Below are 67298 nucleotides of genomic sequence, written 5' to 3' on the forward strand. Positions count from 1 at the left end.
ATGTAAGCAATTGTTGAAGATTATGAAAATATAAATAAGAGAATAATAATTTCCTAGGAAATGCATTCTAAGCTTAATTAAATAAATGAAAGCAGTAGTATACCCTGTTCAAAAGTTATAAATCGATTTAGAGAAAAAAAATCCGGGTTACAAACTAAAACCGAGGGAAACACATCAACTGTAAGAGGAAAATAACAAAACAACACTGAAGTGCAACAAAAAAGCTAAACAACAGTGCAACACACACATGACCAAGCTATAAGATAACAACTGTCATTTCCCTTACTTGGTACAGGACATTTAAAGAAAAAATTGTAGGTTGAACCTGGTTTTGAGGCTAGCCAAACCTCGCTCTTTTACGGCAATGTTAAATATACCACTATAATGGCAATATTTCATGACAGGAATAAAGTACAAAGAGATGCACGAACTTTCAGGACAGATATATATACAAATAAACAATACAGTAGTACATTTCGACATGATAACCAAAGAATAAAAACGACCACTAAAAACACTAGGACAGCACACATATACAGCACAACAGAACCACGTACTGTCCGTCACACGACTGTATCAACGCTACAGAAGGGATGTCACAGGTAATTTTTTTTTAAAATGGATATAATTCAAGATTAGGTTTGTAATTATGTTCTTTTATGAATTGTGTTAGTAATTAGATAAGGAATTGTATTATCTAGCTAGTGAAGCCTGAAAAAAAAACAAGACCAATAGAACAGCCTGACAAAAACGAACCAAATTGATGACTGCAAAGCTTCGAATACAATAGCTTAAGTTTAACAATTGCTGACAAAACCGACGATAAAGGATTTCTAGGTTTCTAGATAATGCATTCATGGTTAGATTTAGTTAAAAACCATACACAATATAACACAGATAAGAAAACGAAAAAAAAATGTCAGACTGAAAAAGCTAATGCATAACCATTACTAAATCCAAATTAATTACTATTGTAGGCAATCGTTGTTTCAAAACAAAAAAGATATGTATGTAATATTGATTATTTCATGTTTAAAGGATTTGAATATAACACCAATATTGTTTTCTGAAAAATATTAAATGATATGTATTGCGAAATAAAATGTTGTCTGTATTTTTCATTACTCGGATTAAATTACATAAAAAATACAGTAAAAGTAATTGGATTTTTTTATCCCCGAAACTTCATTACCGCATGTCTATAAATGCATGTTTAAAACCGACTATTAACTTTTGTCTGGAGCATGCCATTTATATTAGGTAAAATATTACTCCCAGAGATCAAATAACCTTCACTAATGAGTAATTGGAACGGCTATATAGAGAAAACATGTCTTTATACGAATATAATTAGTTCAAAATAAAAATGTTCAGCCAAAAAAAATTTCTATTAACCTAAACTAATGAACTTGCAGGAAAGTATTATTCATTTTGATTTTGATATATTGGTCAAATTAGAAATTCAAAATGACAGAAAGACAATCAAATGTATATTTGATTTCCAATATTAAAGTGTTTATATTACGTTTCTTACGTTAATTTAAATAATTTTTGAAAACAAAACGTTGCTTTAACATTTCCTCGTATGTAGTATCAAACTCGTACGACTTAATAGCGTGAACAGAAAAGTGAGAGAAAAAAAATATAACATTCCAAAAATTTATTAATATTTCTGTCCAAAATCTGGAACGTGACAGATGACGTTACATTTATTTGTCAGTGTTTTAGGTGGTTATTTGTTATCATGTTTCGCGAATTGGAGTTTGACAAAATATATCTTAACGTGCTTGCTACATTTTTCACTTTTGCTAGACTACAGTTGAGCAACATATTGACACAATATCTGGAAATGTATTGTGTATGAAGACCGTAACTCTGCTGGCATCCAGATGTATTAAGTCGTTTGTGTGGATTGGGTGCTGCCACGGTGACGTGTCATTTATTCGTGGGATTTTGTTTACAAAACAAAACATGTCTACTTTCATTTCAAAATATAAGTGTGCACAAAACAATAATTCCTTAAAAAACTGTTCTTAGTCTTTTGATCTTTTGACCTAGGAGATTGGCTATTACTTTGATATCTTCTGATTTTCTTTGAATCTAAATGTTTTATTATAAATTTGATTTTAATAAAACTAATGTGTCAACTACAGCAGGCAAAATTAATGTAAGTGGACTTTTTATATTTTTTACATTTTGACTTTTGGTTGGTCCTTCGACTAAATTTGAAGGTTATGTGGTAAAAATTATTAACCTCAAAAGTATAGTCACTCGATCACGACTTAACTTGTTTTGAAATTCTTGTTGTCATAAAAAAAAAGTTATTAAAAAACCACTATGGCAGGACCATGTGTTGCTTTCTTTCTTTTCAACTAACACCACTTAAAAAAATTAAGGCACAATAGTTACAACTGTTCTTTTCTTTGTCATGAACACATAACGAACGAAACACAAAATAGGCCAACTTTACATGTGATCAATATCTATAACTTTTATTACAAATTATTCATCTGGGTACCTATAAATAAAAGCAGAAAATGTGAAATTTACAATGTCCTTATCTATACTTTTTGCTCGCCATCAACTGCAAGACAGACGAATGTTGGTCAGGAATAATTACTACACATTAAGTAAATTAAGATATACACTTCAGGGAGTTAGTCTGACATTGTATACATCTATTTTTGAAGATAATTATTAAATGATAGCTTTCAATAATTTAAACATGTTGCTTTTGGGACAGAATGTTACCTTAATCTAAGTGAATGCACGATAAATACAAAACATCAAATGCACAAGCAGTTTGGATGAAAACATTTTGATATTTTATCAATAGTTATATTCTATTCTATAACAAAGAAGATGTGGTATGATTGCCATTGGGACAACTCTCCACAAGAGACCAATTGACACAGAATTTAACAACTATAGGTCACCGTACGGCCTTCAACAATTCGCAAAGCCCATATCGCATAGTCAGATATAAAAGGCCCCGAAATGTGAAACAATTCAAGCAAGAAAACTAACGGCCTTATTTTATGAATAAAAAATTAATGAAAAACAAATATATACGTCATCAACAAACGACAACCATATTGTTTAAATACTACACCTCTATGTTAGAGAAACAACACACTGTTGTTAACATAGTACACAATCTACAGTTTTTACTTTTCCCGACTCTAAATGTTTTATTTACCTGCTGTAGTGATTGCAAAATTTACCCACTGCCTCTTGTGTCATATTCATAAAATACACATGTAGTGATGACTGTTTGTCTTTTGATCGTTTTGATTTTTTCCCATTACATTGTCAGTCCGTTTTTTACCTATGAGTTTCACTATCCCACATTATCAGCAGCACCAACATACATGGTATATATCTCCCAGTTGATACGATATTCCCGTGCTTGCATTTCCTATCATGATTGTCTTGATAGAGGGTTGCTGCTCACAAGGAAGCTATTAAACCAAGAGTTCCAAATGGTGAAGTTGAAATCATCCCTTCGTAAATTTTACGGACGCCATCACGAGTTGGTTGACCGTTATGGAATAACCGTTTCACAAATTATATCGGATATGTTCCTTACATCGTAACTACAATCCCCTTCCCTTTCATGAATGTGACCTACCGAATTAGAACATTTACCGGATTTGTTATCACATAAGAAACACGACGGGTGCCACATGTGGAGCAGGATCTGCTTACCCTTCCGGAGCACCTGAGATAACCCCTAGTTTTTTGGTGGGGTTCGTGTTGTTTATTCTTTAGTTTTCTATGTTGTGTCGTGTGTGCTGTTGTTTGTTTGTCTTTTTCATTTTTAGCCATGGCGTTGTCAGTTTGTTTTAGATTTATGAGTTTGACTGTCCCTTTGGTATCTTTCGTCCCTCTTTGGTATCGTTTCGCTTTTTCCTGACCGTGCGAGAGTTGTATCGCCAGTTAATGTCGTTAAATCTCCCACCATCAGCATCAATCCATTCAGATTCCATTGTTTAATGTCACACATTCTACGCTTTGAATAATCTTTTATGTTCTTGTGAAAAAAAATCTAAATCTATAGCGAAACTCATAAATCAGTTTATAGTGCCATTAGTTTGTATCTAATCGTAACTATATGGTTGATATGTTAATTTTTTCTAGAAGATGGATTAGCAAAGAATTTATCGAATTCTTAAAATAAGTTTGCTAATACTATAACTATAAGGTCAGCAAAATAACCTTATGTCACGAATCTGAGTCGTAAAAGAAATTTTAAATATATTATTGAAGCTCTCTATAAAACGAAAACACTCTGGAATTTCAATTTCAATGTTTTATATTCTGTCAATTGAATATATATTATTTTTAATGGGTACCAGTTATACTGGTTGAACATCGTAGGAAGGTCTGCGTAAAAGGAGCACAAGCTACGCGATATTAAAAACAATCATAGAATATGATTTCGTTTGACTGAATCATTTAGAAAAGTGAAATAATAAAATAATTATTCGTTTTTAACAGCCAACTTTGTTTTATTTTGACAAAATAAGCAAAGATATATGGCTGGTGAATTATTCATTTGTACGTGAATAATTCGACCCCATTAAATCCAAATGTATGTGACCTTCACTTTAATCTATTAGGTAGAGCTTTGCATACTTTGTTTTCAACCATTAAAAGGAAAATAATGTCAACATTGAAAGTGATCCTGAAACAAAAGTGAACTATTTCGTTGACTTATTCAATCCACAAAAAAATCTTTCTCATACATGTTGAAATGTAAGTTGACTTATTTTCTTATCCTATAACTACCATAACTACATGACAATACCTGGATATTGGTATTTAGTCAAATATTAATCCGAATTTGTGATGATTTTAAAACTTTCAACAATGATTTAATGTAAACACAGTCGAAATTATTAGGCATTTAATAAATAGATGGTTGGGTAAGTTGTTACGAGCATACGAGGTCATAATGCGTCTTATACTGTTAGAAGTTTATAATGTTTAACAACCATATTGTATCAAGGTGTCAGTCATTAAATATGAGCTATCCAAATCAAGTTCTTTGTGCATTTTTCCGAGTAGGTTTAAAAAAAATTCAAACAAATATATTTCACTGTATTATCATCATAACCAACAGCTGTAAATCTATAGGATAGTGACTTCTTAATGTGATGAGATAAATAACTATAGAATCACGGAATCTTCTTCCAAGTGATCATGGAATTGTTCTCTTTGAAAGCCGTTTTTTGGAAGTAATTAAACAAACTACTTTTAATATGAGGTACACTATACAGGTGAATAACACATGATTCATTCTGCTGTCAAGAATACAATGTTTTTAATTTTTGTTCTTACCATCATATTATCTCCAACAGCATTGTTCCTGCTAGTTGTAAAATCATGTGTAGCTTTAATATGGTGTATACAATTATGTTCGAACTCAATGAAGCAGACATGCTGTCTTGATTTATCTGCATTATTCTACCCCTAAAGACAAATACATTAAAGAAGTGTAACACCCCCTAAAAAACACACATACACACAAACACAAACACAGAACACCATAGCCATCACTTTATTTAAGAAACTTAAAACGTATGCCAATTGCTTCAGTGAAAAATTTTAATTGGAACTTACATGACACATTTTTAACTTTGTTTTTAAATGACTATTGATGAAGACCACATTACAATATCTCTCCATAATGATAGAATGTTGGGGAAAATTAACCAGAGTTATCTCGCATTAATCACAGAGAGGGTTAGCAAACCACTTTTTATTATAGCTTAATTAACGTTAAAACAATTTTCCACTAAATATAAATGTTACTTTATTCAAATATAAGGACTTTGTAAGCTAAATCTACTAATCTCATTAGATATTATGACTTTTTTACAATAGATAAACGTGCTTCTATAACATGAAATGCTTTGCTAACTGTTTATTTCAGATTTATTGTAATATGAATATACGTTTTAGTATGTTGTAAATCAAGTATGAGAATTTGTGAACATAAATTTTTATGACAGCTAGTACCCATTTTAGGAATCTAATACAAAATTTTATGGTTTGTTTAAGGTTAACGTAACGTCGGGATATTTGGCGGTTTTCTCTCGAAAGGTATGTGTTTTATTTTGGTGTGTGTAATGTTGGTGCTTCGTCCAATCGATGTGTTATATTTTGGAACACTAGTACTGAGCGAGCTCATTCATATTTGTCTTTATTTACATGTTTATTGACAAAATATCAATGATGTACATTAAGAATATCTTTATTCGAACACAAATCCATTTACTTTTATTTGGTTCGATAAGTAGAGAAAGTTCAGACATTTTAAGTATGTTGCTGACAAAGTCTGTAATAATATTGTTTATCTATCCAAAAACCAGTTCATCGATTTTTTCGAGAAAGAACTTAAAATCAAAAGTTAAATCTTGTAATCTCATTATATACGCCTACATGTATAGCCTAGGCTGACATTTCAGTACATCAAAAATCTGTTCTTTCCTCCATAAATTGTTAGATTTATTATAGAACATGATATATAGTTCTTTCTTCAATCTATAGCTTCTTATATTTCGTCACATTACTTAAGATTCCTTTTAAAGAACCTAAACATTGCGATGTTCTAGATATGTCAAGCTATACTTATTTCCAGAAAATTAAAAGACAATGTGGGGTATATGTCAAAAAGCGATCTTAACAATAATTTCCTTTAACTTTTTTTGAAAACTCGGCTGATTTGAACTGGACATAATTTTTGTTTTAGATGGCAGATTTTGCTTTGATGGCAGGTTTATTTTGTTTCTGTGTTTAATCTAAATAGTCAGGTTTTATCGCTTACAAGTTTTATGCGTGGGCTTATGATTTTATGTGTGTGTAGGACGGAGATATATCTGAAAATTTAGAGTAGGGAGACCATGTTTTGTCAAAGAAATGTTTGTAATTTTAACTGTAAATTATATTTATTAGGGGGTGTACGTGAGCCCTTGTCTTAATGTAAGCCTGTAATTTTATGTGGTTTTCTATTTATTTCATGACCCTGTATGTCCAACAATAAATACTTGGGTATGTTTATATAAAATATTTTGCTGCTTGAAGACGAATTCAAATATACCCTTATCAGACTTAAGCTGGTATCCTCTTTCAACAAGCTCATACCACCCATAAATTAAAGAAAAATGAAAGAGACATGGAAATGTTATTGTTGGAATACTATATAAATAAATTCCAATCCCAGATTAATTAGGTCTATGAAATGATAATAACTTGTGAATACTGTATATAGTTAGTTCTTTTTTGCAAACAAGTGATGTATTACTTGCTCTTTTGGCTAATGATTAATGCCAAAATAAAGCTATCATCTCTGTATTACCTCTATATAATCTCGTATTAGCTTTGTTGCAGTCATAAATCAACTTTATTATAACTTATATATATACAAGTTGACTTTAAAATCGTGTATTATCTTATGGGCTATATAAGCTCAGTTATAAAAGAGAAAATTGAATGTAAGCTTTTAAAACAATAGAATAAAACGTCAATTTAAAGATCATTTGCAAGACAAAATAGTAACTAGCGTCGGAAGATATTTTTTTGGCGAATTGACATTATCAACCTGATAATCTCTGATACCGCTATGCAAATATACTTGAACATTTAATTTACTTGACTTTCAAGCTTGTAATATTTTCCTCTGACATTTAAATGTTAATTCCGGCTTAACCTTTTATTTCATTATCCGCCTCAAATGGGATTAGTATCGGAAGAATTGCATGTTGAAGATGGTTTTATTTGTGTCAGTATCTTATTTCTTCGAGGATTATAATACATTTTTTGATCCCTTACCTAGAGATGGATAACGCATGCATTGTGCGTGTTCGGTTATTAAAGGGAAAAGAATGTCAATATTACAATTAAAACAGAGGTAAATTATTTGATTGACTGATTCGATCCATAAAAAAACATTCTTATACAGGTAAAAACGATAAATAACACACGTGTTTAATCTTTATGGAATTAAATAGGCCTAGAAAAATCCAATTGCACGAGTTCTGTGACTTTCTATTTATATCTATATTTGTTTTTATCTCTATATTTGACCTTCAGAGGTCTTTGGAAGTCAACTCGACAGTTAATAAGATGGTGTCAAGATTAAGATACACATGAAAAGAAACTACATATAATAGAGAAATTGTTTATTCAATTAGACTTTTTTTATAATTTGGATAAATGTTTTACATTGTTTATTTAAATCAAATATGAAATTTTGAGTCAAATCCGAGAAAATGAATTTGACAGCAAGTGCCCCTTTAAAGGTATGTTGATCTTGTTTCAGCAAAAGTCAGGTTGAGTTTAATGAAATGATTGCGAATTTATTCTAACTTGAGACGAAGTAGCTATGAATGCTTGTAGTTGTAGAATTTATCATAGAAAGCAAAGGGGCTTTGAATTAGTAGTGTTATTCCTTAAGTTTCAAAGTCAATAGACCATGACTAAGATTACAGGGCCAAATAATCTCCATTGAAATGCGATATGCCAATGCTTATACAGCTGAATACAAAATTTGAACACAAACGTTAACTTGTTAGTTCTACAAAAGCTTGAAAATCAATAACCATGACAGAAAGGACAGATCCACATTATCTCGTGACCAGTGACGGATACAGCAATTTTAAAAGAGGGCCACCAGGATAAAAGGGGGGTTCTAACCATATGTCCTTACTCAAATCGCCATTGATCATCCAAAAAAGGGAGTTTCAAACCCCCAAGAAACCGCCTGGGTCCGCCACTGGTAACAATGTTTGTACAACTGCATACCAATCATCATTTATGTTTCACTAGTGATTTTTCTTAAACTAACCTCATCACAAATTGTAACATAAAAACCATTCAAAAGTTTTAGAGTCAATATACCATGACCGATGGCTATGGACATCTAGTCTACATGAACTTGAGATGTGCTAATGTTTATACAACTGCATACCAAATACCATTGATTTATTTTTGATATGAGCGTCACTGATGAGTCTTATGTAGACGAAACGCGCGTCTGGCGTACTAAATTATAATCCTGGTACCTTTGATAACTATTATAACAAAATCAGCAAATTGATGATGCCGCTGCCAGAAATTGCATTTCTATTGCAAGCTGTTACTCTGTCAATGAGAGATAAAAGAAAGGACAATAACTAAACGTTTTAGTTTTAGAAATAATGAAAGCGTAAAAAAGAGGCTACTAGTAACCTGAAATGCTCACCTGGTTAAAACATCCCATATATACATGAAGACATTCATTTTTGGCTTTTTTAAATATTCAGCTTTCACGTCAGTCAAGTGAAACAAATGCATTTTGAAGTCTTTATGGTTTAAGTTTGGTTTGGATTGGTTCCAAAATTTTAAGATTTAAGAATATTTGCCAAAAATTAATCTGTTAAAATAGCTGCAATTTCTTCAATAATGGTATTTACTGTTTTGGTCATGGACTTACGAGTAACAATCGATTTTGCCTTGATAAGTTTTGCTGATAAATAACAAATTTTGTATGTCATTTAAAGTTATCTAAAGAGAAGTACGCCAAAATTACCCACAAGCATATTGTTTTGTGCATGAATCAGGCCATCAGTTAGTATTCTTATTTGTTTGCAATTGTCATTTCAGGGCTTTTTTTTATTGCTTGTTATGATGTAATGATTTTACACATTGTTGAAGACTGTAATATAAGGTGACCATTAGTTGGTAGCTTCTCAATGCTCTTCAACTTCGTACTTGTTTGGCTTCATAACTGTTTTGATCTAAGCGTTACTGATGAGTCTTATGTAGACGAAACGCGCGTCTGGCGTATTAAATTATAATCCTGGTACCTTTGATCACTATTTATACCGCTGGGTCGATGCCCTCTTGGTGGACGTTTCTTCCCCGGAGGGTATTACTAGCCCAGTAGTCAGCACTTCGGTGTTGACATGAATAGCAATTATATGGAAATTTTTATAAATTTCTTGTTGAATAAACTTTGAATGTTTGGAAAAACTAAGGATGTTCTTATTCCATGAATAGATTACCTTAGCCGTATTTGGCACAACTTTTTTGAATTTCGGGTCCTAAATGCTCTTCAACTTTGTACTTGTTTGGTTTCATAACTATTTTGATCTGAGCGTCACTGATGAAGACAAAACGTGCGTCTGGTGTATTAAATTATAATCCTGGTACCTTTGATAACTATTTACACCACTGGGTCAATGCCACTGCCGGTGGACGTTTACGTCCCGAGGGTATCACCAGCCCAGTAGTCTGCACTTTGGTGTTGACATGAATATCAATTATATGGTCATTTGGTCTCTAGCGGAGAGCTGTCTCATTGGCAATAGTACAACATGTTCTTATTTTAACAAAAAGTTATATAATTTGCTCTCTCCAAATATGTTCAGGCCTGAGGAGTGAAAACCTTCATCTTTTGGCCTTCATAAAACTATCTAATATAATACATTATCATTTATTCTTTACTCTAGCTCATCATGTCTATACATCAAGTATATAATAAATTCATACAACAACAAAAAATCTGAATATTATATATTAACTATATAAATAACTGTATGATTAAAGAAATGTTACATGTATCTATGATTTCCCAACATTGACTTAGATTACCCTAGCTAGAAGTTCATCACATAGTTGTTTAATATCCTAAAGAGCGCAAAACTGTTTGAAAATCATCATTAATCATGTTTGATAATACTGTTCTACTCAGTATAAATTCATATTGTAAATCCATCTGTCATTCTAGTACTTAAAATTGTTTAAAAAGCTTGAAAAGTACTCAAAACAGAACATTAACAATCTGATCTCTCGAAGCTTGACCTCTATCAAAATGAATTAAATCTAAAAATATTTAGAATCAAATAATTTCTTGATCATATTCCCAAGGGTGTACACTACGCAACAACGTTTTGTTTTGTAGATCATGTCCTAGACGATTCCAAACCAATGACATTTTCAGCAAAGGCTAATAAATATTTTACCGACAGCCAATTACAATGAAGTTGTTCTTGTACACATTGTGTTGTCTGTTTCATTTTATAAATACATAAATATCATTATTCATTTTTAAGCATACAATGTAGATAAGATATTTACAAATTCATGAAATATCAAATCTTTTGTATCTAGCCATTAAGAATCAAAAGCTATCATGGTTATACACAAAATAACTTGGAATGTTTCAAACATAATATTATCTCATTCTTTTAATGATCAAAGTCTATTATGTTTATATAAAAAAAAACATCTGTTTATCATAATTTTGGATTTCCCTAATCTCTACTTTTTACATACAACAAAAGCACTAATCATACATACATACAAGTTCAATTTATATTTTTACATGAATCAACACATTGATTTTGACAGTACGAAAAAAATTTCAAGAAACCATCTCGATGAAGAACAATGATAAATGCTCTGTATATTTGATAAAGGAGTAGGTCCGGTAAGAATAAATTTTGGCCTCAAATTTCAAGTTCATCTGACGAATGAATTTGACCTCTTTTTAAACACTTAAGTGTCTATTTCATTTGAATCAATTAGTTTATGTGAAAGATTTTAATTGATTTAGTCATTGAAAACGATCCGATTCAAGCACAAATATGAAAAATCTACCAAATATGTCGAAAAATGTCACTTTTTAGATAGTTTTTGTCAAAAATGAAAGTGGCCGCATCCGTGTTCATCCAAAATCTTTATATATGTTATGTATTATCATAAAATACAACTTACATTTCAATATTAAGGATGAACACGAATGCGGCCACTTTCGTTTTACACGAAAACCGTCTAAAATTTAGCTAAAATGATAGAATTGTGAAGATTCCAGTAATTTAGCGTGACTTAATGGTGCTAGTACTCAATATATGTGCATTGTATTGCCAAAAACAACCAATATTTATGTAGCAGAAGCATTCTACTGTCCAATATATATCTAAAAGTTTACATTTTAACACTTTTGTAAAACTGCTATATTTTGGGGCCAAAAAGGGGTCTTACCGGACCTACTCCTTTGTCATTTTGAAGTACTTCTGATAGCTCGAACTTTGCATCCAATTGTCTAAATATAGAAGATATATATGTACAGTTAAAACGGGGGACTTCTTAAGGTGCAATGTTTTAGAGAACTGAAAAATAAAATATCTTTTAATTATGATTCATAAATCATGTATATCTTTATAAAGATTTATGACAACATCTTAAAATTCTAAAAAAAAAGTCATGAAATAATTTACAAAATGTGATTTTTTAACAATTACATGCTGTAATTAACAATGATTAATTTTGACATTGTAATTTCAAATATCAAATGTCCCACATCACTTTATACATCAAATATTTTTATTGGATCCTTTCATAAACTAGTGTCTTGGGTGACTATTTTAAAGATTCATGTAACTGCTGATCAGGATTCATATGTTTAATTTATTATATTACTAGATCTGGCATTCATTCTTTGTTGAAAACAGGAAAAGAAAAAGAAGAGGACGTATATTCCAGCAGCTATAAAACAGTTGAGCCCAGCTTGTTCATATTTCTCGTGGAGGTATGATTGTGTATGATTATTATCTTCCCACTCTTTTTCTGTCATTGGAATGTCTTCAAACAATGCAGGACTGTGTATTCTGAAGAACACACCTAACAAAGCCTGAAAGTATAAATAACACAATAAATGATAATTCAATACAATGAAAGGGAGATAATTATGGAAACCTCTCAATGAGACAGCGACCCAAAAGTGTGTTGATCAAAATATTCATCTAAAGGTAAAAGTTAATATACAGCAACTTCAAAAATTGGAAAGTGTACAATATCTAAACAAGTAGTGAATGTACCGACAAAATCAGTCAAACTTCTATTTTTTAAAGTTTTGATCAACACCAGTCCTGTCACATGACTCCTCAACAGACTCAATCAAATCATTGTCATAATGTTAAGATTGCATTTTGCATTGAAAGTGGGAAAATAAAGTTAAACATTGCAGTGTAAAAGCAACATGACCAATAGAAGGCAAATAAAATCATATACAAAGGGAGATAACTTCAATTTCATTATCTCACTAAACCATGTTAACAGTTTAATGGCTTATTTTAGAACAAAGTTTTCAATAATATATATAACCGTCGTCTGTTTATCAATTTTAGTAAAAATATTGTACCATATTTATTTCATTTGCATGATTTGGAAACACAATTCAGTGGCGGATCCAGCCATTTTAAAAAGGGGGGGTTCCCAACCCAGAGTAAAGAGGGGGTTCCAACTATATGCTCCTATTCAAATGCATTGATCGGCCAAAAAAAAGGGGGGTTCCAACCGCCGGAACCCCCCCCCCTGGATCCGCCACTGACAATTTGAACCGCCAATTTTCTTAATCATGTTAATATGAAATGATGAAATTTTGCCAGAATTATTCATTATATCAGGAACCCTGGTAAAGTCACTACAGCAAATCATTCATCATGGTCCTTGTTAGAGTGCCATCTAATTAATAAAGTCATAATCAGATTTTTCAATTGTGATGTGCCAAAATGTATAAATTACTACAATACTTAGAGAAACAGAAACTCTATCATGTCTAACCACAGTAGGCAGATTCGGATTTTGTAAAGACTTACATACATGTGAAACTCAGGATCCCGAAGGGAGTACAATAATCCCATTTTCTACGATGTTTAGAACTGTCTTTGATGACATTAAACATGTTAAAAAAAGAGTGTAGCAAACATATCCTGTATAATACAGACAATATGTACCAGATTATGAAATTGCAATAGATTTTAACTTGGATGGCAGCTAATTAACAAGTGATAATAGTTTGATTAAACAATAAACAGGTAATATGTATCAATAATTTGATCTGTCTTCTGTTTATGGCACTTGTCAGGGATGATTAAAAGTAAATTCATAGTTGTAGTTTATAGTGCGTTTGCCCTGTGACTACTATTTAAGTATTCTCAGATTTGGCGATATTCAATACATGTATTCTCTAGATCATATCAGAAGTCATAACAACATGGAAATATTTCCAGGTCTTGATTTTGGACAACGGTTGTTTTATTTCGTTGGACACTTAACCTTGTGGATAAAGTCATCCACGAAAGCCACAAAAATTTGTTCCACACGAATAAAAATACTTTCACAGTAATACATTTTTTATTAACCATGATAAATCAATGAGACGAAGCTTTTAAGTGATAAACTTAGCTGTAATAACAAGGCTTAGTTATTAAAAGAATGTAACTTATTATATGAGACACTTGCAATTGGGAATTACTGGAAAGCTTGGGCAGAACCTCATTACATGCTCTGGTCATTATTTCTTAAAATAAAATACATTGGTAAGTATGATCTATGTCTAAGGAAATGCCTTAAATTTAGAGTGATATAGACATGCATTGATAGAGAAGCTGTGACAACACCCTTCAGTTATTACAGACATATTTTACTATCATACATGATGGTGGGGCATAAAAAATAGTTGTTTGGTTAATGAAATGGACATGTCCACTGACAGTTGAGGTAGGGGGTTTGTGGTCTAGTGGTTAAGACCAATGGCTACAGTGCTGAAGGTACTGGATTCTATTCTGACTTGATGTGCTAGAAATTTCAGTGCATCACAATGGTGATTTTACCCTCCCACACACTTCTCTAGTAACCAGACGAGAGTTTAAACTAGACTAGGCATTTTAATTTGGGGCCTTGGTTGGTCAAGTATGTCCCCTTCTTTGACCTGGAGATCAATTTTCTGATATCTTTCAGGTTTGTCCAGACCTGCCAACTTTTGAAAATGACCATGGGGGATTCAGGGCGCGACCAAATTTTAAGGGTTACAATTTTTTCAGCATTTCTTTGTAAACTATTTTTTAGAAGTTAGAATTGGTCCGACCATAGATTTTCCGGTCCCTTCAGGTCTTTTCATTTCTCCCTTAAGCTTCAGGTCCAACTTTTGACATCAAAAATTTGTTTTTATTTTAAAAAGTTTAAATTTAAAACATTGTTAAATGAAATATGGATATTTGCAATTAGTAAAATTCCAACTTGAAGAAATTCCATCCAATAAAAAAAAAGTTATTGCAATTTGAATACTTTTAGTAGTATATTTTCAGGTCTTTTCAGGTCCACTTTCAGGTCTTTAGTGTAACCCCATCATTGATTCAGATCAGTAAGACTGGTTTCCAGAATAGTATACCTTTTATCTGTTAAAAAGTACCTGACAATGAACCAGTTATAAATTATCGATTGCAAGTTAACATGTTGAAGAAAAAGGTTTTGCATTTGAATAAACATGATAAACAGAATACAGAAACATGTCAAATTAATATTTGTTTTCTTGTTTTTTGTTTATAATAAATTACTTTGTTCATCAAAGTTGGATTAAATTTATTTTCTGCAGAATAATTGTACTTGTTCCGACGGACAAGCTTGATACAGCTTTTAAATTTTAAATGGATTTCAGAATAAACGCTGCTTTCTTATGAGTTAATCACAGTTTTCGTCTTTCAGTTAATTACGATTGTGTCATGAAACTACGGTTAACGTTGCAAATTTGTGATTGTATGATGATGAAATGCCGACTGACCGATTCTGTTTACAAATTATGATTAATTTAAAAGATTTTTATGACCAATCAGATAAGAGGATTACTTGAAACAAACAAATAATGACACCTGTTGTGATTGGTGATAAGTGTGGGGTCATAAATATGTCGCCAGGTAAAATTATAGATTTATGGAAATTGATCAGAAAAACTTCAAAATCATTAACTAATATTATTTTTTAGGTAAATTTGGTGAAAATCAAGTTTATGGCTTGTTTTACGATCCCGATATCGGGATTCAGGTTAAGGCATGAAAATTGGGACGATACCGCCAAAATCAGGAAAGTTGGCAGGTCTGTTTGTCTGTTTCCATCGAGTGGCCCTATGGTTCTCTCCAAGTACTTTGACTTCCTCCACATAATACCAGGCTTCCTGGTGTCCTTGCCCTCCGTTTGTGTTGGGTGGGGATGGATTGTCCTTATAAAAAATTGTTATTATACGATAGTGACACATCTAAATTAATCCCTATAGGGAGTGTACATGGATTCCATTGTACCCTCCCAGCTTTCGAGGGGTTCTTTGAGGAATTTACCAGTTCATACATACATAAGCATGATAAGGAAGATATCATGATATTATTATATTATATGGCAGTCTGTCGTCTGAATCTGAGTAAGTACGCTGCAGGGCTAGTTGCATAGGCACTTGTTTCTATCCATGGAAGGACCCACTATCAACGTAAATATACGTTGATATTGGGTCTTCCAATGGATAGAAACAAGTGCCTGTAAGTTTATGGTTTCAATGCCAACGGGATGCACGCACGAAGATTTCAGTTTCAAACTGGTTTAGCATTTGTTTACATTAATTTTTTTTTCAATTTTGATTATCAACGACTTTACTCAAATACTAACCAACATAACAACACCCCAAATACTAAGTACTGTACAACAAATGGACAGCTTTGGTCCACAAATAGGACACGAAACCATTTTCAAGTTAGTTTGTCGATTATCATATGATTTGATAGGCGTGGTGATCCACATGCAAATTAATATATTTTTATTTCTATTTCACCGGGAAAAATATTTTATATATCAAATGAACGACTATGAAATCAAGGATGAACAAACAATTGAAAATTCAATATTTGAAGCAACGATTTTGATGAAATCTAATTATTTTTCTTCCAAAATTTTGGATCATAATACTACTCGAACGAAATGACGGATGTGGTTATGTCTCCATTACGGAACGGATCTTTTAACATGTTTAACCAGTTTATAAGTCCTTATAACAAGAAGTGGCTATTTAATTTTGCCGGCTCCTGCAAAATATTCTCTTATAGGTGCTTTTCTATCGGCTGTGAGAAAATAGCGATTTGTACAGAGACATGGCAGGGCCGTAACTACCTTGAGGCAAATGAGGCAAATGCCTCATGCTAGAAATTAAAAAAAAAAAAAATTAAACAAAAGATTGTTTTAAAATCAAATTGTTTTCACGGAAAGTGTCTAACAAGAAGCAAGTTCTCTTCGCTCTCTGGTGTCGCCCCTGCATGTTTTCCGTGATCCATGTTTCTTTTTTACTTTGAGTTTTCATAGTTGACAGTCTATTGTTTGAACTTCTGTGTCCCGAGTTTGTCTTTTGCTCATTTATTGTCCTACTTTATCACAATAGTCTGAGTGTTGATTTTCATTTGTAAGCGTGCGGTTTTGCAATGTTGCATGCCCACCGATGTCCAGATATTGTGCGAGAAAATGTTTTAAGAATATACAAGACACAGAAAAAAATTGTCGTTTCTGCATGGAGAATTGAATTTGATATCAAAGAATTCACAACTGGTTTCTTTTCGTTGATAAAACTAGATAGCTGACATGGTTTAAATTAAAGTTAGGTCACCAATTTTCCAGTATCAAATTATTTGAAAAAAAAAACAGTAATGTATTGCCATATGACCATTTCCACTGATGGGTTAAACTTGCATTAAGTAATGTTCAGACCCTTTTACAGAAAACAAAGGAATATGGAGTAAATGTACACGAAACCTAATCGCACACAAAGTCAATGCATAAAAAAATACTAATGATCAATCAATTGGTCAAAGTTGCTGGAGGGTCTTCAAAAAATAAAAGAATCATTAATACCGTAAAACAGGGTCAAGATGGTCCCGAGTGTCGACTTAAGCAGTACTAGTATTTAAAGCATAATACTGCACTGTCACTATATTTCAATCTAGTCATAAAAATATCACCAAAGTCTAAGCACAATACAAGACTAAATCAGACAATCAGACAGAGAGATCCGGAATTAATGATTTTGAGAATTACGAATTTTGCTTTGTCCTATATATCGGTCTTTTAATGTTGTCCATAAAATCTTAAAGTCTTAAATTACAATGAATCTATGTTTTTGCTTTCAGACCAATATATTGTTGAAAAAAAGCTAAAAAATTAATTGCGTTTCAATGTCAGAAAGAGTGCGGGAAACGCTCAGAATGCACGATTTTGCGTTATTTTTCTCAGAGCTTCTGGGGGCCTTGAGCCCTCGCCAAATTTTTTTTGCCTCGCTCCGCTTGGAAAACACTGTGCTCTTCTCTGATCCAATATGTTATTTTGACTATAAGTATGCTGATCTGAAGGTAATTATCAAAACAAATGAAAAATAAACTTCAAGTGGCACAAACTGAGACTGTGAGATTTTTTCTGAAGCTACATTCCTGAAACGGAGTGTAACATATATATACATTGAATTTGAGAAATAGTTCTTTTTTTAATATCAGGAATAGAGTCAAACAACTAAGTCTCAATCATGTTTTCTATATTTAAAGCAATATATGCACAAATTATTTGCATATAGTTATTACTTATTTTGTTAGAAATAAAACATTCAATACAAGATCTAGTATATGATAGTAAAAACTTTCATATACTAGGAAATAAAGGGTGTGAATCCACCACCGCCTTATTTGGTGTAAAGAAAGACTGGAATTCGCTACCAGAAACGAATTACAATTGCTCTGAATAAATATAATTTCAGTGAAGTACAAGTCAGCGAAAAAAAATTTGATGGACAAATTTAAAGCCATCTTTAACAGTGATTTTGTTTTATCAATTATGCTGAGGCTTTAATTTTTGTTTGTATTTCTACGTGTCAATCTTTGGTGTTAACTCAAAGTCTCGTCATAAAAAGGCCCCGCTGGAAATAAGGTATCTTCTTTTTTGTATTCATAGAAACTTTCCGAATTTTGTACATTCTCTTTCACGTCGACTGATTTTATTTTAGACGTCTCGATAGATTTTTCATATGTTGCACATCGTTGAGCTGTCATTTGTCAACATGGTAGACCGATTGGGTGGGTTGCTACTTAGAAATATTGCTCACTGTTATTCAGAAGTCCGGAAGAATAATAAATTGATTGTTAGGAAGCAGTTTTACAAAGTTTTTGAATTCGCGATGATGAATTATATCGATTATCGTAAAATTAGCATTCAAACAATGATTTTTATATATAGAACAGTTAAGAGTTTAGTTTCACTTTATCATGTTTATAAATAAGATAAGAATACCGATCCGAGACCTAGACTATGAATACTGCATCATTTTCAAGTGATCTCCCCAGAATTATTATTTTTCTAATATGTTTTTTATGTATATAACATACTGTGTACATAAAATACTTAATGGTATTACAGCAAGTACATTTTAAAATAAACAATAAATAGATAAAATCTAGACGACAGGGAAGGAGTGTTTTAAAACAATTCTAGGAAGTACATGTATTAATTTCAGTTTCTGTATAGTAAACTTCCCATTAATTACTATAACAATATGACACATACATGTACATTGTACATTCATGACACATCAAAGTGTTCGTTTTGTTCAGAAACTGGAATTTAAAACAATATGCAATGTTAAAGTGGAGCATTCATGCACTGAAAACTTTTGAATCAAGTAGGATTTTCATTTATTAAAGCAACTTAAATATTTTTTATTTATCAATTCAACTGTTTTTCCAATTTTTCTAAAGTACATGTATGGTGTTTAAATTTTGATATTGTATCATGTTTGTAATGATTGTCATGTTTGGCTTGGTAACAATCCAACATTAGGATTTTACACCAATAAAATGATTTGATTTGTATGGTGGTGTTTAATATTTTTTCTTGCTGACAATACCAAACAATTGTTTTGTTCTAAAACATTATAATAAATAAATAAATAAATAATTATTTTATTATAGTGTCACATATTGATTGACAATTATTACAAATCACAGTATTCAATAAAACAATCAATACCCAGTCATAAATTTGACTTATGAGACACTTAACACATGTTATATACAAATTAATATAGTTTCACGGTAAAATTCATAAAATTATCATAAAAAAAGATAAAACATATTTATGCATTTAAAAGCATATATACTTGTCTGAGTAAAAAAATAAAAATCTAAAAAGAATGCTGTTTAAAAAGTATGGAAATACTTAACGTGCTTAAAGTAAAAAAGAATAAAAAATATATTTTAAGTTTTGAAATAATTTTATCTAAAAATTAACAATTTGCATATCTACATGTAATTATATTATCATAAATTAATCGCAGTGACTTTAAAATCATAAAATAGACTTTTACAACTAGTATGTTATTAGTAATAATTAAGAAAATAATTTTCGTCTCATAAAACTCTTGTGTAAACATTTGCTTAAACATTTTTTAATATCAGCAGCAGTCCTTTTGCGCCAATTACTGTTTTTCAGGGGTATCATTTGCGCCAAATTTTATTTTCAAAATGTATCAATTGCGCCAATATTCGGAACTCATTTGCATCAATTTACCTGTACATATATCTATCATAAATATTAATGATAACTATATATGTATTCTTATTTTTGCCCCAAAAGGTATCACATGTTAGGAGATATTTCACCATAAAGACGAGTTTCTGAAGAGAATTAAATGACTTAAGCAGCATTAGACAGTCAATGTACAGAGAGAGAATAAAACTTATTGTTTTGCTTAACACAGATATGCCAATATAGAAAATAGAAGTTTTTGCTCTTTATGTTTTAGCCACAAATGTTGATGACACAGAGCTTTGTTCCCACCATGCGTATGGGCTTTATTATTATTATGAACTATTATTAACTATTTTATGGATTTCATCCTTCAATGTTTGTGTTTTTGGACAATAAAAAGAAGTTAAAAGCTACTACATACATTAAATTGGGAAGTACCCATGCAGCAGCAGTAATAAAAACATATGTTTCAGAAAAGGAAACATGTGCCGTGTTACACTGCCGGTTCCAAGCTTAAGTCCGAATAAAGGAGTAAGGAAGTAATTTTCTTTTAACTGGCGCAATCGTATGTTTTATTTTTGGCGCAAATGAAACCATCTAATTTTAAAACATGTGGGGCAAACGTAGCATTTGAGAAAAAAAGTTGTGGCGCAAAAGGAAGCATTTTTGGCGCAAACGGATCTCTCCCTGAATATCACATTTCATTATTTCAACAAGTTTGACATCATCATTTAACATTGAGAAATTGTCAATATATTTTGAACATTCGACCAACAGTTCAAACCTAATGTCTTCATATAAGGAACATTTTAAAAGAAAATGTTTTTCAGATTCAACACTATTTAAGCATGTTAAGGAACAAAATTTACAAAGTCTATTTTCTAGTGCTGTAGGCGGCCTGGTGTACCTGCCAGTCTCGATGGCTAACGGTGTCGGCGCGGAACAAGGCTAGAGTACGTCTGTACGAGCGTGGTATAATTTGGAGAACGTATGTCTCGGCAAAATTGTTAGTTTTGAATAACCTGTACATTCGAAGTTTGTTGCCATTTTGATGTCTACGATCATTGAAAAGTTCACTTTGCCATTCGGTATTATCTAAAACCTTTATTTTGTCGGTCACAAACTTCATAACTGTTTTCGTAGATAATGATAGATCGTTTACGGTGTTTCAAATGTTTAATAACTTGGTAAATTTATCCACATTGCGGCACCAACCGTTGCGTCTTCCTGAGGCCCACTTCCATATTTTGAACACATTCCTATTTTCGTCTGTTCTTATTATTTTACACAAAAGTCTGATCCATGATATACGCTGCTTATTTCAACATGAAATCCACCCCATGTCGCCTATACATGTAAGTCTGCCAGGTTTCATGTACCTTATATTTATTAATCTTTCTCACTCAATTAATGTTTTAAGATTTAAAAATATAATGCAGGTGCTGTTCATGGCATTAAAATTCCTGAAATTTTAAGAAAAAAGGTTGTTTTAAATTAATGATCAGGGTTAGGATTGTCATTTTTGTGAAAATTTGTAAATTACTATACACTACGTACATGTAAGTATTTCGTTAAAAATTAACAAATTTTGCAAAAAGATGTTTCTGCTGTTTCGCCCTAAATGTAGAAAGAAAAGGCCCTAATTATATATAATGTCATTATGTACACTGTAAGACAAAATTGAAAAATATGAAAGTCAAAACTGATATCTGACAAAGTAGTTTGTATTGAACATCTGAATGATGGAATTTGTCAGATTTAAAACACTTTTTGATTTTCTGAATGAACATGCCAAAAAGTAGCCTAATTATCATATAATATTCTCCATAATGACACCACAGGAACATGAATTGCTTTGTACAAATGTATGTGAATCACACTAAAAAATGAAAGCATGGAGGGTCCATGCTGACATGTTAGTGTAAACTTTTCTAGTTTTTACTTTAATGTGTACTTTTAATTTGAGATTTTACAAAAAAAAAAATGTATATAAAATATTAGAGACATAGATCACCTTTGATATACATGTACATGTATAAACATCTGATCAGAAAATGTATTATATTATGTGCAATGCAAAGCTTTCAAACGAGGAAACACATTTAGCCCTTGTTTATTTGTACATCACAACACCTTGCGCATGTAGCGTGTATGATACTTTTTTTACATTCAATACTTGTATAACTAATACAATGTAAAAACGAGAAATATTACTTTTTAAATTGTTACCGGTACACATGGTACATGTACATACACATTAAATTGATAAGATCTGTATCATGTGTAGTTTTTATTTGCTGAATGCATATATGCATTTGTAGCACTTCTTAATCATGTTGTCATTTAATTTTCTTTTTCTTACATCTGATGTGATCAGGCTAGGGAAACACTTAAGCTACATGTACATTTTGTACTTAAGTAGTTTTTTAAATTTTTATATACATTTACTTGAAGATGTGAATAGGATGCTTTATATTTCCTTGTTTAAGTACATACAGTACAAATGTAGTAAATGTGTAAGATTTTAATTTTGTTTACATGGTTTAAGGTTTGAATAACCAATTATTTTGCCTGACTAATGAATGTCAGTTAAAAATGTCATTTTTCACCACCCTTGAAAATTTCTCAAGATCTAGGAAGTCAAACATGCTTCAAACCTTTTTTTTTAATTTGCTAGTTTTTGTCGAGCCTGCAACTTTTGTTGCAGAAAGCTCGACATAGGGATAGTGATCCGGCGGCGGCGGCGGCTACGGCGGTGTTAGCTAACTTCTTAAAAGCTTTATATTTTAGAAGGTGGAAGACCTGGATGCTTCATACTTTGTATATAGATGCCTCATGTTATGAAGTTTCCGTCAGTCACATGTCCAATGTCCTTGACCTCATTTTCATGGTTCAGTGACCACTTGAAAAAAAAGTTGAGATTTTTTGTAATGTTGAATTCTCTCTTATTATAAGTAATAGGATAACTATATTTGATATGTGCGTACCTTGCAAGGTCCTCATGTCTGTCAGACAGTTTTCACTTGACCTCGACCTCATTTCATGGATCAGTGAACAAGGTTAAGTTTTGGTGGTCAAGTCCGTATCTCAGATACTATAAGCAATAGGGCTTGTATATTCGGTGTATGGAAGGACTGTAAGGTGTACATGTCCAACTGGCAGGTGTCATCTGACCTTGACCTCATTTTCATGGTTCAGTGGTTATAGTTAAATTTTTGTGTTTTGGTCTGTTTTTTTCATACTATATGCAATAGGTCTACTGTATTTGTTGTATGGAATGATTGTAAGGTGTACATGTCTAGCGGGCAGATGTCATGTGACCTTGACCTCATTTTCATGGTTCAGTGGTTATAGTTAAATTTTTGTGTTTTGGTCTGTTTTTTTCATACTATATGCAATAGGTCTACTATATTTGTTGTATGGAATGATTGTAAGGTGTACATGTCTAGCGGGCAGATGTCATGTGACCTTGACCTCATTTTCATGGTTCAGTGGTCAAAGTTAAGTTTTTGAGTTTTGGTCTATTTATCTAATACTATATGCCATAGGTCAACTATATTTGGTGTATGGAAATATTTTATGATCTTTATGTCAGTAGGGCAGGTTTCTTTTGACCATGACCTCATTTTCACGGTTCATTGCACAGTGTTAATTTTTTGTGTTTTGGTCAATTTTTCTTTAACTATAAGTAATAGGTCAACTATACATGTTGTATAGAAGCATTGTTAGCTGTACATGTCTGCCTGGCATGGTTCATCTGACCTTGACCTCATTTTCATGGTTCATTGGTCTTTGTTTAGTTATTTTGGTTAATGTTAAGTTAATGAGACAGTTGTAATAAAGCTTTATACTTAGGACTATCAACATAATATCAATGATTAATATAGAAGGCGAGACATTTCAGCGTGTGCACTCTTGTCTTACAATAAGTCCAACCTTTCATCTCAAAAAATAACCTACAATGACCTATTTCTTAAAATAGTAAGATTAGATTTGAAAATTGCATTTAAATTGAGTTTATTTACATGTAGATATGTTATGCCTTTATTTTATGGTACACATGTTTTGGGGGAACATATTCAAAATCACTGAAAATAACACTTTATAATTTTGTTTTTTCAAAGCACTTTTTGGGGATTACAGACACTGCTTCACCAGAAACACTTTATCTAAACATTTGGAAACCACTGATGAAAAAATACATTTATGACATTGCCACATCAGGTGCTATATATACAGTCAGAGCTCAGACATAAACAGGTCTATTTCTGTTTTTGACTTAAAGAAGTCAATTCATGTATTTAACATAAAAATGTGTTTTCAATTTTAGACTTATCCAAGTCAGAAAATGACAGACTTGTTTAGGTCTATTTATGTTGATGAAAAACTTAATTTTACTTGGTGGCCAAAGTACACCACCTATGACAGCAAAAACCTGTCTGAGAATTCACAAGGACTTGACCTATCTATATTTAATTATCTAATTGAACATCCTTACTAAACACAGATGTTTTACCTCATTAAGTGTGGTTCCAGGTGGTTGCACTGTAAGGTAAATTAACATTATCTCCGATTTTTTAGGCTCTCATTCATATTTTTTTTTAGAAGACAAAGCATTGTCTTTCAATGTTGTCATTATTTGATTTAGATGCATGACCTTTTTATAAATATGCGTGGGTCTTGAAGTTAACAAATTTTGATAACTTATCGTCTTGTAGGAGTCGATAATTGCAACTTTTTAATTCTGGTCAATTGTTTCTTGCTTAACAATATTCAACTTATTAAAGTCGTATTTTGTCTTGCAATAAAGGGAGACAAATCCTAAAACTTACAAGTTTAGACCTCTATGAGTCAAAAGCAGATTCAGACTCATTTATGTCTGAGCTCTGACTGATATATAACCAAACATGTCAAAAGGGACATACAAATAATAGCCAAATTCATCCGAGGCCAACTTTCCCTCAGGGTTTGGGACCTTGGTTTCTAAATAATTATTGATTTATTAAAAATTTAATTAGCAAATTTAAGAAGTGTATTTTTTACACATGTATGTAAATTATGTTGGTAATAGAGCACCATCTACAGTACCAAGCTAATTATACCCTCGGGAACAAACAGTCCACCATCAGAGGTATATGTTGTATAAAACTAGTGCTATTAAAAATAAGACTGTACAAGTCTCCTTCAACATGTAGTATTAATTGCAGCTGTTGAGCATGATTTGAAGAATATGTAGTTGATAAAACTGATCTGACATTCTGAAATTAGAAAAAAAATTATATATATGTATAATAAGTATATGTTCTGTTTGAATGTTTTTCAGTGAACAGTGAGGCAAATTGCAGAAGGATAGCCTTTATAGAACAATGCTTTGGGGCTTCAGGTCAGGTATGTCATACAAACAGTCATGCTATATATAAATATCTATACAAAATTTTAACTACTGTAGATTTATCCTGCTCATTATTATTCTTTGGGTATTAATTGGATGGATTTCAAAGTAAAAGGTAAACCACTTTAAATTTTTGAAGAAATATAAATTTTCTATGAATTGTTTCATGTACATTTAGACTTATACCATGTATACGAAACCATGAAATCAAATAACCACAAAAACACAATATTCCTTCAACATGTATGTGCAATCCAGAAAATTAAATTAATCCACAGTAGTACAAACATTAAAACAACTATTTCTGTCAACAAAATAGGTATAGGAAGATGTGGTATGAGTGCCAATGAGAAAACTCTCCATCCAAATAACAATAAATGAATAGGCTTGTAAAAGATTACAAAATTGTGTTTTTGTTGTGTTAAAATCAAAGTCAAACTTTCCTGATTTGCTGCATTCAGTGCATACATACACATAGTTTTACTTAAATCATCTTTTTTGGTGCTGTTCAAAATAAGAATTACAATAGTGTATAGTTAAAATCATGATCATTAGTTATTTTGAGCACATTTACCTCAATCTTTTGTTGTTTTTAGCCCCTAGCATTGCCAGGAAGAGCATTGGTAGGAGAGGGTGTGTTGACAAAGATGTGTAGAAAGAAACCAAAACCTAGACAATTCTTCTTATTCAATGATGTTTTAGTTTATGGTTCCATTATAATTAGTAAGAAAAAAGTAAGTAGGTCTGGTTTAGAATTTGTAGTTATTTTTTCACATTTTTAATCACAGTAAGAACATTATATAACATACATGACAATAAATCAGAATTGGAAATGACAGAAAAGAAAACAGGCAAAAAGAAGATGAAAAATACAAAAAAAAACAAACAAAGGGTTATACATAGAGTTACTTAACACTCAAGATTAAAATGAATGAATAAGAAATTTAAGATTTGGATGGCTTATTTTTTTATTTTTTTTTTAGTGCATTCCATTAATTTACATTTTTTTGGGGGGGGTTACAATTGTTCTCAGTCATGTTATAGCTTGTAATGTAGAAGTTCACAAATCATTTGATACATAAACTTGCCCCAAAAATAAAATTACAACTAAATAGATATACTCTGTCTCTTGTGAACATTTTGTCTAATCATTGCAATTGATTACAAGCAATTTGAATTTTTGCACCAATAAACAGAATGATATTGACTTAAATTGTTTTCGATATTTTATTTTCAGTATAACAGACAACATTTGATATCACTAGAAGATGTTAAATTAGAAAATGTTGATGATGAAATGTGTAAGTTTAATACATTGAATTATATCCAACTGCTCGGGAGGGACAGCAAGTATACTTGGTTTTGTCTTTCTGTCTGTATGTCCCATAAAAGTGTTTTTGCATATTTTTTATGAGAAGCTCAAATCAAAGCTTCCTGTAATTTTGTATCAAGATTCATGTGAACACAGTATGCCGTATGATGCATTTTCTGATTCATTGCTCATCAAATTCCTTTTAACTGAAAAACTCAGACATGTATGAAATCATCTTCAAATTCCATGGCTTAAGTTACACCCTCTATTTATCCACTCCACTCTAGGTAGATTTAAACAGAAATTGTTAATAAAGCACTGTAACATGTAATTTTTCAAGTCTCATCCAATGTTCAGAAAATTTCCATTCTTGTTTCAGTAGATGAGTCTATTTGCCAAATTTGAGGGGTATATTTTAAATAAAATATAGAACTAGGTTCACAACAAATAATTATAAAATCAAGTTATTATCTTTTCTGATTCTGTTAATGTACCTGTAAATTTGCCTAAATTCCCATTTATGTTATTGTTTAGTATGTTATTGAGCACCTTACAAAGTTTTGATTTTATTTAGTGGTAAAATTGTTAAACTTTTCTTCAAGGTAGGTCATACACAACTTCAGGAACAGGTATTTGTTATTTGGTGTGTTCATTGTATAGTGTGCTGTTACCAGTCTTTTGTTAATTGTGTGTATGTAGTGTAGTTACTTTTAATTTCAAAAGGACTGTTCAATTAAAAAATACTCAATATTAAATTTACAATTCTGTATTTAGCACTGGTTGTGTTAACCTTTAACTGTAAAATTAATATAAGACTTTAATCAATTGAAGTAAATTGTAAATATATTCTTTTTTATTAAAGAAAAAAAAGTTTTATGTAAAAAACATTCTTATTATTATAATAAATACAGATAAAAGCAAGGTAAATGTACTTCTGAAAGTAAACAGATACAAATGTTCATTCCTAGTTGAGTGACATTGAATGCTGACAAGTTTTTTTACTATCTGCATACATGTATGTCATTAAATCAAATTTATAAGTTTCTCTTTTTCCTGAATCACATTTACATGTAAATAGCTAAAGCCAGATTTCCATGTGTATTTTCTGTTATGTGTCACTTTAAGGACATGTTTTTTTTCAATTTTGAAATTTGACTTCATACAAGAAGTTTATTTAATTTCTCTTTTGCAGATATTGGTCTTTTGTATGAACTCTTTATAATTACTGTTTTCATAACAGTTGATGTGATTGTATAAAATAAATGATTTCCTTTCCATTAAATGAAGGATTGTTTATGGTTCGAGGTAGTTAACAAATGCATCCCAAATGATGTTTCATTGTCTTTATTGGGTTTTCTATAAATTTGTATGCATTTTACATTTCAAAGGATATTATTAATATTTTAAAATATGTTTGCTTATTGACAATTAGTTAACTTCTGTGCTAATAGTTTTTCTGATATTATTTTATACTTTAGAAGAAGGAATATAAAAGCAGCTCTTGAAATATTAGAAATGCGTCTCATTAACCTTTGACCTTAACTTGATTTTACAGAAATTAGGCAGTATGCTTTTTTGACAATCAAGTAAAATTGATAGTACAGATAAAATGTTTTCCAAATTGTAAATTTGGTGTAGTAGTATGTTATATGGGTGCATTCAAATTATCTAATGCCCCTTGACTGTCCAGACCAAAAATAATTAGATTGAACAAGCCTAACACTTGATATCTTAAAAATAGCATGCATATTGAATTTATTATCTTTTTACTTTGTACGTTATTGTCAAAAAATGCAGTCAAATTGTTGAAAATTTGGACAAAAGGAATATGAGCAAGAACAATAATGAATACAAATATCACTAAACTGTTATTTATGGGAAGTAATTATAAGACAATGTACATGTGTACCACACTGTTTGATATTTATTTAATGACTATTTCATCAACCATTATTGGAAGAACATATCATCGCTGGGCTTCTAAAATGTCGTATATGACTTTTTTGTCTAAAAATACTTTTTGACACCAATGGTCTGGGCGGGATGAAATCTTTGGTATTACAAAATAGCATACAGTTAGACCAATCAAAATGTGTGAAATAAGACATATTACAAAATTGCCAATGTCAGTTGTTTGTAAAGTTTGCTTCCAAAATGTTGTATGAAAACTTGAAAATCGTTGTAGAATGGCTTAGGGAAAAAAATAATTGTACATTTCTTTATTTCTGTGAAAAAAATTTAAGTTCTTGTATAATCCAGAAATGTGAAAGTTTTTATTTCACTGCTATTTACAAATATGTTCAATTTCACATACAACATTTTGGAAGCATGCATTTTAGCAAAATTTTCAAAGCCTGTTTGTGAGATATTTTTTTCTTGAAAAATTTGTAATTTACAACATTTTAGAAGCCCAGCGAGGATATATGAAACTAAAATGAAATTCATGAAATATGCTTGCTGTTTCAAAATTGTTATAGTTTTCTGTTCATCAACACTTTTGTAGTTCTGTGACACATTCATTTCCATCCTTTTCAAATAATCATGGTTACTCTGGTGTGGTTTTCTAGGAATATTATTACTTTAATTCTCACTCTGTACTATATTCAAAATTCTGTCACAAATACTAAAATAAGAAGTAGTAACAAGAAATAGATGTAACACTGAGCACTCACAATTTCAACCTACATGAAAGTCAATATAGGTGCTTTTTATATTAATCATGTAGTAATTTCCATACCATTATTTTGAATCAATTAAATATATAACTTCATGTTATGTAGCTAGACAACATACATGTATTGAAGACATAGAGATACTGAAAATTTAATTTATAAATTATCAATGAGTCTGAAAATTATAAAGATTTTTCTGTCCTTAATCCTTAATGTAATAAATATTGGTATAAACATAATGTTTCAATTGTGATTCAAGGCTTTTTAAAGTAACTTTTGAAACAATCTCTTGTTTTACAAGTAACATTTTCAAGGAATTAAAGACTTCACTCCATGACCAAAAAAACAATGAATTACTTTCCAAAAAAAAAAGAAGTAAAATGATACTGTTAATATTAATATTTTTGAATACAAAACAATTGATTTCCATTATTTCAAAATACTATGAAGTCAAAAATTAGTTGAATTGTTTATTTATGCTTCAAAAAGTCAGTGTGAATGAATATTGCAATTTTAAAAACTTGTAAAACTCTTTTAAAAATATTTTGTTATTTGTACAGAAGTTATATTAGTCGAAATTTGCATTGTTGTCTAGATCTCTTGTTGAAGAACCACAATTATGAAGTTCAATAAATGAAGATTTCATTTTAAATGGATTTTTTTATATTATCTAATTACATATTTAAGCTTTGAAATAAGGAGATAGTTTCTCTTTTCGTCATACCACTGGACTTCAAGCAAGAATCAATCAATCAATCATGTTCCTCATTGAATCATAATTGTGTTTCCATTATATTTCCAGCATTAAGGAATGGCTGGAAGATTATCAGTCCCAGTAAATCCTTTGTGGTATATGCAGCTACAGCAACAGAAAAGTCTCAGTGGATGTCACATATAAGAAAATGTGTTAATGACTTGTTACTTAAACGTGAGTTTGTTATGGAATAAGGTGTACCCTTAATGTATGCAGCAACACTTTAAGAGCAACATGACAAAAAGGGGAACATTTAATATTCACTGTACATGTTTTAGCTCTGACAGGAATTGAAAACAAAAATTCAAGAAAACATTTAGTTTATTGAATTTGATAATTAGTTCCAGTATTAAAACATGCTTTAAATTCGTTAATTTGACAAATCATTTTTTAGAAATTCACTTTTAGAAATTTGCAAAAAATGTACACAATTTACAATGTACAGTGAAAGACATTTCTGGGTAAAGCAGAAAATATACCAAAAAAATATTTAGATATGTCTTTTTAAAAGACATGGGGTGTAGTCATTGAACCAGGCCTTAAAAAAATGATTTTATATGCAATTTTTATTAAAGTTTGTGAATTAAACTATATATTTAAAGAACTGTTGTATCCTCTTGATACATACTGTATATATACCTCTTTTTGCAGTGAATTATCGAGGTAGTTTTATTTTCATGAAAATAAATTAATGTGAATGCAAATACAGCTTATGTGCATGTAAACAACTCCTTAATAACATCAACCAGATCTATACCTATATATATTTATACCTGACTTACTTTCAAATCATTAATTTCGAACTTTTAAAACAACTCTAGTCAATCTAATTATCAGTACTTAACACAAGTTAAAGATAAATGGTCAAAGATAGCAACTTATGATCCAAGTTGTTTAAACACTATATAGCTATGACTCTTAAATTCAGAATATATGCAAACTAAAGTATGTACTAATATTTTTCTAATAATTACATTGATCCCTGAAGGCTATATGCAAATACTATTTCCATATTTCCATAGTTCATAGAAAACACTGTTATTTATATGTCGATATAGTTTTAAAATACACAAGAACTAATTAATTATACCAATTTGGATAAAAAGGGTACAAATACAGTAATATCCTGTATTATCGCTATATTACAAAAGTTTCCTTTGATCTTGCTGACTGATAATTTCCTTTCTCAGCTGAGTCGAGTTATATGAAAAATTAAAACTAGAAATTAAGGGGGCATGTGGCATTGACATGAAATTGACAATGTTGTCATAGGTAAAATAGCAATAAATAGAAAAACTGGATTGCTATTTTCACTTTCGTTGTACTGGCTCAAGCAGGGGTCTCATTGGGGGGTTCTGATCCCGGATCCCACTATGTACTATGTACGTAAGCAATTCTCATTTTTTGGTAGTTTCCCGTGTCCTGCTAGACTTCATTTCCCGTTTTCACGGCACAATAATTTGACTTTCACGTGTCACGCTTAAAAAAAATCGGCAATCCCGCGTCACCCTTAGACCCCAATGAGACCTTCTCAAGCCAGAAGATCAATCTCTTTGAGATGATCAAAGATAATCTTTTAGTAATATCCACTATAGTGTTGGAAGTATCTAATTTTTAAGTATTTGTGATTGGGTTTTTTTCTTACAGAAGAGTTTCAGGATACATTTGTAACGTGGTGATAGATAAATTTTGTAAAATCCTTATATGTATTGTACAATAATGTTAATGTTTATTTTTTTTTTTCCAATAAAGGGGGAATAACCCAGAACTCAGAAAATGATTCACCAGTGTGGGTACCAGATTCCGATGCTTCTACTTGTATGCACTGCAAGAAATCACAGTTTTCATTGATTAATAGAAAGGTTGGCTATATATCTATAAATACTAAGACTAGAAATAAGGGTTTCCTTATAACAAGTAACTAGTCAAATATTGTCAAATTAAGACTGTGAATGAAAAATTTCTTTTCTTTTTCGTCTGGTTTACAATGAAAGAAATGACAAATGGTTTTGAAGCTTGTGTTAATCAGCTGTAGTTAGGGTGAGTGAATTTTTCACTATGAAACATGAAAAAAGAGTTACTTACTATAGACATCATCATTTACAGTTTTAAAGTCATAAGAAACCTCAAATTAAAAAAAATAATGCATATGTTTTTTTATAACTCAATGGATAGTTTTCATTATAAAACTTATGTACATATACTTTTTTCTGAAGAAAATTCTTGAATTTATTCATATTTAGAAGAAGTTTACTTTATTTCCATTGCTTCCTTCCAGGAAGCAATTCCCTCGACATATTTTCCGTATGCAAAGTGACCTCAGTGTGACCCATCTTGTAAAAATCCAGTGATCGCAATACACATGGATGTCCTTAAAATAAACTATTATCTGAATTTACATGTTAAACATGGGCTCAATTTCCATGCTTTTTTGTTGATGTTTTGCCGATTGTTGACAAACAGGTGACAATCGTTAAACTTTAAAAGCTTTAAAACACGAACTTTAATTACCTGCCATATTTTCACAACACTGACCGATGGAAAAAAAAATTGACGATTATACGAAATTTACACGAAAAAAATGATAAATTCGTGCACAGAAGACTAAGTTAATGATGCTTGTATGCATTGGTTCAAGAATTGGAAGAACATTATTTTTCACCGGTCACTCGTTTCTTATGACTTTAAATCAATTAAATACTTTCTTGTCAACTGTAATGTGGTGAAGAAAATAAAATAAAAGTTAAACAATTGTTTATTTTACAGCATCACTGTAGGAAGTGTGGCATGGTTGTATGTAATGCCTGCTCCAATCAAAAATGGTTGCTTCCCCAGCAGTCATCACATCCCCTGAGAGTATGCCTTACTTGTTATATGCAGCTTACAAAATCTAAAAATATGACAGGTATGTACTTACCAAGATATGCTACACAATTTTATGACAGCTTAGATAAATGCTTTTTATAACTTCATTGCAAGGATCTAAAAACTGTTGATAATTCATGTTTTGTTCAATAAAGACAAACAAATGTTTGTCTGAATTAATAACAAATAATTATAATCGGCCATGTATAATCCATATTGGTACGTAGTAAACTTGTCATTTCTATTAGATAGAGGATTTTTCCTCTCTTGTAACACTATACATATGTATATGGTATGAGATTTTAGAATAATTGAATTCCTGGTGTAAGTCTTAACTGTAGTTATAGGAATATATAATGACATAAATTACTGTGTATTCATTTATTTCAGTGCATGTTTACCAATTTTCATGAATTGAGGAAGAATTGTACTTTGTGAATTCTTGATTTCATTGTTTTGCTAAAATCTGAAAACAACCCTATAGAAATTTTGTACATGGTTGGAGAATTAAAATTTGTGGTTCACCTAAACCTCGGAAATTTATCAAATTTTGTATTCCGCAATAATAATGTATCCAAATTAGTATATACTTCTTTAATATTTTTAACAGGAGTGACCCCTACTCCTGTACATGATGATACATCAGGAGAAGATACATCAGATGAGGAGGATGACGATAGAACAGATGGAGCAACAGGGGAAGCACAAGATGATGTAAGTGTATAAACAGTCTTAATCACATATTCTGAAGCTGTTTTATTAATGTTGACATTTAAATTTGACAATTTCTTATGCATAACTTGTTTACAAGGTTTTACTTTCATGTTCTTCTTGTTTTGTATCTGATTTTCCTTCAAGGATGTACTCAGGTGAAATTAAAAAACAAGAATTTAAAATTAATAATTCAAGTCAGAAGAGTAGATTAAAATAAGCTATTGAAAGCATTGATAGGTTATGGAGCTCCTTTTGGAGATATCTGATTTTCTTAAAAAAAAAAGTGTGGAAAAGGTTGACTCAGACTTAAATATTGGTATTATTTTGATCTCAAATGGAAAGAAAAGAAATCTAGAACATGCTTCAATTTTTAAAAAAAATGAGCTATTGAAGTCTTTCATGGAAAGAAAAATCAGTGTTATGGGGCAAAATATTTTTCCCAGTATGGTGGTGAAAAAAACCCAATCAGTTTGAATATTTGACAAAAATTTGTGATCCTCACCGTAGTAAGTCCTTAACACTAATTTTATGTGAAGGAAATGTTTTTTGCGGCAAATGCCATTTTAACTTGCTGGTCCAATAAGCGTAAACAATTTATGTATGTAGAACATAGTAAAATATAATAAAACAGGATAACCAGTAAACAGTCAACTCAAATAACAGCAACAATTGGTATGTTCTAAAATATCAATGATGTTATTGTTAAAGAAATATGTTTAACTGGAGTTATCTTCCTTTATACATAATTGCAGTTGAAAAAACTACAATTATAAATCCAATTTAAATGCTGACTAAATTGCTTTGTTTAATTGAAAAAATAAAAGAAAATGCAGTCTTCACACTTCAGAACTCAGAAACATTTTGATTTTCAATAGACAATGTGTTCCTCTTTATCTTTTCAGACGTTTACAGCATACGATGTGATAAACTGAATTAAATCATCTAAATGAGACTAGACCACCGGAAAACACAGATAAAATAGTCAGGAATTATTTTTTATATGAATTACAGTCTTATAAATCTGTGTGAGACATGTGGATTCATTTTTTATTGCTCTATAGAATTGATTTAAAGTGCTAACAAAACTCAAATGCAATGCCTGAACAGTAAAACCATAAGATGGCCATAACCTGAACAGAGTATGAAGTGAATTGACATGTTTTGTATTTGATTACTAAGAGATTTTTATAAACAAATTCATTTGCTTGAGAAAAAATATACCTGTGAATTAAAAAAGTTTGCAATGTTTTTACTATTGTAAAAATTGCAATGTTATAGGTTTTGCAAAAAAAAAAAAATTTGCATTTAAGATTTTGACAGCATTATTCGATACAGTATTTCCTATATTGCAATAATTGATATCACATGTTCATTGTTCAAAAATAGCAATTGATGAATGCATGCAAACATTTTGAATTTGTAGAACCTGAAATTTTATTTTTTTTCCATTTTGAATTCAGATTGATTAGAGTTGTCGAGTACTTTTATCTTGTTAAAGTGTTATTGTGAAAAATCATAATTTACTAATGATAGGTTAATTTTGTATTTTCTAGAATGTTTAGACATCTTCTTTTAATGCAATCGATTAGAATTCTACTCTTTTGTATAAATTGCTTCTTTTACTGCAGTGCAGTAAAAATTTATAAATTTGCTTGGAAAAAACATATTTTTAGTAGATTTTTCATGTTATCAGATTTTTAGACGAATTGTTATTGTTGAAGTTCTCTCAACTTTATTGGGACAGGTAATAGCCAGTCTGTTGAGTTCTACAGACTTAGTTTCAAATAATTTTAGAAATCATATTTGCACGTGAACACTTAAAATTTTATATAAAATTACAATTTAGGTACATACAGTACACAAAAAGAGTGAAAATAATAGTTTAAAAATTGTATACTTTAGAAGTGTGTATATATGTCATAAGCATCAAAACAGGCTTGATCATTACACTGAGAATTATCTGCTTAAAAAATTATCTTCACATATGATTAATCCCTATCATAACCTTAAGCCTTAAAATAAAGCCAGATAATTTTTTGAAAATAGTAAATAATTGTATGAACAGTTATTCTATTTAGATAATGAACCATTAAAATCTTTTGGATGAGTGATCATAATCTGCAAAATTAGGCTAGATAATTTCTTCAAACAAATAAATAAATGTATTAATAATTGTCCTATCCAGCATGGATAATTAACCCCTTTTATTATAACAAGCTAAGTCTCACATCAAGCTTGTTAATTATTTTTAAAGTGTATGGAAAAAACATGGGAATAGCTTTTTTCAATTTTAACTCGTTATGTGTATTAAAAACCATCTATTTCTACTTTAATCATGTTAGAAAATTCTCCTCAAATAATGCTATTGACTGAGAGATGGAAATGTCATCTAATGATGTATGTGGTGTATGGTAATAGGTTAAATTACAAATAAACATGATAGCCTACCAGTTTTCATGTATTCAAAATATAAGGAAAATAAAAGAAAGTGTTTTTGTTATATCTAGACAATAATATTGCATATAGTGAGATTGGATTCCAGTGTTTTTAATTTCTGTTTCTATTATTAGCTTAACTGTTTTATTTGTTCATCAGTATACAGAACTAATTGAAAATTGTTGACTATAACATGTGTCATATATGAGATAAAACTATTTGGAGAACCAATGAAGATGTTCACTTATATACTAGTAGATTTAATAATAGGGAATACAATAAGGAATTTTGAAGACATTGGTTAAGGGTATATATAAGCAATTACATGAACTAAGACTCATCGTTAGTAGTGATATACTTTTTGTTTATGTCTTTATTTAAATTTTGATTTAATCTGTATGTTGTTACATTATATTAATATATAATATTTCCCAACTCAATGAAATACATCGGCCTCCTTGAGAATATCACATGTAAGCAAACCAGGGTATAGTAGAAAGATAAATTGTGTATAAACATTTTTAAAGTCACCATTGCTTTAAGGTTAATATGTCTGGTTTATTTGTTGGTATTTGATAGTATGAATTAATATAAGAAGCCATTATGCAAAACATGTTTTTAAACACTACAGAAAAAAAATAATTGTAATACATATTTGGTTTCTATTTTCTGTAATTGCTGGTGGGCTTCATATGACATGTTTTTTAAGGGTGGAGGGGGTATTACAATATCTTCTTATAATCATCGTATTCCACCATTGAACATTGGTATATCAGTCACATTTATTCTTACTATGAAATATTCCGTTATTATTTTATGTCTGGTTCAGCAGTCCAGTGTTAAGACAATTTTACATTTTAATTTACATCATGTGAACATACATTTCAAAAAGACCCTCATACACAAAATGACAAGAGATAATTTTGTAAATGTAAATGTGCATACATGTAGAACAGTAAAAATTGAAACAGTACCTATTCCACATAAAACATGTAAATGTTATGAAGTGGATAGGAGGAGACAATGGTCTCTTTGATAAGTTATAATTGTCCAAAAAATAAATGATTTTTGAAGGATTATTTATAGGAATTTATGTTTTTTTTATGTAATACTCATTTGTCCTTTCAATCTTGCAAAAAATAGAAATTTGTATAAAATATTTGCTTGTTTTTGCTTTAAATTTTTGTTAGTTTTTGCTTAAATTCATTATAAAATACAAATCATATTCTGCTAAAGATTGCTTTTTGTCACAATAAATAATTAATATAGACTAAACCTTCATTTACTAGAAATTCATATCATGAACCAGTTTCTCACCCAAGATTAAGTAAATAGATCTCTTTGCTTCAATACATGAACAAAATGATGAATATGATATTTAAAAAAATAAAGATTTTTATTTTAATTTAATGAATAAAAAGAGATATGTGATCAAATATTAAACTGCATCAAAGGAAAACATCACCAAATGTCTTTCACAGAGAACAAGCAGAAGAATACATACTACAGATCTATGTTAAATGAATTGTTACACTATTTATTCAGTAAATTAACATGTAAAGAACTGTGGATTCATAATTAAATGTGTGCATTATTAAATTAGTCTAAATCTTAGACAAATAGCAATAATTTAAAATGTTCATAATAATTTTCATTTTAAAATAATATTGTTATCCTTGGGCTGAAAAAAATGATGTATAGGCCAATTTAAAAGTGTTATATTTTTGGCTGAAAAAAATCGTGTGATAAAATCAAAATTAGTTATCACATAATGCATTTTAGCCAAATGACCATTTCATACTACTAGAAGCTGTATTAATTTTTTCGATGGTCATAGGAATACATTTTACATTCAAAAAAGGCAGTGCATTAAATTTTGAATCTTCAGTCCTTATCTTTGCAGGGCATTTTATCTTGAGGGTTGTTTATACAAAAAAGTTTTATAAGTATAAATGATATTTGCAGAAATTCTAACAAAAACTTACTAATTATTAAATGCATCAGAACCAGAGTTAACATAGTTCTGATAATTACAAAGGTATAGAGAGTAACATTCCTTTCTTATAGTGATATAGAAGAAACTATTTTTACAATTTGTTATTTCAGAATCTAAAAGGTTAAAGTTATTTCTATTTTTGGTATATCAAAATAAAAATGAAATTATACTTTCATTAAAAAAAAATTGACAAATTGAGTATAAAATACAATGCACAAAGAGAAAGTTTTAGTAATAGATAATGCTTTTAATGGTTTAGATTCTGAAGCATCAAATTTAGTATTCATTCCTGTTATTTGTCCGTCATGTTTGTAATATAGGGTTCAGAAGTAATTTATGAAAGTCATTGTTATATACTTTGTACATACTATAGCATAATGTATTTTGTTCATTTCCTTTTGTCATTTTAAATCATGCGGTTAGACAGGGCTGATAGGTAACAAAGATAACCATGTAAAACCTAGGAACTATATCTTCCGAGAAGGTTATTTATTTCAGTAAATATAAAAGCTATATTTTGTTTGTCTGAAAATTATAATGTGTCTAGCTTATTATCTATCCTCTTGTTATATTGTAATGCAGTTACCCCATAGTATGTTCAAAAAGTTTTCAAAATGAACTAGTTTGTCCACTTCAGTAGGGATACATCTTTGAATAAACTTGTCTGTCTGTCTACTTTTTTCCAAATTTTTATTTTATTTCATAGTCATATTTTTATAGTGCTTTCTTGCATCCAAAGTGATACTTTACACATTATTTTTGTTGGTAAATTCTGTACTAAGTTTGCAGTCAAGGGATAGAACAAGAATTTTTGATAAAGTTTAAATTTCCGATTCCCGAGTAAATTGATTTATATTTGTAAGGCTTTGGTAGTTTAGTCATGTCTGAAATTTGATTTTACTGAGATAAATTTTGTAAAATGTAACAAAAAAATATTGATGAATTTAAAATATATAGAAGTTTAGTTTTCATTTCTTTAGAATATACGAAAAGTGCATATATTGCATAATAAACATAAACATGATCTTTATACCTGCAAAATTGATGCATATGATATGATCACCAAGCCTTTTTCTAGTATTCAAAGAAAAGTTTATGAGATATTTTCTCTGCAGGAATTCAGATAACAACCAATGGGCTTTGCTCAGTGTTGAAGGCCATCAGGATGACATATAGTTGTTAATTTCTGTGCCATTTGGTTTCTTGTGGAAAGTTGTCATACTACATCTTCCTTTTTTATAATCGAATGAGAATTAAATGAAGAGATTTATTTATGTAGATTTGTTTTCTCTGACTGGGTTAGAGGTAATAGTAGACAGGTTGTTATGTTGGCTGACTGTGCTCATGTTACTTTACTATTTTTATACCAAGACCAATTATATTTTGTTAATAATCATTTTAAACATAATAAAATATGCACAATAAACGTAATTTCTCATATTAAAACTGTTATTTGATTTGTCAACATTTTTGTATGCATAATGTATGTATGAAAAGATTTGTGGACAGAAATACGAAAGTTCATAGTGCTACTGAAATATTCAATAACTACAAGTTTGATCACTCACTGCATTGCCTAGTATCACAATTGAAACTTGTTTATTGCCACTTTATTCTCCTTTCTCATAGTCCAAGTTTTCTGTATACATGTTAAAATTCCATCCTTTCACTCGTTATTCCCAATAAAGCTTTAGGTACAAACAGTTACTGGGAGTAGTTTTAGATCGGGAAGTTTATTAACTGATTTTACTGGTTATTTAAGGAATAACAGTACTGTAGTTGAAGAGTTGCCACCGTCAATTGTAGATTTGACGGTCGAAAATGCAGTTTTACTGGCGACGCATAGCGGAGACAGTAAAACGGAGATTTGCAACCATCAAATCAAAATTGCCGTTGGCAACTCTTAACTACAGTACTGTTATTGTGATTCTAATGCATTTCAAAATGAAATAATACGATAAAACTTTGAAAAATGTCTAAATTTAACAAATAAAAAAAAATCCGCGAAACTTCATGAATGAATTTGGCGCAAAGACGTCATGGGTAAACGTGACGTCATACAAATGAAAACTTACAAACTGGAGGTTATTACGTTACATGTACGCTTCAAATTCGGATAAAATAACATTAAAACGGCAAATTTCGAGGTAGGTATTGTTTTATTTTCGATTATATAGTAGTAATCGAACATTTGTTGATTCAATTATTTCAAAATTTCAAAATGGTTGTCCCTCCTTAGTTACGCCTGGTCAACTGTGGATTTGACGGCAACTTTTAGCCAATGAAAAAAATTGTTACATACAAATTGAATTAGAATCCTGTTTTGTGCTGTTATACCAGTGTCAGACGTTGTGGAAAGTTAAACGCTCACAATATGTTTAACATCAACACATTCCGTGTGTGTATGTTCAAATTCAGGAGCATGAAGTTCCGAAGTTGTTGTTCTGCCATCTTGGCTTCTCGCTAATTGTTTTATTGTTTTTAGCATTCACCAGGCCGTTGATTTTCTATTTTCAATTGTTTCACATTTTGTCACGATTGGGACTTTTAATACTTATACTTTCCCAATCGCTGAGTACTTTATATTGACCAATAATTGTTAACAAGTATATTTTAACCTAATCTCCCTATTTACTGTAAACCAACTAATTTTCGCGAGTAGAAACATAACACGAATATAAATCGTTGCATATATGTACATGTAGCACTTAGATCTTTCCTTATCAAATTACATCAAACAAATTTGAAAATTACGAAATTAAATAGCCGCGAAAAAAACAATGAAGATTATACTTCGTATGTGTCGAGAAAAAAATATAATTCATTAAGTCGTTGAAAGAAGTATAGTTTTGCCTTTGCAATATAAGCTAGAATTTCTGCAACATAACTGAACGAGACTTATTGTCGGATTGGTGTTCGCACGATCAACATTACGGATGCCACATGTAGAGCTGGTATTATTCACAGTTTCATAGGGTTCCGTGTTATTCAATTTTTCGTGCGCTGTTCCGAAGGAACTGTGATGTTTTGCCATCACTTAGCGTCCGTAGTCGTCTATCTGAAGTAAACTATTTTAAACATCTCCTTCTCTGACACTACTGAACCAATTCCTACCAAACTTTAGCTGAATTATCCTTAGTGTATCTAGAATAAAGTTTGTGTTTTATTTTCTGTTTCGTCTTAAAACATGGCCGCCATGGCCAAAATAGAAAAAAAGGCGTAAAATGCAGTTTTTCGGATTATATATCAAACACTAAATCATTTATAGTAAATCTGATATGAAGTAAAATTGATTATTAGGTCAAGTTCTATCGGCCATGAAATTTTCAGATGAATATAATAACCCTTTGTTGGGTTGCTGCCACTAAATTTATAATTTTAAGGAAATTATGAAGTTTTTAGTTATTATCTTGAATATTATTAAAGATAAAGATAAACTGTAAATAGCAAAAATGTTCAGCAGAGTAAGATTACGAAAAAAATTTATATGACCAAAATAGACAATCGACCCCTTAAGGAGTTACTGCCCTTTAAAGGCAACTTTTCTGAGTTTGTTCATCTAGTTTGCTTGCTTTAAAACTTATGAGTCAATTTCAGCAAAACTTAGGCTGAATGAGTTTCAGAATATCTAGTATAAATTTGTATTTTATTTCCTTGCACGTCAAGAAACAGCCACTATGTCTAAAATGGAAAATCGGGGTAAAATGCATATTTTTCGCTTTTGGAGAAAATATGAAAGATACGAAGAACATTTAAATGGAATTTTTAAGACACTCATTAATATATATTGAAAAGCAAAATTATCATCGTAGAAGATTTTAAGCAAAACATAAGAGGTGAGCGATTCAGGCTCTTGAGAGCCTCTTGTTATTTTTCTATGTAATGCTTTTGTGGATTTGTTTGACTTTTTGACGTTTTTCAATTATTGCCTCGGTGATGTCAGTTTTTATTCGACTTTCATAAGTTCAATATTCGCTAGTAATATTTTGCCTCTTTCAAAAATCAAAAATCATTAGATGTTAATTATAAATGACATGATCAACACCACGTACGACTCCTTTAGTGATGAATTAACAAGTGGTGACCTATTCAAACGTACACGATTTCATCACTGGGTTAAGTCTTGGGTTTTATATTGCTCAATTTTTGGTTTTCTCTGCAGTGTTTTGTTTTAGTTTTGTCTGTTCATTGCATTTAGGTTTTTTTTCATTATGCTGCCTTTTTTGTATTTAAAAAGATTTTAACAGGAGAGAAAGCTATCAGAAGGATTAACATCGGATGTTGTTTCATGATCCAAATGTTGAAGGACAGTTAGGCAAATTTAAAATTGCAGAATGAAACATCTAACTATAAACATCAATATCTGAAGATCTTACTTAGTACAATATACGATAAAAGAGATAACAGATTTATATCCACTTCAAAACGAAAACCTTACAAATTTTATAGGGGTAACCAAAGAAAGATGATAATTACCCCAAATTTAAACCTGCAACTGGTCCATTGCAGCCAGATCTTTCCACTCTTACATCAACTTTTGGAACCAACAAAAATACCAATGCGTAAAGTAACCAAGGGTGTAACTATTTAACAGTAAATAACGACAACAGTAGTATACCGCTGTTCGATAGTCATAAATCAATTTAGAGAAAAAAATCCGGGTTACAAACTAGAATCGAGGCAAACACATCAATTATATGAGGAAAACAACAACACAACAGAAACACAAATTAAGGTGCAACAAATAAAAAAAAACGACAATGAAACACACAGAACCGAACTATAAGATAACAACTTCCATTTTCCTGACTAAATGTCTTGGTACAGAACATTTTAAGAAAAATAGTGGGTTGAACCTGGTTTTGTGTCTAGCCAAACCTTGCGCTTTTATAGCAATGTTAAATATAATACTAAAATGACAACATTACATTAAATGTCAAAACCATCATATCATTTTCGACATTGATCTGTATTTTTTGGTCCATGAAATTGTATTGATGTTTCCAATTATTTAAGCAAGATATGCTTACCCTTCCGGACCACTGTTTATCTAGTTATATGCGTTAATAATTGTGTAGTTTGTAACAAAACTGTGGCCAAATACTGCCAAAACTGTGTTTCTGATATATGCGCATCAATAATAACCGTAAATACAATTACTAGTACATAATTAAGTCAAATGTTATTGTACTTGTTTAAAATCTCTTAAAGCTATCTAATATTTTCCAATAAAAATGTAATGCTGTACATCAACAGTTTGCGTGGTTAAAAGATAATTTGGATATATTCCAATGACCATTAGGCACGTGAAATAACAAAATTTCGTATATGATTACTGCATGTTGGACGATTGAATTGTAATGCAGATATATAAGTTGTTGATTTGCTCAATTATCAATAAAAGTAGATGCTGAATACCAATGGGACCACAAGACAATAACATAAAAAGTACGTCAAAGAAAGATTATGGTCTTACTGTCACAATATTCACAATTAAGATTTAATCTTTATAAAAAAATAAACGCCAATTGAGAACGACCTGGGAAAAAACCCTTTTCCTATCTACTTCCCAAAACATCGCAGGAGATGAGCATTACATTCTAATTAATATTCTTGAATCAAACAAACCTTTAAAATTAAAGGTAAAGAAGACCTCAGGTAACACATTAATTTTAATACAAGAAAAATATTATGTATATGACTTCATTTATTCTTTGATCTTATTAAACATCTAAATTGTCTAAGTGATCTGACAATTTAGTCGTTAATGTCGAACATTTTGCCCATATATATATATATGCATTGATAAGAACACATAGTATAAAGTAGGTCTACGTATGTCTGCCCTATCATCAAACATAGTTTAATATGTACATACAATCAAGCGCCTAGAGATGATAGCTTATCAATTTATAAAAGATTAATATGCGGATGGTTTTTCACAAACAAAAACAGCACATAAAGAAGGTGATACGTAAAGTAAAACAAAATATGTATTCATCAGGGATTACTGCTACCATCAATATCGGTTAAAAGAGTTTCAAATAACATTTTCATTTTGTTTCCCTCGGTTCAAACATCTTGACTAATGCATCTCTCACACTATTTATGTTGTCCTCTAAATAAGATAAGTCAGATAAATCACACAGAGTATTTGTACTGACTGCCATATGAGTGACATTTGGTCTTGAACTTTGATTACAATATTTTAATACTTCTTTTGTGCAAGCATATTTTTTTCTATATCTTCCATTTGTTACGATTTTCCAGAGCATCACATATTGATGACTTAAAGCAAGTTAAAATAATCATATAAAATCCTGTTGCCCTATATACTATACTATGAATATTTTGACTTAAACATAAAAGGAACATATAAGGTATTTATTATTTTTGTTTTATTCAATAATTTAAAAAAAAACCAATAGTTTAAACTGTTATCTCTGTGTTTAATATATTTTCTGTGACTTCTTGATTATCTTCAGACAATGCTGATTTGCTCAGTTCATAAGTAACAACAACACAAAGAGCGTGCGAAAATAAATTGGTTATTGACCTACATCTGTCTCTACAAAATAAAATGTATCCTTATTTAGGTATGAATATTAAACAATTATCTAGAGAAAAACAACTTGAATTGAATACACCGTATATGAAAACGACTGCAAATAAACAACTTCACAATTTCGCCTGCTTGAGAATTGTGATTTGATTTTCGGCGTTCGATTTCTTCGGGGTCTAGGTTCTTATTTTGCTTTTAACTTTTTTATTTAAGCGTCACTGACGAGTCTTTTGTAGACCAAACGTCTGGCTTACCCAATTTTAATTCTAGTATCAACGATAAGTTTATTTCATATATTATAATAACAAAGACGGATGTTTCCTCACAGAAATATTTAATAAAGTCACATTGTTTATGTGACAGTCCTAAGTCAGGAGCCTGTGATACAGTGGATGTCGTTAGTCAATGTTTGGCATAATTAATAACTGATAATGGTTTTAGAATAATGTGACCGTTTGTTTCACTTTTGAATTGTTTCTCATTGTCAATCATGCTGCATATCCTTGTGTATTTTACAAGTATGTTACTTACAATATCCAATCAAATGCATATAATAAGGAAGCAGCTTCTGGTGGTATATCTAATGCTGTTAGAATGATGATTATATTGACTAGACTGGCACCAGTTACAGGTGGGTTAGCTAATGCTGATATCGTTGATAAAATACTACAAAATTAAGATATCGAACATAAACAAAAAATGCATTTAATCAAATTTAAAAAAAAAAATGATTTAAAAATGATTACAATCCAATGCTGATTTTAGACAATAAAGTAACCAGATATATTTTATTCATTCTAAAACATTTGAACATCTGTAAATTAAATGTTATCATAGCCTTTTATAATATGTGTAAAGGTTCCGGAAGTGTAGAGCACAAATAAATGTAATGCAAAATTCAGTTGATCACCGATACCTATTACAATATGATGACGTTTTCACTAATAGACATTTGCGGAAACTATGTCTAAACCTAGGATAACACTCAGACTTGCAATTACAGTTGACGAAAAACAAGGGGTCCGTTCAAAATATAAATTTTTTTTTTAATTCTCGATGGAGTGCTCAACCCCTGCTCAATAGCATGAACTTGAAATTGAATGAAATTGACGCTAGTGATAGTAAAATATTATCATTTAGCGCCTGTAGTAACATAAAAGGCATTTCAACCATCTACAAAGATTTTAGGATAACTTATTACAACAAGGGCTCGTACAAACAGTAACATGTTAAGACGAATATATATCTGATTTATATTTTCATTGCATTGAGAGATATTCATTGTTTTATCTTTTTCTATTGATCTCGTTAGGCCGTCATAAAACAATGTATAGCAACAGAACTAATTGACATGCGTCAAACTGACAAGTTGTTATAGAAAAGTAAAATGGTCAGTTAGGGGACTGAGGAGAAATAAATCTAGACAAAATCAAACACAAATGATATTAAAAATAAAAACTACAAAAACACCACTAGTCTGAAAAGCATTTCAAACTGTTACTAAGTTTATTTCAAACTGATCTGAGCTGTCTTTAAATTGGCATTAGTTGTCTTAGTCCGATTTGCCCAAGATTAAAATGCTACATGCAAATGTAATTGTAATACTAATCGTAGGTGTATGACAGTTTCCGCAAGGGTCTTATAGTCCTCAGATAGACCTAAATACAAATCAATCTATCAATTTATGATTTTTTGCAAATGGTGGTAATTAACCTTTCTTGAAAGTGAAAAAGACATTTTAAAAAAAAGAATATAATTGGGCGTTTACCTTTATCTGTGTGTTCATGCGGAGCAATTTTATTATACAACTACTTACCATACTAGAACAAGTCTTGTAAATGTTAGTTCCATTCCAACCAGTTGAACAACAAACAAACATGATATGCTGATATAAAGACATGTGCCACTCCTACCTATAGAGGCCGACAATGGCACGACAAACCTTGTAACTCTTTTGTCTAGTTTATTAATCACTTCCAAGCTGTGCAATGTTTCTGGCATAGCAATGGCTCTGAAACAAAAACGAAGCTTCATCTTTTCTTATCTAGTTTACTGTGTTGACTGGTAGTGCAATATGATATACTATTCATCTTCATTAAAAATATATTACTGTTAATTGATTGGGTTTTGTTTTACATTTTCAAGTTTGTCCCTCCCATTCAGAACACAAACTATTGAAACCAGGAAAACTTGAACAGCCATTAAAAAGGAATAAAACTGAGAGATGCTGACATTTTGGCTTGAAACAGTACAAAATCCTAAGCCACTTTTCATTTATTCCTATCTCTTAAATCAAATCCATCGTTTCCAATTAGTCCTAATGTTACTGTTCATTAATATATCCCATACATCTGTATGTACAGTCTTCTTTTTCGTGAATTCCAGATGAACAGCCTATGCTAGCAAATATCTTCCGAAACTTGGCAAAATACCAATTGCTTTCATTGGTTAAAAAAACCCACAAAAAAACACGTTTATTCTGCGGGAATGATTGATTGATGCGTACAGTGTGTGTGTTGTTGTGTTGGTGCTTGTCACTTTCGCTTTCAGACTCAAATCTGAATAGCAGACTGATGTGAAAAATGCGTTAGTCTTCATTGCCAGTTATAGCCTCTCAGGCAGTAAGACCAATGTGGCCAGATATGAAATCCTTCTCGAGGTGGCGGGCGTAAAATGGGTATCATACGATCCCAGGCAGAACCACAATTTCTCGGAAGAGACCAAGCCCCTAGATGCACGACATGCAGTCACACCCTGGTGTCTCCAAACCTAGCCCCCAGCTATAGTATAAATAGCTGCACTGCTTTGTGGATGACCTAGAAAAAGTCTAAGGCTATCGAAGTAAATCCAGACCAAAAAATCCGGGTTAATGGAGCTCGTTGGCTCAGTAACACCAATCGTCTAAGAGAAGGAACATACTGACAGAAAAAAAAACTGACCCTTCACGTAAGAGGTTGAGCGTAGGGGTAACAACCCTCACTTGTGAAAAACGTTATGTTACAGAAACAGTAACGAAAACTTTAACTCGTTACTGCCCTACACGCCAATGGCGTACAAGGGCAGTAAGTAAGTAATAGTAAGTAAAAGCTGTTAATGCTAGGTGTAGGAACTAAACAAAATGGTTAGACAAGCTTTAAGCGTAATAAGCGAATATCCTGAATTTTTGTAAAAATTACGTGGACAAACGTGTAACGTTTAAGAGTACTACATGTGCAAGGCTTTCCTTATCCAAGGAATAGATTACCTTAGTCGTATTTGGAACATTTTTGGGGAATTTTGGGTCCTCAATGCTCTTCAATTTTGTACTTGTTTAGCTTTATAACTATTGTGATCTGAGCGTCACTGGTGAGTCTAATGAAGAAGAAACGCGCGTCTGGAGTATTAAATTATAATCCTGGTACCTTTGATAACTATTTACAACGTTATAGTTATCTATAAATCATTGAAATTTCAATTATTAACAAAAGCAGATGTCGGTTATCTATAGGACCGCACAACAATGTCACAAATACCTCCAAAAATATTAAGCGTCTAATTTCAAAATATTTACTCTTTATATACTAATGGCCAATTGAGTTCGAGTTCGATAAAATGAGGACCCGTGACCAAAGCAGATGACCAGTACATTCAAATTATTAATAAACTTTTTATCTGATAACAATTCATCATTATTTAATATCAAGGTTACTTCAGATAACACCGTTATTTTCTTATTTACTAACGGATTTTGCTTTTTTTTCCCTTTTAGGTACAATTCAAAATATTTATATTCATTTATATTTATCAACTCATACAAATTGGCTAGATAATCCGAATATCTAAATTATGTTGGTATTTATGTCTAATTTATACTCCTATACATGCAATGATGGCAATATATATTCATAGTTATAAGGTGTATATGTAGGTATTTCGTTCATCAAACGATTGTTTTATTCACACATTAAAATAGTGCCTAGAGAAATATTATTTTTTTTATTTTTGAAGAAAAACATATGCAGATGGTTGATTACAGCACATAAAGAAACTGATAAATTAAATGATTGAAAAAAAAATAAGTTTTTTTTTTATAATGTAACACTATTTGTATCTACGTGTAAACAGGTAAAGTAAAAGTAAACAATAATGAGAAAATATGTTTCCAATTTGTAATCTTATCAGGCTTTATGATGAAAAAAGTTTCAAATAACATTTTCTTTTACAAGTGAGAGGTTTAGATAGCTATAAAACAAAGTGACAGGTTTAGCCAGCTTTAAAACCAGGTTAAATCCATCATTTTCTACATAGAAAATATGACGATTTTAGTCTATTCGTTAGATGTGTTTGAGCTTTTGATTTTGCCATTGGACTTTTCATTTTGAATTTCCTCGGAGTTCATTCAGTATTTTTGTTATTTTGCTTTTTTCTAAATTCAGCAGTACATACTTACGTGCTACTTGTTGCAAAAGTTATTAAGACTGGTTCAACCAGTGTGAAGAGAAAATGGAATGGATTGGTTCTGTATATGATAAAATAAACCACTGGGACAACTGCTAACGACCATAAGGCAAATCCAAGCAAGGCTGTAGCTATAAACATGCCAAGGTGCCTGAACTCATCACTTGTATCGGCCGAGCTAGCTATTGTCCTTGCAAGAAGACTAGCTACTCCAACAGGTGTAAACCTTCATAAAAAAATTAACATGTTTAATAACTAATAAATTTATTATATTTGTCACCTTCTACATTCATAATTGCACATAGTGTCAACACTAAATTGAGCATTATTAAGCAATCAGTTATTCTCTTTACATGAGCTGTTGTTAGAACGCTACTAAGCACATAAAACGTCATATGCTGGTCGTTTTGAAAGTGTTTTTTTTCCTTTCTTTGACTTTGCATTGTTTTTTTACGATATTCTGTTTTAACATAATTGTTTCTATATATTTAATCTGCAAATAAAATTTAAAAAACAATCATCTAAAATATATATGATTTATATATATAAGTTCGTTTCCTTCCTGTTTGTTATAGTTGCTAATGTAAATATGATGATCAGTCTATTTTGTAATCGACTTTTAATCTTAGTATACCAATTGATTACGATCTTACTTTACAAACGCCAGAAATAAACACACGAAATGCGTTTTAGTAATTATTTGAAAATGTGAATGCCAAATAATTCCTCGATATAAATATTCATGGATATTTTTTTCCTGTATGGCGTTGACATAAATAATCTCAAATCATTAATTTCTATTTGAAAAAAATTCATATATAATACCAAATAAGCCATCGCAACATCTGTAGAATGACATAGGTAGCTGATGTAAAGAAGTTGTAGAAGGCTTTCCCGTGTTCCTTTGTTGCACTGGTTGCCATTCCAAATATACTGCTTGCTATTATCAATCCTATATCCATATCGTAAGACATAATATCAGTTTCAACGGATAACAGTAATTGAATGGGTTTGTTCCTTTACAATTTTTAAGAAATCATATATTTGTGGAAAAAAAAAAAAAAAAAAGAAGTAACCGTTGCTTTGAGCCTTTGTAATTTTAACAAACATCCTTTATGCGATGTTGATGTAGAACATTTGCTAGTGGTACTTTTTTGTCATTGTCATTATCCTTGTGCCTTGTAATTTTTCGTTACTCGGATTTGGTTGTTGACTATACAAGAAAAACGAGACCGACAACCATAGCCAAATATTAAACAAGGTAACAGTTTTTATACCGATATGTATATATATACATATATAAAAAAATGTAGAAGATGTGGTATGATTGCATATGCGACATCTCTCCACAAATGACTAAATGATACAGGATTTTTTTTAGCTTTATGTCACGGTATGGCGGTGTGTCTGCCAACCCCGTTTCGATCAGTCTTCTTTTATTCCTTAAAGGATTTTGTTTTTTTTTTCCCACTTTTTGTTTTTAAGTTTTTGCAAATGATTGGTTCAATTTTTTTATTTGAAGTATTCATATTAGGGTTTTTTTCCTTTCGTAGATGAAGTTTTGTACTCTTATTTCACGGCTTTAACGGTGTAGTTATACTTGAATGGTATTTAGCTTTTGATAAATGATCGACACTGACAAAGGTTATTTGTTGTGCTGATATATATTCATGTTTCAAATACTACAATATATTATGAATAATTTCATTTCATTATGTAAGTGTTTAATTCTTAAACTTGCATAATATTTTCCTGTTTGCATAACACATTTCTTTCTGAAATAGATGAATACTTTAACATTTGGAAACAGTCTGTGTGAATTATTTCATTTTAGAAATATTCAATTATTTGTCGATAGAGCTTCGATTTAAAAAAACAAACTTAAAAGATTAAAATCTAAAATCTTCTATCCATACTGACCAATTATATTTGTACCATTTGCAGAGCCAAGTATTTTTTCTTTTTCTTTAATTATTGTTATAAAGCTTGACTCATTCTTGACTAGACTAAGATTTCTTTCAGCAATCCTGTATTTTGTGTGTGCCTTCAAAAAGCAAGACAAGAAAAAGTTAGGGCAGAGGGTACACAAGGCTTTATTTTCATTTTTATAGATTTTTTTTACCAATTTTGAAAAGTTTGTTATGTCTAAAGGTACGATACGACACTGCACAACCTGAAAATGCTTTCTTAATGATAGGAAGCATAATAACTGGACCGTGTGATTGTTTGATTGTTTTGTTGGGATGGGTCGTGTTGTGTTGTGTTTTGTGATCCGTTTCGTCTTCTTTCGTTTCGTTTCTTCATTTGAACGTATTGTGGTGTGTTTGTTTATTTCATCATTGGCTAGAGGTATAGGGAGGGTTAAGATCTTACAAAACATATCCAACCACTCTGCATTTTTTCGCCTGTCCCATGGCATAACCCTCTGGCCTTTATTAGTCTTGTATGGTTTTTTTTTTGGTAATTTATTTTAGTTCTTTTTTATGTTTGGAAGTTAAACGTGACGTTAATTTTCGATTAACTAGTTACATCATAACTGTATAGGTGCCATCTGAAGCAAGCTTCCAGCTGCGGGATATTATCGATGTGTTGAAGACCTATCGGTGATTTTGAACCTTTTTCTGCTCTTTGGTCGGATTTTGGTTTTTTTGACACATTCACCGTTTCCAGTCTCAATTCTCAATCCTATTGTCGACAAGTTTATTTTCTATTACGATAAGAATCGGCATTCATTGTACATTTCGAAATAAATACGTTAAAAAAGCTTTTTTTGCAATGTTAATTTCAGGACAAATCATCGGCTGTGCTCCATTTGATAAAAGTGTTCCTCTATATTATTCAGTTTCGTTTAAACAGTGTTTATTGTTTAAGATCGATCATAACCTCACAAGCTACATGCAGAACTTTTTGAGTGTTCTGTTTATGGTTTTTGACTGTTATGCTTTAAAACATTTTATAGTTTTGATATTCGATATTATTCTCGAAAATTTGTATCATACATAGTTTATTTCCCATTTCAACCATCAGATGATTATACTACCATGTAATACAAATAAGCAAAACTTGCCACAAAGGGACTTGGCAGTGACTTTGTTTAAAATATAGTTAGTTAGCTGGTTACGTATATCTAGAAGTTGTTTAGTGTTCTAACTGCATATACTAAAAGGTATGTATTATGAAAATATTATAACAAACAATATACCTGAAAAAAATTCTCACCTGTTCAAATGTCGATACAATAAGATTGTCAGGAAACACATTTCTGTAGAAAGAAAAACAATATCATATATATGAAATTAAAGAATAAATTAAATAAAAAATCGCGGGAAAATGCATTTGGATCACATATTGACCATCTTGAACTAAGTAAGTATACCTTAAAAGATCGGCAAATATATCCTGTGTTTCTGTACTTTGATCGTGAACAGTTGCAAATTCCTTTGATATATGGACACTTTTTCCTACAACACATGATCAAATTTAATCATTTAAGTCTTATACAAATATCAATATGTATATGTTATACTACTGAGATGTGGTATGGTTGTCAATAAGACAACTCTCCACCAAATGACTCATTTGGTGGAGAGTTGTCTTATTGACAACCATACCACATTGACGAAGGATGTTAACAACTATAGGTTTCCGTATGGCCTTTAACAAGGCGCAAACACATACCTCATAACATTTTGTAACAGACCATATACATGTAATGAAAAATGTAAAACAGTTTGAATGAGCAAAATAACGACTTGATCTATGAACAAAACAAGAAATGAAAAACAAATATGATATACAGTGTCCTTCTATGTTGTGATATTACACTATTGTGTCAGGTAAAGTTGAAACGTTTAAACCCGATGAGTTTGTTTGCACTTGTTCTAAGTCCGAAATCTGATGTTTAACAGTGGTTGTCGTTTCTTTATGTTTTACATAAGTGTTTCTCGTTTCTCATTTTTTATATAGATTAGACAGTTGGGTTTCCCGTTTGAATGGTTTTACACTAGTCATTTTTTGGGCCCTTTATAGCTTGCTGTTCGGTGTGATCCAAGGCTCCGTGTTTAAGACCGTCCTTAGATCCAAAATGGTTTACTTTTACTTGGATGGAGAATTCTCTCACTGGTACTCATAATACATCTTCTTTATCAAAGTGAGAGGGTTAGTGCTATAAAACCAGGTTTAATCCACCATTTTCTACATTTGAAAATGCCTGTACCAAGTCAGGAATATGACAGTTCTTGTCCATTCGTTTTTTATGCGTTTTGTTATTTGATTTTGCCATGTGATTATGGACTTTCAGAATTGATTTTCCTCTAAGTTCAGTATTTTTGTGATTTTACCTTTTACATTTATTAACGGCAACGACTGAATGACAGGCGGCTAATTTTGGACAGGTACGTACAGAATTGTTGCGAATTTAAACATACATTTTGGTACCAAACCCTCCCCCATAACTTTGGAAAATAAATCATTACGTTAAACATGTTAAATTTCTTTATCATTATTGACTGACTTAATTAAATTTGCACGTAAACCATTCTTCACAATCGAGAAACCAAAATGACAAGCAAATGCAAAATGTAAACGAGGGGGGAATTAAGGTATATCAAACATATAATTGTTGTACCTCAAACCGATGACCTATAGTTGTTAATGTCTGTGTCATTTTGGTCTCTTGTGGACAGTTGTCTCATTGGCAATCATATCACATCTTTTTTTATAGTACCTTTCATTAATATTCAACAGTTTTGCAAATATGATCGAACTTATTACACCACTTTAGTCCCTTTCAAAATATCCTTTTTTTATTTACTAATGTTCATAGATGATCGCATTTGTAATAATTAATCAAACCATAGATAACAGATTTCTTCTGTTTGTCAAATTAAGAATTGCACATAATTTGCTGATGAAAAGACAATGAAAAAACGCATTATTTAAATATTCTATTTTCTTTACTTATATGCATAGTTTACCTGGTTCTATTATTACACAAAGGATGCAACCTAAAACACTTGGCAGAAAATTACACACCATTGTAAAAATCAAACAGACCGCGCTTATTTTACCATTGGCTTTCAAGTCGAGGGATGCTGTTGCTAGAAATATAAAAAAAAACACAAAGAAAGTTGTTATAGTTCATAGTACAAAGATGCCCCACTCGCACTATCATTTCATATGTTCAGTAAAATCTGAAATCAGAAAGATCATATCATAGGGAACATGTGTAGTAAGTTTCAGGTTGTTTGGACTTCAACTTCATCAAAAACTACCTTGACCAAAAACTTTAACCTGATTTGGGACAGACGCACAGACGAACGAACGGACGCACAGACCAGAAATATAATGCCCCTATACTATCGTAGGTGGGGGATAACAATCTTAGGCAGGCTATGAAAATGCATAATAACTGTACTGCGTCAACACCCAAATTAAGTGTATTACATTACAGGTGCATAACATCAAGATCTACTTTGAGTGTAATTCTGTTAATAGAACTGTCCTTTATAATATAGTGTTGCCTTCAGTTATAAATATATTGTCAAGTAAATAAAAGAAAATCTTAGTCTCAAGGATAATCGAATCCCATCAAATACATCAGTTAAAATTTCATATGCCCTAAGAATATAATACCACACCGAGTCGTTTAAAAATACATTGAACGTACTGTGAAAATGTAGCGACTCACAATGAAATACGTTTGTTCAAATAAGAAAGATATTCGATTTACTGGTCGATATTTATCAATTTTCTTCATATCCCAGATGAAAAAAACCAGTTTTCTAGCTTACTCAAGATTTAGTTACATGTTTCTGGTTTACTGAGTGTTTTGTTTAAACAGGTTTCTGGTGTACTCAGTGTTTGGTTTAGACAGGTTTCTGGTGTACTCAGAGTTAAACGCAGGATCTGGTTTAGACATTTATATGGTGTACTCAGGGTTAGGTCAAGAATGGTGTTTAATATTGTAAGGGTTTTGTTTATGCAGGTCTCTTGTGTATTCATGGCTTGGTTAAGACAGGTTTCTGATTTACCCACGGTTCAGTTTTGACAGATTTATGATTTACTCATGGTTGGGTTTCGACAGGATTTTGGTGTACTCAGGATCTGGTTTAGACAGGTTCTTGTGTATTTAATGTTTCGCTTATACAGTTTTCTGGTGTACTTATGGCTTGGTTTAAATTTTAGGTGTGTACTGATTAAGTTTTAACATGGTTTTCTTGTTTATTCACGGTTTGGTTTATAAAGATTTCTGATTTCCTCGGTGTTTGATTTAAAGAGATTTCTGATTTTGTCGGGTTTTGATTTAAACAGATTTCTGATTTTGTCGGGTTTTGATTTAGACAGATTTCTGATTTTGTCGGGTTTTGATTTAGACAGATTTCTGATTTTGTCGGGTTTTGATTTAGACAGATTTCTGATTTTGTCGGGTTTTGATTTAGACAGATTTCTGATTTTGTCGGGTTTTGATTCAGACAGATTTCTGATTTTGTCGGGTTTTGATTTAGACAGATTTCTGATTTTGTCGGGTTTTGATTCAGACAGATTTCTGATTTTGTCGGGTTTTGATTTAGACAGATTTCTGATTTCCTCGGGTTTTGATTTAGACAGATTTCTGATTTTGTCGGGTTTTGATTTAGACAGATTTCTGATTTTGTCGGGTTTTGATTTAAACAGATTTCTGATTTTGTCGGGTTTTGATTTAGACAGATTTCTGATTTTGTCGGGTTTTGATTCAGACAGATTTCTGATTTTGTCGGGTTTTGATTTAGACAGATTTCTGATTTTGTCGGGTTTTGATTTAGACAGATTTCTGATTTCCTCGGTGTTTAATTTAGACAGATTTCTGATTTCCTCGGTGTTTAATTTAGACAGATTTCTGATTTTGTCGGGTTTTGATTTAGACAGATTTCTGATTTTGTCGGGTTTTGATTTAGACAGATTTCTGATTTTGTCGGGCTTTGATTTAGACTGATTTCTGATTTCCTCGGTGGTTGATTTAGACAGATTTTTAACTTATTCGTAGTTCGGCTTAGGCCGGTTTCGAGTTCATTTATGGTTAAGTAAAGATAGGGGTCTGATTTACTTATGGTTATTTTACGATAGTCAGGTTTTTAGTTTACTTAGAGTTCGGGTAAAACATTTTTTAAGATTGTCCAGGTTAAGTTTATACACATTTCATTTTAGACTAAAAATTTCGAATTCAGGGCTAGCATTTGTCAAGTTTTTTCTTTATTCCGGGTTCGGTTGAAATCGGTTTACTTAGCCTTTGGTTCAAACATGTTTTAGTTTGCTTAATGCTAAATTAGGAAAGATTAAACAACTTCGTAGTTCAGAATTCTAATGGCAAATTACACATTAGGTGATACAAAGATAGTACCGTAGATGGAAATGGTAGTTCAAATAAATATTGGAATGGATGAGTTGTTCTTGGTAGTGAGACTCTTTTGTTTTCATTTTGCAAATGTAATGGACAGAGTGTCATCATAGTTTAAATATTTAAGAACTCAAATCCCAATTTTCTAAGTTATCGTTCTTTTTAAATGTGTTGTGCTTATATCTATTAGTTAGCACGTTTCGTTGTCTTCTTCTTCGATGCACGGTTTTGCTTGCCCTCTGTTAACGTTTTTTTTTTTATTTTTCAAAATCAGATTGGAACAAGAAATCATGAAAGATTACTTACCTGTAATTATTGAGGACACCATCAAAGGAACAATCATCATTTTCAGCATACGAATGTACATTTCCCCCAGTATTCCTGAATAGAATTTCATTAAATACTAAAAATTAAAATCACAAAAATACTGAACTCCGAGGAAAATTCAAAAAGGAAAGTCCCTAATTAAAATTAATAACAATACCAAATGCTGAAACACATAAAACGAATGGATAACATCGCATTGCACCCGTTTCTTATCCTCGTACAAATACAGCTGAAATTTAAAGACACTAAACAGTTATTGTCTATATATCCAAACTGTTTAAAATGTCTTTGATTGAGTTAAGCCATTTTAATTGATAATTTATAGTGTGTCTTTCTATTTTGTAATGTTACACTATTGTTTCAGATAAGGGTGAAGGTTGATACTTATTAAAACTTCTAAAGTTAACCCCCCTTCAATTGTTTGCACCTGTCCTCAGCCAGGAACCTGATGTTTAGTAAATGTCATTTATTTGTTGATGTGGTCCATAAGTGTTTCTCGTTTCTCGTTTTTAATATAGATTAGACGGTTGTTTTTCTCGTTTGAATGGTTTTACACTAGTCATTTTTGGGGCCCTTTATAGCTTGCTGTTTGGTGTGAGCCAATGCTCCGTGTTGAAGACCTTACTTTGACCTATAATGGTTTATTTTAACAAATTGTGACTTGAATGGAGAGTTGTCTCATTGGCACTCATACCACATCTTCTTATATCTACGTCTTAGGGGACGTATATTCTGATTAAGCAATACCCTCTAAGGGCGGATGCAAGATTTTTGAAAGCTGTCGTAATTCCAGAAAACAAATGAAGAATTTAATGATCAATTTGATACTAAAAAATGATACATTTTCCCATCAAAAGGTGAATTACGCCCTCTATCCCCATCCGCCTTTTGAATAGGTTATTGATATTGCAGGATAAGATGCCGACAATTAAGTTGCATGTACATGACTGTATTTTACGGAAGCGTATTAGCGCCACACATTTTTTTCTTCCTATCTTTGGGTTATAACGCAAAACTTTGCGTTATAACGCAAACCTTTGCGATAACGCAAACCTTTGCGATATAACGCAAACCTTTGCAATATAACGCAAACATTTGCGTTATAACGCAAACATCTGCGTAATAACGCAAACATTTGTTTTATCTCATTTCTTATTTAAGATCCAAAGGAAACAGTAGTTATTAATGGAGGAGGCTGTATACATTAAAATTTATCACCTTTGTAGTAGTAAAATGCTTGAATAATTAGATCATATCATTGACTAATAATGCGCAGAATAATATAAGAAGATGTGGTATGAGTGCCGATAAGAAAACTCTCCATCTAAGTCACTATTCGTAAAAGGAAACCATCATAGGCCAAAGTACGGGTCTTCAACACGGAGCATTGGCTCACATTAAACAACAAACTATAAAGGCCCCCAAAAACGATATTCATGTTACTACTAGTATATATATTACAAAGAAAATTGAGTAAATTGAGGTTATACCGAAGAAAAAAAATCAACCCTGCTAATATAGCTATAACCGAATATAAATATACTTTCAAAGTAAGACCTCGTTTGAGAACTGTGTTAAGTAGGTTAGATTCAAACAAGCTACCCTTTGGCAATAAATATATAGAAGGAAGATGTTTTCTTAATAAAATTATGTTCTTTTTATTCAAATTGCTACCCAAGCATCTTAAAAATACTTCATTATATTGAAATGAAAATTCAATGACTTTCTATAAAAGAATCTTGATCATATTCTGAGATTTAAAAATAATGTTTCCATATTAATAATTAATTTTAAAGCAGAAAGATAATTTTGTCTATTTGACTCGGAGGTTTCACAATTGTGTGACATTATTTTTGATCTTTCAATTTAAATATGACTATATACTAAACTATATCTATTTTCTTGTTAAACTATATACTTTTCTGATGCACAAATCAGTCTTATTATATATATAATTGCACTTCAAGTATTCCATTATTCCTATGTATATTTATTATAATTATTTGTCCTTGTATGTATGTTTCTTTTTTTTTTTATCTACTAGTAAATCACATTCGAAATGAATGACGGACGGACATAAATACAAAATATAATGAATTATTGAAATCAAGATATTTACGATATAACGCAAACATAGGAAGAAAAATTAAAAAAAATGTGTGGCGTTAATACGCTTCCGTAGTATTTATATAATTGTATAACCTTAACATTACGATGTGCAAACACTTTTACCAAAAATAGAAATCTTACCATTTATAAACCGTACACAAAATTTTATTTAAATATTGGAGTCATGAACAATAGAAATTTCTTCTTTCAGTACATACCGGTAATTTGATACAACACCTATGCGTTATCATGTTATCAAGCACTTGACTATCTAGTAATATTATTCTATATAACATTCATGTATACTATGGCACCCGAACACATGACGAACTCCTGTTTGTACATCTTTTTAATGAAATAATTTTCTTTTCTTTCCGGAATTAATTTTCATAGACTGAATGTGTCTTACAATTGGTATTTATTATTTAAAGCATTCATTGACAAATAATCCATACACTGTATATAAACAATTAGAAAAGACAAATATGATTTAATATTATAATGACATGTATTTACCTATCCATAGTAGAGTATCTTTTGTTAATGTCAATTTCCTTAAAGAAAATCCCACAGATAAACCAACGGCTCCACCAAGTAACGTAAGAATTACTAATAAATTAGTATTCAAACATTGCTTACAACTTTGTGCCATCTTAGACAACAGATATCAACATATTACACAATCAGCACTACACGCGGTAGCTAAAAATAAACACTAACGACGCTGTGTGTATTATCAATAAAAAAAAATGTAGGTATTGATCTGCCAAACAATAATGTAATCTAAAATTGTTTTATAAATCAATATTACATTTAGTTAAATAAATATGTCGTTTGTTATACAAGGATGCTCGTATTTCCCTCTCTTTCTATATCTTTTAAGACCTCTTTTAATGTCAAATTGATTTTAAAATTTAAATTTTTATATTCAATTATTTAGAAGCATTCAATTCATATGATTTTTTTCAGCGTTTACGTATTGTATTGTATATACATACTATTTATACAGATTTTTTGTTAAAAGAGAGACAATTCTTTATTCACTTCCTGTGTATTATGTACGTTTATAGACTTATAATGTTGCTTTTTTGTTTTTTTCTATTATGATTATGAGCATTGTTATATTTATCTTAAAGTTATTCATTTTTTCATTATAGCAAGTTATTGAAAAAAAATGTACGTTATATAAAATGTTTGCATAAAGAGACGATTGATATTTAAAAAAAACTCAAGGTTGCTCCAAAATATAGAATAATAGCATATGCTGCTTTTTATGTTATTTTTGTTTCTTATTTAAAGCCATGCATAAAAGAGCTTGTCGTACATTGTTTTACCGACTTAGTAAATATACTCAAAATTCTGCTGAAATAGAAAACACAGTACCTTTATCTTTTCTAAAACATTGACAATTTAATGATAATATACGACTTAAGTGACGATTAAAGAAATTAAATTTTTAGATCTCCACAGTTTTTTTATGGGCGGGTAAAATTGGTAGAACACACAGTTATATATAATATGGAATTTTTCATATATAAGGGAAACCTACGAATTAGGATCACACAAAAAAAAAATTATCTCGTGATAATGAGAAAACCATACGCGATACATATCTCGTAATTAATCGATAATTAGTTACGAGATAATCATTGTTTTGTCTCGTAGTTACAAGATAATCATCGCGTAATTCCGAGATAACTATCACGTGATTTCGAGATAATTATTGTTTTATCTTGAAATTACGAGATAATTATCGCGTACTTACGAGATAACTATCACGTGATTACGAGATAAGAAGTTTTTTTTATCTCGTAATTACGAGACAACTATCGCGTTATTACAAGATTATTAAAGTAAAACGTAATTACGAGATTAAAATTCATCTGGTCAAGTAGATTAAGAGGAGAATATTTTTGTAAAAGATTATAAGATTATTAATTTTGAGGGGTTAATTGACAATTTTGGTCATTCGACTTATTTGTAGATCTTACTTGGCTAAACATGTTTGTTGCTACAGTTTATATCTATCTATTATATTATTGAAGATGATAACTAAAAACTGAAAAGTAATCATTAAAATTACCAATTCAGGGGCAGCATCCTTACAACGGGAAGTCTGATTTGTCTAAAATTTTACCCTGTCATATTTGCTCTAAATATATAATGTGTATGATGTTGTGCTGTCACGGTGGTGTAGCACCAGTGTATTGTAAGTACAGACCTTCTAAAATTCAAACTGACCATTATTCCGTGCGTTCATCGTGTATCGTGCGTGTTGCGTGCGTGCATCGTGCGTGTATCGTGCGTGTACCAATCGTGCATTCATCATTCATCGTTCCGTGTATTTTCCGTGTAACGTGCGTGTATCGTGCGCTCATCAATCATTCATTCTTAACCGTGTATCGTGCGTGTATCGTGCGTGTATCAATCATTCATTCTTAACCGTGTATCGTGCGTTCGTCAATCGTGTATAATTGTGTATATCAGATAACGTGCATTTGTCAAACGTTCATCTCTAATTGTGTAACGTTCATACATTGCGGTTTTTATATGATAGTCGGTTATAGAGCTCACCAAAGCTTATATTTTTTCTCATGGTTAATGTATATGTATATATATATATATATATATATGTATGTTCCGACTTTAGATAAAATTTACAGTCATACTTACTTTCTTGTGAACACTTAATTAACTTCATCGTACATAACATTCATACAGATTCATGACTTTTTGTGTAAATGTTTTATCATCTGTAAATATTTTATCATCTGTAAATATTTCGTGGTTATTCAGTGAATCTTGGCTGGGACTGACACATTTTGATATAATGATACATGTTGTACGTACAAACAATAACATGATATTGACATTTCTACGACAGAAGAGTTAAAATTGGAACTTCTATTCAGCTGAGTGAAAATGGACTTAAAAATATACTGTTGGCCAACTGTTATTTACGGAAGCGTATAAGCGCCACACATTTTTTTTTTATTTTTCTTCCTATGTTTGCGTTGTAACGCAAACCTTTCAAACCTTTTGCGTTATAACGCAAACCTTTGCGTTATAACGCAAATATCTTTATTTAGATTATTCATTAAGTTTTGTATATATGTCCGTCTGTCATTCATTTCGGATGTGATTTACTAGTAGATAAAAAAAGAAACATACATACAAGGCCAAATCATTATAATAAATATGCATAGGAATAATGGAATAATTGAAGTGCAATTATACATTAATTAAGACTGATTTGTGCATCAGAAAAGTATATAATTTAACAAGAAAATAGATAGAGTTTAGTATATAGTCATATTAAAATTGAAAGATCAAAAATAATGTCATACAATTGTGAAACCTCCATCTCAAATAGACATTTTTAATGATCTTTCTGCTTTAAAATGAATTATTAATAAGGAAACAATTTTTTTAAATCTCAGAATTTGATCAAGATTCTTTGATAGAAAGTCATTGAATTTTCATTTCAATATAATGAAGTATTTTTAAGATGCTTGGGTAGCAATTTGAATAGAGAGAACATAATTTTATTAATAAAACATCTTCATTCTATACATTAATTGCCAAAGGGTAGCTTGTTTGAATGTAACCTACTTTACACAGTTCTCAAACGAGAGCTTACTTTGGAAGTATATTTATATTCGGTTATAGCTATATTAGCAGGGTTGATTTTTTTGTTAGGTATAACCTCAATTTACTCAATTTTCTTTGTAATATATATACGAGTAGTAACTTGGATATCGTTTTTGGGGACCTTTATAGTTTGTTGTTTAGTGTGAGCCAATGCACTGTGTTGAAGACCGTAATTCGGCCTATGATGGTTTACTTTTACGAATAGTGACTTAGATGGAGAGTTTTCTTATTGCCACTCATACCACATCTTCTTATATTATTCTGCTCATTATTAGTCATTGATATGATCTAATTATTCAAGCAGTTTACTTTGCAATTACTACAAAGGTGATAAATTCTATTATATACAGCCTCCTCCATTAATAACTACTGTTTCCTTTGAATCTTGAATAAGAAATAAGATAAAACAAATGTTTGCGTTAAACGCAAAGGTTTGCGTTAATTAACGCAAAAGGTTTGCGTTAAACGCAAAGGTTTGCGTTATAACACAAAAAGGTTTGCGTTATAACGCAAGAGTTTTTTGTTATAACGCAAGGGTTTTTTGTTATAACGCAAAGGTTTGCGTTTAACGCAAACATAGGAAGAAAAATTAAAAAAAAATGTGTGGCGCTAATACGCTTCCGTAGTTATTTGTTAAAAATATTATTGTCAATTAAAAACAAATGTGCTTTTGCAAAATTTAAATGTGGGGTAGCTCCACTAAAAAAAATAGAAACTGGAAAGTATGAAAGAAAAGAAGTCCACGAGATGACATGTGTTGTAGCTCTACTATTGAAGATGAACTTCATGTCATTCTATGTAGTTTTAAGACAAATATTATACATTTTAATGAGCATTTTAACCTATAATTATCAGATAGCGAAAATTTTATATTTTTATTTAATAACGGCAATGTTGCTGCTATAGTCGCCAAAAACACCAACAATATTTTATCGAAAAGAAACTATACAAATCCTTGGTTTTAAATCCTAGGTTAGATGATAATTCTTCGCTTATTTGGCAAATTCATATGCTACTAAGATATTTTCAAATATTTAAGTTTTGATAAATCCCATTATAAATATCATTTTTGTCTTAGTTTCTGATGGTCACATGCACGTTATGTTATTCCGTTGAGAAAATACAATATACAAGATTGTCGGGTAAATGTGGATTGCGGATTAAAATGTTAAATGTCAAACTTGAATTAACAAATTAAACTGAGGCGAATTAACATGAATTATGTATATTCTTTTCAACAGTGTTTGAATTCTCTGTTCTGATTTTCATTTAAACAAAGCTAAAATGTTTTGTGGAAAATTGAATAAAAATAAACATTAATTTATATGTATTTGAAGGCATTATTTTAATAAAACAAATATAAGATCAAGCAAATATATCATGTATTATTTTAAATTAAGGACTTTTAAAACTTGAAATTGGATTTACAAGTTTAAGATATAATCTTGTTTTTTTTTGTTTTTTTTTGCTTTTTTTTTTTTATAAAATCGTTAAATATATGGTATTATCATAACAAGTCTTTATTTGAATGGAATAAACATGGAACACTTTCACGGATTAATTTTTCATTGTGTTCATGGTTGCCTATCAATGACACCGTTTTTAATGTATGCCTAAAAGATTATTATCCGGAAAAATAATTCACAATAGTACGTTGTTACTGACTAGGTTGGTCCCCTCCGTAAAACATTCAGTATGCCTTCGGAATATACAAATATTAAGGTATGGTCAAGAATTTCAATAACGGCCGGGAAACAGACTAGTTGTTAACCTTCTATGATTATCAAAGAATGACGGATGGTTTTTTTTCGGTACGTCTAAACACTGCTAAGGGTCCTTAGTGCACGAAGGCTTTGACTATACAATGCCACTAAGGACTAGAAGGTTTGCTGTTTATGTATTATTTTTATATATCATGTTAGAGATTGATATTTAATGCATAAATTTCAAATTTTCAGAAAAATAATCATAATTAAACGAGATGTTCGACATTATTGAGACACGTGCCGGGTTTTCTTTGATATGGCGAAAATCAATGAACCGATTGACACGTGCCAAATAATATAGCAACTGATTAAACAATGACGATCTTTTTTTTATTTTAAGTAATTTAAAACAATTGTATCGAAAAGATTTATGCTTCAAATATTTATAATTAAATGTGTTGATAAAAAGGAAAAATAATTTTGCTGTTGTTTTATTTCTTTCCCAACAAAATTGTTTGCCATAGGAGCACGACCGACTTTGATGTGCGCCAACTTATAAGTAAGAGTGTGGTCAGTTTGTTAAAATGTTTATGTTAGATATACGAAGACAAAGGGAATATATATATTTATAAGTTTTTGGTTTTTATTTGAATTCCGACAAAGATACGTGTATATGTTACAGTAAATAGGTGAAATTAGGAATTACATGTAATTACTAAAATTTAGGAATTACTTGTAATTCCCGATACACTTAGTAAATACAAGTAATTCCTAAAACGGCCCAGTAATTACCAGTAATTACTAATTTTAAATTGAATTTTTACACCTATTTACTAACTGTTAAAACAATGTTGTAATATGGTCAGCTGATCAAAAGTTATGGTAATACTAACTAGAAAATTAGCGAGTACTCTTAAAAAGGTGATCAGCCTAAAATGTATCTTTTTGTTGTAGGTGCACTAGCTACGAGAAATAAGAAAAAAACTAAATAGGATTTTTTTTATTGTTAAATCATTAATAAAAATGATATAATAGTTAAATTATAATTCACTTTTAGCAGCTGAGGAACATGGTTGATGAGTTGTGCACTTGCAAGTTAATAATTTAACCTCTTTGAATACGTATTCATGTGACCTTCAATTTAACCCCTGCTGGAGATGGGTTACTGATGTATTTGGCTATTAAAATTGTAAGGGTTTTACGGAAACCAGTGCCTCGCCTACTTTTTCTGTTAGTTGCAGGCTCAACAAAAATGGGGGAAAAAATCCTCTAGATACTATCTTTTGACTAATACTGTAAGAAGTTTCTGTCCAAATTTCGTAAAAATCCAGGAGGGGTTGTGAAATCTAATAAATGTTTTAAAAACCTTAGCTGCAGAGTGTATGTAATGTTAACTGAAAAAAATAGTCCATTTATAAGCTATATACGAAAAGGATTTTTTTTTACAAATATTACTTCTGAATCGATTATGTTAATATGATCATAAAAAAGCTTCTGTCCAAGTTTTGTAGAAATCCAGGGTATTTTGGAAAAGTTGTTAAAATTTTAAAAACTTTAACCACAGTGTGAATGTAATGTTACCTGGCATAAAAACTAAGTTCATAATTTCATACAAACTCGAAAAAAAACTTGAAATTTATCTTATGATCATAAAAAGGCTTCTGTTCAAGTTTGGTAGAAATCAAGGATAATTTAGGTAAGTTATTAAAATTAAAAAAAACACAGAGTAAAAATTTGTGGACGCAGCTGATGAAGGAATGTAGGTTGGTTGGCTATGTCTCACTTTTGATTTCTCAATTTTGGATTGTCATTGCCTTGCATGCTGAAAAAGACTTTTAGGGGGTTTCAAAACTTATATAACAACCATTTTCCAGTTTCAATTTACAAACACTAAAGAGTGTACACTTTGGAATTCGATGTGTCTTATATTCCTTAATCCTTAAGTAAGCCCTAAAAATTCCTACACTTTTACCTTCTTATTTGGTATCTTAAATTATGTCTTTAATTTTAAAACAAAAATATCAAGTTAGTAAATAGCTGTAAAAATGACAAAAAAAATCAGTGAATACCAGTAATCACTGAAACAACTAGTAAATACATGTAATTACTAAATTGGCTAGTAATTACAGGTATTTACTGAAATGTTTAGTAATTACGTGTAATTCCTGATTTCACCTATTTACTGTAACATATATACAAATTGTTTCACTAAAAATTTGAGTTAAATCCGAAAACCATCATAAGAAACAACTATGTTAAGTTTCATGAAATGGATAAGCGGTTCTCAAGTTACAGTGCGACATGCGGACGGACGGACGCCAGACATTGGTATACCATTAAACGTCCCGTCAAAATATTGACGGAGGATAAAAAAAAGCGTAGTGCGCCCGTATGTCAGAAAGAAATCTGATTTCAATTGTATGGTTTTTTTTGTCGAGTCTTCGACTTTAGTCGAAAAAGCGAGACTAAGCGATCCTACATTCCGTCGGCGTCAGTGGCGTCTACAAACATTCACTCTGTGGTTAAAGTTTTTGAAATTTTAATGAACGTTTCTTAAACTATCCTTGATTTCTATTAAACTTGGACAGAAGCTTCTTTATAATCATAAGATAGTATCAAG

The 67298-nt window shown here is 30.8% G+C and overlaps 3 protein-coding genes across 4 annotated transcripts; 1 reads left to right on the top strand and 2 right to left on the bottom strand.

The window, feature by feature from the left end:
• Positions 1 to 12225: 12225 nt before the first annotated feature.
• LOC139481242 (ribonuclease kappa-A-like) lies at positions 12226 to 16628 on the bottom strand. Its single transcript, XM_071264419.1, has 2 exons — positions 16483 to 16628; positions 12226 to 12679 (listed from the first exon to the last, which is right to left on the bottom strand). The coding sequence occupies exons 1-2, from the start codon at positions 16612 to 16614 to the stop codon at positions 12452 to 12454; spliced, it is 360 nt and encodes a 119-aa protein (XP_071120520.1). The 5' UTR covers positions 16615 to 16628; the 3' UTR covers positions 12226 to 12451.
• Positions 16629 to 18816: 2188 nt separating this feature from the next.
• On the top strand, positions 18817 to 39957 carry LOC139481243 (pleckstrin homology domain-containing family F member 2-like). 2 transcript variants are annotated; one of them, XM_071264420.1, is made up of 10 exons: positions 18817 to 18920; positions 25694 to 25758; positions 26359 to 26496; positions 27000 to 27063; positions 27677 to 27703; positions 30549 to 30674; positions 32253 to 32362; positions 33267 to 33405; positions 33976 to 34079; positions 34982 to 36567. In XM_071264420.1, exons 1-10 carry the CDS (start codon positions 18872 to 18874, stop codon positions 35009 to 35011), a joined length of 852 nt encoding a protein of 283 aa, XP_071120521.1. In that variant the 5' UTR covers positions 18817 to 18871; the 3' UTR covers positions 35012 to 36567. The 2 variants fall into 2 exon arrangements, with proteins under 2 accessions (XP_071120521.1, XP_071120523.1); XM_071264422.1 differs by lacking the exon at positions 27677 to 27703 and having other exon boundaries at positions 34982 to 39957.
• Positions 39958 to 44892: 4935 nt separating this feature from the next.
• Positions 44893 to 60063, bottom strand: LOC139481244 (excitatory amino acid transporter 1-like). Its single transcript, XM_071264423.1, has 11 exons — positions 59838 to 60063; positions 57192 to 57266; positions 54487 to 54609; positions 52887 to 52971; positions 52730 to 52772; positions 51431 to 51554; positions 50336 to 50462; positions 49503 to 49736; positions 46890 to 47084; positions 45605 to 45739; positions 44893 to 45079 (listed from the first exon to the last, which is right to left on the bottom strand). The coding sequence occupies exons 1-11, from the start codon at positions 59971 to 59973 to the stop codon at positions 44941 to 44943; spliced, it is 1416 nt and encodes a 471-aa protein (XP_071120524.1). The 5' UTR covers positions 59974 to 60063; the 3' UTR covers positions 44893 to 44940.
• Positions 60064 to 67298: the final 7235 nt, after the last annotated feature.

Source organism: Mytilus edulis, chromosome 7 (assembly GCF_963676685.1).
Source record: "Mytilus edulis chromosome 7, xbMytEdul2.2, whole genome shotgun sequence".
In the NCBI taxonomy this organism is placed as follows: domain Eukaryota; kingdom Metazoa; phylum Mollusca; class Bivalvia; order Mytilida; family Mytilidae; genus Mytilus; species Mytilus edulis.

Coding starts and splice junctions, on each gene's coding strand:
- LOC139481242 (XM_071264419.1), bottom strand. CDS start 16,614: ATGTGGATCACCACGCCTATCAAATCATATGATAATCGACAAACTAAC. Junction 12,680..16,482: donor TTTGGGGTGTTGTTATGTTG/GTTAGTATTTGA, acceptor TTATACTTTCAG/GCTTTGTTAGGTGTGTTCTT.
- LOC139481243 (XM_071264420.1), top strand. CDS start 18,872: ATGTTGCACATCGTTGAGCTGTCATTTGTCAACATGGTAGACCGATTG. Junction 27,064..27,676: donor AAATGTTGATGATGAAATGT/GTAAGTTTAATA, acceptor CTTTTCTTCAAG/GTAGGTCATACACAACTTCA. Junction 30,675..32,252: donor TAATGACTTGTTACTTAAAC/GTGAGTTTGTTA, acceptor TTTCCAATAAAG/GGGGAATAACCCAGAACTCA.
- LOC139481244 (XM_071264423.1), bottom strand. CDS start 59,973: ATGGCACAAAGTTGTAAGCAATGTTTGAATACTAATTTATTAGTAATT. Junction 52,972..54,486: donor TTGTGTAATAATAGAACCAG/GTAAACTATGCA, acceptor CATGTGTTGTAG/GAAAAAGTGTCCATATATCA. Junction 45,740..46,889: donor ACAAGACTTGTTCTAGTATG/GTAAGTAGTTGT, acceptor TTAATTTTGTAG/TATTTTATCAACGATATCAG.